Source organism: Micromys minutus, assembly GCF_963924665.1.
Source record: "Micromys minutus genome assembly, chromosome: 13".
NCBI classification, from domain to species: domain Eukaryota; kingdom Metazoa; phylum Chordata; class Mammalia; order Rodentia; family Muridae; genus Micromys; species Micromys minutus.
Genome location: NC_137982.1, coordinates 12,189,058 through 12,261,146, shown reverse-complemented (window position 1 = coordinate 12,261,146; position 72,089 = coordinate 12,189,058). Strand labels below are relative to the sequence as shown.

General features: G+C 37.3%; 3 protein-coding genes and 1 pseudogene across 4 annotated transcripts; all 4 read right to left on the bottom strand.

Annotated features, from left to right (window-relative positions):
* Window positions 1-4,147: 4,147 nt before the first annotated feature.
* On the bottom strand, window positions 4,148-5,077 carry LOC308428569 (olfactory receptor 1J21-like; the record flags this gene model as incomplete). The annotated part of the gene is made up of 1 exon (XM_080927077.1): window positions 4,148-5,077. The coding sequence occupies one exon, from the start codon at window positions 5,075-5,077 to the stop codon at window positions 4,148-4,150; it is 930 nt and encodes a 309-aa protein (XP_080783203.1).
* A 12,266-nt stretch (window positions 5,078-17,343) lies between these two features.
* On the bottom strand, window positions 17,344-18,618 carry LOC308428571 (protein salvador homolog 1-like; annotated as a pseudogene). The gene is made up of 3 exons: window positions 18,282-18,618; window positions 17,758-17,948; window positions 17,344-17,486 (listed from the first exon to the last, which is right to left on the bottom strand). The product of its transcript is annotated as a protein salvador homolog 1-like (transcript).
* Window positions 18,619-27,376: 8,758 nt separating this feature from the next.
* Window positions 27,377-28,318, bottom strand: LOC308428827 (olfactory receptor 1J21-like; the record flags this gene model as incomplete). Its single annotated transcript, XM_080927395.1, has 1 exon — window positions 27,377-28,318. The coding sequence occupies one exon, from the start codon at window positions 28,316-28,318 to the stop codon at window positions 27,377-27,379; it is 942 nt and encodes a 313-aa protein (XP_080783521.1).
* Window positions 28,319-48,795: 20,477 nt separating this feature from the next.
* Window positions 48,796-49,737, bottom strand: LOC308428826 (olfactory receptor 1J21-like; the record flags this gene model as incomplete). The annotated part of the gene is made up of 1 exon (XM_080927394.1): window positions 48,796-49,737. The coding sequence occupies one exon, from the start codon at window positions 49,735-49,737 to the stop codon at window positions 48,796-48,798; it is 942 nt and encodes a 313-aa protein (XP_080783520.1).
* Between the last annotated feature and the right edge of the window lie 22,352 nt (window positions 49,738-72,089).

Here is a 72,089-nt window from a genome sequence, read left to right as displayed (position 1 = left end):
GCCCAACTTTTCATTATTGATCTTATTAACTTGGAAAACTTTTTTCAGCATTTTTCTTAGTTTTATTAAGAGTTTGTCTATCATGATGAACTTTTTAAAGTTTGGCTCTTGGTTTTGTTAATTCTTGTATATTGTTTTCAGTATTTCTAATTGATTTTAGCCCTGTCTTTGTTTATACTCCTCTTAGGTGTGCTGGCTTCTTTTTGTTCTTGAGTATATAGGAGAGCTCTTAAGTCTTTACTATTAGTTTTCTCCAATTACTTTATGATGATGTTTAGTTCTATGAGCTTTCCTCTCTATACTGCTTTCATTGTGTGCAATCAGTTTGAGTATGTTGTGCCTTCATTTTCACTGAATTCCAGATAGTCTGTTTTTTGTTTGCTTATTTATTTTTGATGATGTTGTCACTGAATAGATTGGAAAACTGATGGGATTCTATCATTGTTTTAAGAGCATTCCTGGGGCTAAAATTAAAAGTCAAGTAATTATTTCTTTGGCAGAGGAGATTTCAAGACAGCCTAAAACTGATGCTGCTGTGTAGGAACACACAATTCCTGCTATGCAGATGTGCAATGGATGAGAGTGAATGGGGCAAGACAAAAATAAATAGTACAGTTGAAAAACTGACACTGGAAAGCTAAGGCTTGTATTAGAAGAAATGTTGAAACTGTTATGGGAATTGTTGTTATGAATAAAAAGTCTTATTTGCACTGAAATAAAGTGAGGTGGGCCTTTGACAAAGACCTCCACAGATAATCTTACACTTGTGAGGTAAAGGCAAAAAGGGGTTTCCTGATCAACAGCAAAAGGAAACCTCAACATATGTGGCTCAAGTGGGATACAATCTCTACCAAATGTTCAAGTAAACTTGGCAATATCATCTCTGTGGCAAGGATATAGGAAAAATGGGACCATGGAACTCTTTTCTGCAGTTTCTTTAGACATTGAGGCCAGGCAGTGTATTACAGGGGAGTCTCAGTGAAGTAACTGTGAGAGGTCACTGGTTAAAACTGCGAAATTAAAGCCTGAGAAGTGTTGGAAGCCCCCAAATTGTTGAAAAAATTAATGCCATTAGGTATCCACCAATGACCCAATCAGGGAGTATATATCCAAGGAGAGGTATATGATGCAGGCATCAAAGGTGGATGGGAAAAACCATCTAAATCCCTTGACACCCAATTTAAAGCTATAGGATCTGGAGTTTTCTATTGGGTTTATGACTTGTTTTGGTCTATTATATCCTCACAATTTCCCCATCCCTCCCTTTTGGAATAGTAATGTATATTATATGAATGATACATTTTAACTTTTTAATTTGCTTTCTGATTTTACAAGGAGATTCAAGAAAGAAATTACCTTGAGTCTAAGTGGAGACTTTGAACTTTAAAACAGTGTTGAGACTGTTACAGGTAACTGGGACATTTGTAAGTTGAGCTAAATGTAGTTTATATTATTATATAGCCAAAAGATTACTATGGAGTCCAAAGAATAAAATGTGGTGTTTCAAATGTTGACTGCCCCACCCCATGGTCTCAAGCATTTAAATACATTGTAACATACAAATAACTAATACATTTCACAAATGGGATTTCATGCATAATAAAGTAAATTCAAAAAACCCATATCAGAGAATCTCATAGGACTTAAGTGGCAATATTCTGTTGTAATTTTTTTTAAATGACCATGTGTTCTTTGCAAGTTTTACTACTGATAAGTTCCACAGATCACAGTAGATGGTCCCACAACCTTGTGCATGTGTACAACATTAAAAGGATATTCTGTGATAAAAACAAAAATTTTACCTACTTATCTAGAGGTACTAGAGGCAGATAGTGTGTGCTTGGTATAAACAAAGTACATTGCAAACATATGAAATGTTCAAAAATAAATTAAAAATATCATTTAAAATCATTTTAATCCCAGCACTCAGAAGAGAGAGAGGAAAGAGATTGTTATGTACTAAAGAATAGTCTGCTCTATATGAACTACAAAATCCACATGATCTTTATGAAATAAATCTATACTAGTATCAGTGGCTGTGGTGTTCAGTGCTTTCTACACCTGTATCCAAGGCCATTTGATGAGACCTTGACTCAAAAACAGCACTTTGTAAAACTACTATATACTAATAAGAAACAGTTAAGACACTATCTTCAAGTGTAAAAATATATAATTGACAAGAGACCAAAGAAACTTTACCAATTATAGTATTAGTTTCTATCATTTAAGCCTAGTGATTTGTAAATAAATACTTTAACAGTTTTCATTAAAAAGCCACATATGTGAATATTTTAACATATACCATACAATATATAGTATATAGAAAATAGTATATATAATATATATGATATAAAAGTATATGCACATATATTTTAAAGGTGATTTGGTGTATATATTTATTTCCTTAAATATTATCAAAGTTTTTTTAAGTATGAATTAACATTTGAGTGAAAAGAATAATGACTCAGATATCCAAAGGGTACACTAGTCTAAGCTCTCACCTTCACATACAATAGTCTAAGAAGCCCATTCACTAAAATTGCTAGTGTAGCAACAGAACACCAAATAAGTTCTCTCTGTTTTAATTTCTCTCTTCACAATAATCACTAGATACAATATTTGTTAGAGTAATTGGTTACCATTAATAAAACTAAATACTTTTGTTTTGGATATTTTACAAGAACAAAAACACAGGATGAATATTTCAGATAAAAACAGAGGCCAATGTATTTATGCAATTAAATGTGAAACCCATTTCATTTTAGATCACAGTAGAGTTGTATTAGATTTTTAATTTAACTTTTTCAAATTTTTATACAAGTGTTGTATTTACATCATTTCCATGAGCTCATATACTTGAGCACCCAACCCCTATAGAGAACAGACTGATGCCTCATAATTACAGCACCATATAAAGGCCATTATAAAATCTTTCTTCCCAACTTTATACTTTATATGAACTTGATCTTCCTAATCAAATGGTTTCAAAAGCCCTTTTCACCACCTAGAATCTGTACCCTTTTTGTCTACCTGTTATCAGTGGACCACTGAGTTTGGAAGAAAAAAAAAGTTAACAGCATAGTTAATATCAGTCTAGGTATATACTGCAAAAATATTGAACAATGAAGAACAAATTACTAAATGATGAGCAAACTATGTGAGTAGGAGGAAAATCTGGTGGTGCATATAAAATTTAAGCAAAAAAGGAAACTTTAGTGTTGACTTCATAGTAGAGCAACAAGGGCTGATGATGATGGAGTGCATAACAAAGGTAGTTCAGGAACAAAGTCCGATTGCTTATACTACAAAATATGGCAAACATTTAGGAGATAGTCCCATTCATTATACAACATACAATATACAACACAGATTATGTATCATAACATCTCTTCATATGTGTGTGTGTGTATATATACATGTGAGAATAAAAATGAAAAGTGTATTGCAAACAAGATGCTGGAAAATTCCATGCATTGATGGTGATTCTGCGGTGTTTATAAGAAGTCAGAATATACCAATGTGAGAATAATGAACCCCACCTTGCAGTAAATATGATCAGTTCACTGGTGGCGTGTCTAAACACAGTATCTATTTAAACTTACTATCAGCAGAAAATTCAAAATGTTACTAAATTAAATATAAAAAATAAGATCAAGCTGTGTGTAGTGGTTCATGCCACTAATCCAGCATTAAGGAGGTGGGAGTGGGCTGATCTCTACTAGTTCAAGGCAAACCTTGTCTATATAAAAAGTTCAGAGCATCTACATCTACATAGATAGACATTGCCTGTCAGTTGTTTTTGAAATGAAAGGAATCATATCTAAAGATTTTTTTATGACAAGAAAAAGGAAAAAGGCTTTGCTTGAAAAGCTACAAGTTATCCAAATGAAGAGTGTTACATTGATTTTAAAACTTTGGGGGAAAGAGGTTATGAGCAAAGGAAAACACCAAAAGAACCTGTATGTATATGTTTCAGAGACTACTTTCCCAAGAGTATCAAGATTAAGAAAAGAGATATAGTATAAAAATCAAAGATATGTGCAAGAGGTTAAGATTAAAATATCCTGCAGATGGCCATTTAGATAAAATATATTACATGTGCCAATCAAGCAGGGTTCTAGGCAGCTAATGGAAAGCAGAAGATACATCATTTTGTTCTGTTGAGGATATTTCTCAGCGCACCTTTCATGTCCCGATTCCTCAGACTATAAATAAAGGGATTAAGCATGGGTGTGACCATAGTGTACATCACAGCCACAATGGCATTTTTGTCATTAGTATTATTAGATGTGGGTACTAGGTATAGCCCAATGATGGCTCCATAGTACAAAGAAACCACACAGAGGTGAGAGCCACAGGTGGAAAAAGCTTTGCGAATTCCCTTGATGGAGGGAGTTTTTAGAATGGTGACTCCAATGTAGCCATAAGAGACCAGAATGCATATGAATGGCACGGTAATAACCAAATTACCTAAAACAAAAATAATGATATCATTGATGGTGGTGTCTGAGCTGGACAGCTTCAGCAAAGTAGAGAGATCACAGAAATAATGTGGGATGGTATTATTTCTAAAGTGAGATAAGCGAGCCAAGAGGAGTGTTTGCACAAGTGCATTGGCTGAAGATAATGCAAAGGACATTACTACTAGAAGAACACAGAGGTTTATATTCATAATGGTGGTGTAGTGCAGTGGATGACATATGGCCACATACCTGTCATACGCCATGGAGGTCAGCAGAAAGCTATCAGCAGTTGCAAAAACTATAAAAAAATATACCTGGGAAACACACCCAGTATAGGAGATTGACTGGGTGTGTGTCAGCATATTCATGAGCATCTTTGGAACTGTGACTGATGAGAAAGAGATGTCTGTGAAGGCCAAATGACTGAGGAAGAAGTACATGGGGGTGTGGAGGTTAGAGTCCAGTCTGATGAGCAGGATGATGAGCAGGTTCCCCAGCACAGTTGTCAGGTACATGGTCAGGATCAGAGCATAATATATAGCTTGGTCCTCTGCTCGAATGGGGAGCCCCAGGAGAATAAACTCAGACACAGTGCTATCATTATTCATCCTCATGCTCTTCCTCTTCTGTTGTGAGTGAAAGGAGAAATATGAGAGAAGGAAAGTGATTCTCACTAATATACTGTAGAAACATCTTATGTATCACCAGTACAAAAAAAGAACATTTGTTTTGGAGTTTTGATCAAAATATGAAGATGTTTGTCATAGTAAAGAGCTAGCTGTACTTTAGAAAGAGACATACTTTGCCAACCATGAATATATCTGAATGTCTTTTAGAGGGAAGTAAAAAAAAAAAAAAAAAAAAAAAGACAGAACACTTATCAACTCAAACCCTTTTCTATCTCAAGGTGCCTGAATTTTAGTAAGACAATTTGAAATTAGGGAATTAACAAGTAAATTGTTACCAACAAACCAAAAACTTAAAATTATATTAATGACTGTGCATCTGTTTAACCTTTCTTAAATGCACTTGCCTAAGGCTTTCTACAAATTAAATATAAGTATTGTAACACACAGTGCTTTTTTGATCAGTAAAATATAAGGATTTGGAGGAGATTAATAAAAGTAGCATGTCCAGATGCCCAAAGCCTTAAGGGCATAAATCTGTGCCAACATTACAACATACCAATAACGGCATGTAAGTAGCTATGTGATTTTCATGTAGTAACAGTTTGTTAGAGATTGTGGTGACCCTTCTATCACTCTTCCTACGCTGCATCAGAAGACCCTGAATCCACGTTGCCATCCTCAGCACAAACCTAAGTGTTGCATTCAAGTACACAGGACACATAGAAATTCTTGACTTTCCTGCCACTACTTAGGTCACACCAGGCAATTCATTCGGTCTTCCTAGCAGATTCAAATATCACCCATTTTATATTTAGCCTGGGTTTTTAAACCAAAGACTACATTTGTATAAATTTTCTACATGTTTTCTCTTTTTCTAACCTGACATTCTCTCTCTTTTCTATAATTATTCCCTATACAAATGAGCAATCACTAAACAGCAGGAAAGAAAACTCATATATATCACTCTATTGAAGAGCCAGTTAATGTTATGTTGTTTAAAATTAATTATAATTCTTTTCTTACTCATTTCTGTGTCAATAATAACTTCTTTATCACCATGAACATTTTAATATTTATTTGTTCACAGGTACGTGGTGGCTAATAGTTTGCTCTTTTGAGCAATTTTTCAGTAAACATTACTCTTAGGGTATTTTATGTAGAATATATGATATACTAAGAAATAACTTTAAAAATTTAGACAGCTATAATTTGAAAATATATTAAGTCATTGGACCATAAACGGATGAAGCTGATATATGGTCTTTGAAAAGTCACTAGTGGAAGAGCCTACATAAAAGATTGTAAAAGTGGGTCTCTATGCAAGCATTTGGAAAGACCGTGCTAGGAACTTTGATTAACAAGGAAAAGACCAGGGGCTATTATGGCAAAGGTCACAATGATTTGGGAAGAAGTTATTAAAAAAAAGAACAAATTGTGTGTTGATATTAAATCTTAGGAAAGAAGTTGACTTTCCAGCTTACTGTCAAAATGGATAAGTTTAAGAAAAATATTCTATGAAAAGGTTTTTGAGGGAAGGAATGCTATTTTAATTCAATGTTTAGTAATTTCTCGATGCAAAATAAATTGCTCATAATGTGCTGTTTTCCATTTGATGGTTGGAATCATCTTTGCAATTTGAAATAGATGCTGACCAGAGAGATATCCGATGAGAAAAAAAAAGATCTATACAAACAAATAGAGGAATGGGAAAGTGGGGAACAAAAGAGAAAAAGGAAAGAGGGTGATGTAGAGGGGGAAAGAAGAGGCAGAGGGGGAAAGAAGAGGGAGAGGGAGAGGAAGAGGGAGAGGGAGAGACTGTGACTGTGAGACCCAAACATATGCAGTGATACCGAATTATGTACATTCTATGCCCTGATCTGACAAACTAACTTATATGGTGAGCATAGTTACCGTTAGCTAAGAAGCATGAGAAAATTCTTCCATTTTTCTCAAGGAAAAATAAAAACACAATATAGGGAAAAGCTGGATCATCTGATGTAATCATACATGCATTGCAATAATCTGTAGTCAATTCAAAATCAGATATAAGAGATATCTGAAAATAAATTTTGTCCATATTTCCTGGAAACTCCATGTGAGCCCTAAAATTGAAAACCATGTAGGCAAAGTATGATGCAATCCCTGTCCCCAATTCAAATTAGAGTCATGTAGAATAAATTTGTTATGTTGTCATTGACACCCTTGGGGAAACGATTTATACTGAAGCAAGCATGAGAGTCCCTTCCCCCCTTGAGAAATAACGTTAGCAACCATAAAAATATTCTTCATCATTTTTCCTGTTTAAAACAGTATGGGAAAACATAAAATTATGCTTTATATTTCTGCATTATTATGAAGCACTGAATGCTGAAACTCTTTGACAAGTTAACAAGTATAGTTCTATTTAAAAATGATGCTTCCAATAAACTCAGGAATATTAAAGACAATATTTAAGAGTATAGTGTTTCTCTTAAAAGAGATATCAGAATGTCCCTCTGATTCTTCTATTTGAGGCCATAGCAAACAGCCAGCAGTCTGTAGTCAGTAAGTTACTGACAGTGTTGCACCATCAGAAAGCAATGGAGGAATTCTTTGTGTAAACTTTTGATTTTGAAATTCTAGCCTCTAGAACAGTTGAATATGTAGTTCCATTAAGCTACTTCGTGACATATTGTTCTGACCATGCATAAATATTAAGCATTTTAAATATCTGTTTATATGTAAAAATATAAACAGAGATTATCTGATATACCAAAAGCATCACAGTCTGGTAAAAGCCCAGATAGACTTCCTGGTCTCCAAACTTTTCTTTTACTCTCTCAGTACTTCCATTCTCAGTCCCTTGCTGTGGTGATTAGAATATACTGGGCCATTAGTCACTGGTACAGATAGAAGTCCCAGCCTTCTTGGAAGAAGTGTGTTACTTTGATGGTTGGCTTTTAAGCTCTGCACACTGTGGAAGAGTCCTTTTTCTCTTGACTGCAGTCTTATAAAAATACAGAACTCTCAGTTCCTCTTTTGCCTTGATTGCTTGGAGTTACTATACTTATCCTTTGAAGATACTGAAATGAACCTCTGAACCTTTAAACCAGCAACAATTAAATGTTGTTCTTTATAAGATTTTCCTTGGTCATTCCATCTGTTCAAAGCAATGGAAACCTAACGAAGATACTTGCCCTCCTACTTGCTGTTTCCCAGCATTCACCAAAGGCAAAGTACAGGCTGGGAAATACCCATGTAGACTGCATGACTGCCATACTCTGCCCAACTTACCTCTAGTTTCCCACTATTCTAGTTGCCATAGCCTAGGCCCCACCTGTGAGAGGCTGACCTAATATACCAGAGAATATACTTGTCCAGAGGCTAGCACCTCTCCTAGAGGATTTGCAGACTGGTAGAGGTACAGGTAGGCTGCCTGACTGCCAAATTCTCTGACTATTTATTTTATCACCCCCCACCAATTATCTGATCTCATGCCTACTATTTGCCATGTCCCAATAACCAACTAGGGCAGAGACTATCTATTCTGCTAGAGATCAAGCAGATTTGAAGTTCATGTGAGTTGCTGCTGAGTAATGGTTTTCACTCCTTCACTTCCTTGGAATTCCTAAACCCTATCCCTATACCTGCCCCTCCCCCTACCAGTTTCCTTTCTTCTACTTATAACTGTTGTGCAGACTTCCAATTCTTCAAAAGTTAATACAGGCTCAGAATCCAAGGCTCACAGTCCAGAAGACCAGAGAGACAACAGAAACCAAGCTAAAAAAAACCACTGAGCCAACAAAGCCAAACTCAGAAATCAGTACCTACAAATGTGATTATTCTACACCATATGTCTAGATGCCAGTGGAAGAATCCAGAAATTCAAGGCAAATAAGTCACCTCTAAAACCTACTTTTATTACTATGAGCAAGTCTTTGATATTCCAACAAAACAGAAACACAAGAAAAAATAAAACCAGATTTATGAGCATTATTAAATTTTTGAATCATAAAATTAATAACCATTTTTAAAATTCTGACAAACATAAACAATTTGAGAAAATTATTAAAACCATTTTAAAGGCCAAGAAAAATCTGTCTTTTCTCTGCTTCATCTTCTGGCCCCTAATCCTAATAGTAAAGCTGATATGCATCCCCATTTCTATTACTTCCACTCTACCTTTATACCTAGAAGACTGCTGCCACCTGTGACAATCAGATATTCTTTCCATTCTCAGTGCACAGGCAGCATTGTCCCCAGGTAAAGCACTGAGAAAAAAGTTCCGTGCTGTCCCCTCCACACTACATCTTCTAGTTCACATTTGTACCTACAATTCTAGATTCTCCATATATTCCCAACATCACACATCTGTGTGTCCTTGTGGCATTGTAGACAACTGCGCCTATTGCTATCAGGGAACACTAGTACTAACTTAATCCCTGTTGGTCTACTCCTACACAAGACACCAGAGGCCTAAATATAGTAGGGACTCTTCTTCTTTCTATAACCCTGGAAGCCTTCTAAAACCCAGAACAAATATCTCATCCTGTAGTCAGACAGCCCTGTTACAATAAGTCCAGTATCCATCTTCCTGGTCTTTTTACACCAACACTCATTAGACATAGTCTCTGTGATAAACAGTACTCCAGCCTGCAGGAGAGATTCCTAGCTTTACGATAACATCAAAGACTGGGTAGAAACACAGGTAGGCTGCCTTCAACACAAAATGTTACAAGTTTGAAAATATCCTCCCATTCTATCTCAAGATCTGTGCCCTCCTACGTGCTCTACTCTGGTCTCAACAAGAACATAGATTCCCTACTCTACAAATATCTCAACACCAACGACAACAAAGAGCTCACATACACATGGAAACTACACAACAATCTGTTAAACAATAGCAGGGTCAAAGAAGAAATAAAGAAAGAAATTAAGGATTTTCTAGAATTCAATGAAAATGAAAACACGACATACCCAAACCTATGGGATGCAATGAAAGCAGTACTGAGAGGAAAACTCAAAGCTCTGAGCGCATCAAAAAAGAAACTGAAGAGAGCATATATCAGAACTTGACAGCACAGCTGAAAGCTCTAGAACAAAAGAAGCAGATACACCCAAGAGGAGTAGACGGCAAGAAATATTCATATTTAGGGCAGAAATAGACCAAATAGAAACAAAAAAACCATCAAAAGAATCAACAAAACCAATACCTGCTTCTTTGAGAAAATCAACAAAATTGAAAAACCCCTAGCCAAACTAACTAGAGGGCAAAGAGAGAGTATACAAATTAACAAAATCAGAAAAGAAAGTGGAGACATAACAACTGAAACTGAGGAAATTCAAGAAATCATCAGTTCCAATAACAAAAGCCTATACTCCACAAAGTTGGAAAATTTGAAGAAATGGAAGAATTTCTAGACAGATACAAGATCCTAAAGTTACACTGGGACCAGGTAAACCATCTAAATAATCCCATGACACCTAAAGAAATAGAAGAAGTCATCAAAAGCCTCCCAACCAAAAAAGGCCCAGGTGCAGATGGGTTCAGTGCAGAATTTTTTCAAACATTTATTGGTGACATAATACCAATACTCTCCAAACTATTCCACAAGATAGAATCAGATGGAATACTACCTAACTCATTTTTGAGGCTACAATACCTGATGTTCCAAAACCACACAAGGACCCTACAAGGAAAGAGAATTTCAGACCAATGTCACTTATGAACATTGATGCAAAAACACTCAACAAAATCCTTGCAAACTGAATTCAAGAACACATCAAAACGATCATTCACTATGACCAAGTAGACTTCATCCCTGGGATGCAGGGATGGTTTAATATAAGGAAATCCATCAATGTAATCCACCATATAAACAAACTCAAAGAACAAAATCACATGGTCATCTCACTAGACGCTGAGAAAGCATCTGACAAAATCCAACACCCCTTCATGTTAAAAGTCCTGGTAAGAACAGGAATCCAAGATACATACTTAAACATACTAAAAGCAATATACAGAAAACCAACAGCCAACATCAAACTTAATGGCGGGAAACTTGGAGCAATCCCACTAAAATCAGGGACTCGACAAGGCTGCCAATTCTCCCACTTCCTATTCAACAGAGTACTGGAAGTTCTAGCTGGAGCAATTAGACAGTCAAAAGAAATCAAAGGGATACAAATAGGAAAGGAAGAAGTAAAAACCTCACTTTTTGCAGATGACATGATAGTGTACTTAAGTGACCCAACAAATTCCACCAGAGAACACCTACAGCTGATAAACAAGTTTAGCAAAAAGGCTGGATATAAAATTAACTCAAACAAATCAGTAGCCTTCCTATATTCAAAGAACAAACAAGTGGAGAAAGAAATTAGGGAAAAGATACCTTTCACAATAGTCACAAAAACTATGAAATACCTTGGTGTGACTCTAACTAAACAAATGAAGGGCCTGTATGACAAGAACTTCAAACCTCTAAAGAAGTAAATCGAGGAAGATCTCAAAAAATGGAAAGATCTCCCATGCTCATGGATTGGAAGGATCAACATTTTAAAAATGGTCATCTCACCAAAACCAATCTACAAATTCAATGCAATCCCCATCAAATCCCAACCCAGTTTTTCATTGAGTTGGAAAGAGCAATGTGCAATTTCGTATGGAATAACAAAAGATCTAGAATAGTGAAATCCATCCTCAATAACAAGAAAACATCTGCGGGAATCACTATCCCTGACCTCAAGCTATATTACAAGGCAATTGTGCTGAAAACTCCATGGTACTGATACAGAAATAGGCACATGGATCAGTAAAATAGAATAGAAGATCCAGAAATGAGCCCTCATGTATATGGTCACCTGATTTTTGACAAAGGAGCTATAAACATGCCATAGAAAAAAGAGAGTCTATTCAACAAATGGTGTTGGTCCAACTGTCACTCAGCATGAAGAAGAATGAAAATAGACCCTTTCTTATCTCCTTGTACAAAGCTCAAGTGTAAATGGATCAAAGATCTCCACATTAAACCGGATACACTAAAACTATTAGAGGAGAAAGTAGGGAAAACGTTAGAACACATAGAGCACAGGAGAAAATTTTCTGAAACGCCAATGGCTCAAGCTCTAAGGTCAAAGATTAACAAATGAGACTTAATGAGATTGCAAAGTTTCTGTAAGGCTAAGGACATTGTCAAGAAAACAAAAGGGCAGCCAACAAATGGGAAAATATCTTTACCAACTCCAGATCAGATAGAGGCCTAATATCAAAGGTATACAAAGAATTCAAAAAGCTAGACACCAGAGAATCAAATAACCCTATTAAAAAATGGGGTACAGAGCTAAACAAAACGTTCTCAGTTGAGGACCACAGAAGGGCCGAGAAACATCTGAGGAAGTGCTTGACATCCTTAGCCATCAGGGAAATGCAAATCAAAACAACCCTGAGATTCCACCTCACACCAGTCAGATTGGCCAAGATCCAAAACTCAGATTACAGGAGATGCTAGCGAGGTTGCGGAGAAAGTAAAACACTTCTCCACTGTTGGTGGGGTTGTATACTGATACAACCACTCTGGAAATCAGTCTGGCGATTCCTCGGAAAATTGGACATAGTACTACCTGATAATCCACCTATTCCACTTCTGGGCATGTACCACAGAGACACTTTAATACACAACAAAGATACATGTACCACAATGTTCATTGCAGCTCTATTTATATTAGCCAGAAGCTGGAAAGAACCCAGATGTCCTTCAGTAGATAAATGAATACAAAAATTGTGGTACATTTACACAATGGAGTACTACTCAGCTATCAGAAACAATGGCTTAACCAAATTCTTAAGAAAATGGTTGCATCTAGAGAATATCATCCTGAGTGAGATAACCCAGTCACAGGGTTATCGCAGGGATGAAGCCTACTTGGTCATGGTGAATGATCATTTTGATGTGTTCTTGGATTCAGTTTGCAAAGATTTAGTTTAGTATTTTTGCATCAATGTTCATAAGTGAGATTTGGCTGAAGTTCTCTTTCCTTGTAGGGTCTTTGTGTGGTTTAGGTACGAGGGTTATTGTAGCTTCAAAAAATGAGTTGGGTAATATGCCATCTGATTCTATCTTTTGGAATAGTCTGGCGAGTATTGGTGTTATATCACCAATAAATGTCTGATAAAATCTGCACTGAACCCGTCTAGACCTGGGCTTTTTTTGGTTGGGAGGCTTTTGATGACTTCTTCTATTTCTTTAGGTGTTATAGGGTTATTTAGATGGTTTACTTGGTCCTGGTTTAACTTAGAGACCTTGTATCTGTCTAGGAATTCATCCATTTCCTCAAGATTTTCCAATTTTGTGGAGTATAAGTTTTTGTAGTAGGATCTGATGATTTCTTGAATTTCCTCAGTTTGAGTTGTTATGTCGCCACTTTCCTTTCTGATTTTGTTAATTTGTATACTCTCTCTTTGCCCTCTAGTTAGTTTGGCTATGGTTTATCAATCTTGTTGATTTTCTCAAAGAACCAACTCTTTGTCTTGTTGATTTTTTCAGTGGTTCTTTTTGTTTCTATTTGGTATATTTCTGCCCTAATTTTGATTATTTCTTGCCATCTACTCTTTTTGGGTATATCTGCTTCCTTTTGTTCTAGGGCTTTTAGCTGTGCTGTCAGGTTGCTGATGTGAGCTCTCTCCATTTTATTTTTGGAATCACTTAGGGCTATGAGTTTTCCTCTCAATACTGCTTTCATTGCATCCCATAGGTTTGGGTATGTTGTGTTTTTGTTTTTGTTGAATTCTAGAAAATCCTTAATTTCTTTCTTTATTTCTTCTTTAACCCTGCTATCCTTTAACAGAGCGTTGTTTAGTATCCATGTGTATGTGGGCTTTTTGTTGTCTTTGTTGTTGTTAAAGACCAGCCGTAGACCATAATGATCTGAGAGGATGCATGGGAGTATTTCAATCTTCTTATATCGATGGAGGCTCGTTCTGTGTCCAATTATGTGGTCAATTTTCGAGAAGGTGCCATGGGGTTGTGAGAAGAATGTGTATTCTTTTACTTTAGGATAGTATGTTCTGTATATATCTATTAATTCTAGTTGGTTCAAAGTCTCTGCTAGTTTTGCAGTGTCCTTGTTCAGTTTCTGTTTCCCTGATCTCTCCATTGGTGAGAGTGGGGTTAAATGTATTTTTTGAGCTTTAGTAGGGTTTCTTTTATGAATGTGGGTGATTTTTTATTTGGAGCATATATGTTAAGGATTGAGAGTTCCTCCTGACAGATTTTCCTGGTAATGAGTAAAAAGTGTCCTTCCTTATCTTTTTTGATAGCTTTTGGTTGAAATTTACTTTATTCAATATTAGAATAGCCACTCCAGCTTGCTTCTTGGAGCTGTTTGCTTGGAAGTTTTTTTCCCACCCTTTTACTCTGAGATAGTTTCTGTCTCTGTCTCTGAGATTAGTTTTCTGTATGCAGCAAAAGGCTGGATTTTGTTTATGTATCCCGTCTGATAGTCTATGTCTCTTTATTGGGGAGTTGAGACCATTTATGTTAATAGATATCAAGGAATAGTTGTTTCTGTTTCCTGCCATTATTGCTTTTTTAGGTTGAGTTGTGTCTGTGTTTTTTTCTTCTTTTAGTTTTCTTGTTTAGGACTTTTCTTGTTTTTACTAGGCTGTATTTTCCCTCATTGTATTGGGTTTTCCACATATAATTCGTTTTAGTGCTGGGTTTGTGGTCAGATATTTTGTGAATTTTGATTTGCCTTGAAATATCTTCGTCTCTCCATCGATGGTGATTGATAGTTTTGCTGGGTATAGAAGCTTGGGCTGGCACTTGTGCTCTATTAAGGAGTGCATGATGTCTGTCCAGGCTCTTCTAGCTTTCATAGTCTCTGTTGAGAAATCAGGTGTGAGTCTGATTGGTCTGCCTTTATATGTTACCTGACATTTTTCCCTTACTGCTTTTAGTATTCTTTCTTTACTTTGGGCACTTGATTTTTTTACTATTATGTGTCGGGAGGTATTTCTTTTCTGGTCCAACCTATTTGGAGTTCTGAAGGCTTCTTTTATGCTCGTGGTCTTCTCATTCTTGAGGGTAGGGAAGTTTTTTTCTACGATTTTGTTGAAGATATTTACTGTGCCTCTTAGTTGATACTCTTCTTCCTCTTCTATTCCTATTATCCTTAGGTTCGGTCTTCTCATTGTGTCTTGTATTTCCTGGACATTTTGGGTTAGGAGCTTTTTGTTTTTTTGCATCTTCTCTGGCTGTTTTGTGTATGTTTGCAGTGTTGTCTTCTGCTCCCGAGATTTTCTCTTCAATCTCTTGTAATCTATTGGAAATGCTTGCTTCTGTTACTCCTGATTTCTTTTTTTGGTGTTCTGACTCTAAGGTTATCTCTTTTAGCATTTTCTTTATTGTGTCAATTTCTGTTTTAATTTCCCTCTTCCATTCCTTTATTTCTTTGGTTCTGTTTTCCTCTAGTTCTTGAGTTCTTTGAGTGTTTTTCTTGTTTCTTCTTTAACAGCTTCTGAATCTTTTTGCTTTTCCTCCCGTTCTTGTTTAAGTATCTCTATTAGCATCTTGAAGTATGATTTCAGTTCTGTGTCTTCTTTTTTTGGAGTGTTTGGAATTCCGATGTTTGCTGTTATGGGAGAGCTTGGTTCTGGTGTTTCTAGATTGTCTTGGTTTCCTTGGGATATACTCTTTCTCTTTCCTCCTGCCATTTTGTTGTCAGTGATATGTTCTTGCCTTTCCCTTGTATCTGTTCTGTGTCCCTGGTTTTCCACTGGTCCAGGTGTCAGATGAGCTGAGCCCTTGTTTTATGCCTCAGAGTCGTCGGGTGTGAGCAGAAGTTCCAACGTTCTGTTTCTGGTTGCTGGATCAGGCCCGGCAGGGAAGGGCAAGGCAGGGTGTGCACTTTTTATGTGCACTCAGCAAAGATCTCTCTGCTCCCCAGCAGCCCAGGTCTTTCACCCACCAGTTGCTCAGCCTCTATGAGCTGCCGTTCCGGGTGGCAGATGGACCAGGCTCTGCTCTGCATCCTGAAGTCGCCTCCGGGTGGAAACAGAAGTTCTAATTTTCTGTTTCCAATCATTGGATTGGGCGAGGCAGGGCAGGGCAAGGTAGGGTGTGCACTTTCCGTGTGCACTCCGCAGAGATTTCTCTGCTCCCCGTATGCTCAATTCTTAAACACTACGAAAACGTTGACTAATTCCGTGTTACATCCTGTCTTGCATGTACTTTTTGCTCATTGTAACTAGTAAGATCTTAATGCAGAGTATCAAACCTATAAAAATGCTTTAAAATTTGTACATTTATCTTTTTTAAAAAATAATATTCTTCAATAAATAAACAGAGTTAGCAGTGAATATATATATATATATATATATATATATATATATATATATATATATATATATATATATGGCTGGGAAAAAAACCTTCCAAGCAAACGACCCCAAGAAACAAGCTGGAGTAGGCATTCTAATATTTAATAAAGTAGATTTTCAACCAAAAGTTATCAAAGTTATCAAAAAAAGATAAGAAAGGACACTTTTTATTCATCACAGGAAATCTATCAAGATGAACTCTCAATCCTGAACATCTATGCTCCAAATACAAGAGCACCCACATTCATAAAAAAAAAAAACCTATTGAAGCCCAAAATATACATTGCACCACACAAAATAATAGTGGGAGACTTCAACCCCCACCCTCATTAATGGACAGATCCTGGAAACAGAAACTGCATAGAGAAACAGTGAAACTATCAGAGGTTATGAACAAATTGGAATTAACAAACATCTATAGAACATTTCATCCTAAAACAATATATATATATATATATATATATATATATATATATATAAACCTTCTTTCAGCAACTTCCAAAATTGACCATATAGTTGATCACAGTACAAGCCTTAATAGATATAAGAAGATTGAAATACTCCCGGGCATCTTATCAGATCACCATGGACAAAGGCTGGTCTTTAATAACAACAAAGACAACAAAAGCCCCACATACACATGGAAGCTGAACAGTGCTTTACTTAAAGATAGCATGGTCAAAGAAAAAATAAAGAAAGAAATTAAGAATTTTCTAGAATTTAATGAAAATTAAAGCACAACATATTCAAACCTCAGTGAGAAGAGCCTGTCTGTAAGCCTCGTACAACTTAACAATCTGCTCCAGTTCCTTCATGAAGAGCAGCTTCAGCATTCCCTGGTACTTGTCTAGGTCAGCCAGCTGGAAGAGCTCCCACTTCAGAATGTGGTCATATTTCACAGGGGCTCGGGCATAAACCTGCAGCCAGTCAGGAATTTCTGCAGTGTGGTAAGGATTTGCAGGGACCAGGAGAGACTGATTTCTTTCAGTTTGCTGTGGCTGATATGTGATGGGTGGAGGCTGATCATACCTAGGTACACTGGGAGCACAGGGGTGCCTGTACTGAGCCCTTTTATTTGTGTGATCCACATAATAGGTTCCAAATTCTGATGATTCCACTCGTTCCCACCCAGGAGGAAGTCCTTCTCGTTCAAGAGGATGACTCCAGTGAGTTGTGTTTGTGTTATGATCTATGCAGTATTTTCTCCCTCTCATTGTCCAGTCCACAGACCAGCCAGGAGGAAGGGGTAAATCTTCAGATCCATGGTTGGTTAAATTCCCTAAAGATGTAGCAGTGACTCTTCCAGTACCTGGAGTGTGCCTCCCCTGATTCTGTGGCATTCTTTGGAAGAGATCATGGTTGTATTCATAATATCTGTAGTCCTCTTGTGTACGATCTCCAAATGGCCGTCTTCTCTGACCATCAAAAAAGTTATCTGAATAAAAGTATTGGGAACCAGAGTCCATTTTTAACAGCAAAATTAACTTCTGTTAAAAATGACTGTGATGTCATCTGTGGCAAATCAAATCTGACCTTCCTTCCTGCAGCCTCCTTCTCACATGAAGGTCCTTGTGTTGAAACTGTATCCAACCACAATCTTCCTTTCTCATTTGCTACTGAACAGAACAAGGACAGAGGTTCTACGTGCTGGGACTTAGACATACTTACATGACCAAGTGTAATGTATTTCCCTGTTTTTCTAAGATGTTTTAACAGCTACAACCCTTCTATATTAAATATGAGCAAAAGCCAGTGTTTTAGATGGTTGTCGCAGTTCTTTTTTTCCTGTTGTAATAAACCACCTCAATAAGAACAAAAAAAAAAAAAAAATGACTGTGATGAGCCACACTCTCGAGGAACATCTGCTAGGCTCCTGACAAGGTAAGAAGAAGGTGCCAACAGTCTGTTGCTTTCTCTTCTCATTACTTCCTGAGGCGTCCTTTGAATTGGAGTTCTCAGAAAACTCTGGTTTCTTGAAACTATGCCATCTCCAGAAGCTGAGAAAGCACTAGTGCTTGACTCTGGCAGACAGACATCAGTCTGTCTGGGGATCTTTGGCCCGTGCCGAATGAATGAAGGCATGAAATTCCGCAGCAGGAGCGACGTCTGCTTCTTCACGCACCTCGGCCGGCTTAGACACCTCGTTTTTGGTTTTCTTGCGGGACAGCATCCTCGCGGACGACGCCCGCCGCCGCCCCAGCAGCCTCGCTAGAGCCGCGAGCCCACCGCCCGCCGCCTCCTCGCGGGCCCGTGCCGCCTCCGCCTCGGGTCTCCGCCGCCCGCGCCCGCCCGCAGGCCCCCCTCACTCACAGGGCAGCTCCTCAGCAATGAGGCCTCACTAGAGCCATGGTCCTCCACCGGGAGCCGCTACTGCTGCGGCCACCGCCTACGTCCCGTAAACTTTCCTATAATGATTTCTTAACGCTTGCTATTCCATGTTACATTTTGTTTTACATGTACTTTATGCTCATTGTAACTATTAAGTTTTCAATGCATACTATCAAACCTTTAAAAAAATCAAGTACTGACTAAAAAATATATTCATACAGTTTTATGTAAAAATTATTTTAAAATCTGAAAAAAAAAGTACTGACAAAAATGTATTGTATAATTTTATGCAAACAATGCTTAAAATCTGTACATTTATCTTTGTTTTGTAAAATAAAGTTGTTTAAAAAAAGCTTGCTTACTGTTCAATCTTATTCTAAAGAGGCGTTTAAGTGATTTTTTTTCTTTTTGTCCATTTGAATTAGAAAATAATGCATAAGAATATTTATCTACAGTTAAAGTATTATATACAGAATATTTTATACACTGAAATCTACTTTGCTCAAAATCTCTTCCCTCCTTCCTTCAATAGAAATCAGTGATCATGTTTATTAGCTTCATTGTTTTGCAGTTTCTTTGATACTATGAAGAAAAATCCTACAATCTTTTCAAGCTGGCTTCTATTAATCTATTATAACTTTGATGTTTTTATAGCCTACTTTTAATGATGATTCATAAATGTTTTAACCTCTCTTCTAGCCCACCACTGACAAGAAGCAGTGGAAAAGAAAGGATATATGGGAAGTAGACCTATATAGAAATGTTTTTTTAGTAAATCCCATCTGCATTCTCAGGAAACCAGCAGTTTAGTTCACAGATCAGCAGCTGCAGCTCAATCCAATAGCAAATACTTCCCAGACATACCAGCAGTCCAGTTTGGTATTATCAGGATAACAGCAGCAGTGGCATAACCTAGCAGGAAGAGCCAGGCCACAACCAAATCAGCAAGAGAAGGTAGGCAGGATTTAGATCACCAGAAACAAAAGAAGTTCTGACCTACGCCTCTCTCAACAAAGTGAAAATCAGTGTAGACTTAGGACGAGGTGCTGCATAACTAGCTCTATAAGTAAGACTAGCCCAGCATCCTACTGCCCATTCAGTACTATTTATATTTTCTGCAAAAGGGGAGTGTTTACATGGGTCTTGCCTCACTAGGGTTCTTGCCTCAGCATGTGAGTCTGTTTCAGGTGACATCACCCTACCAATTTTCCAGAATCTAAAGAAGCAGTAAGTGTCCCGCGCAACCGTCTCACCTGCAAGAACGACACGGCACACAAAATAGAATCCTTCTGCGGTAAACTTTATTGCTCTGGAAAACCAGTACTTGCTTCACGTGACGAAAAAGACGGAGAAAACCAAGAAATCCAAGAAGACGAACAGGACGAACAAGCTCCACGAGACGGCCGAAAACCAACGAGAGAGAAAGAGAGGGGAAGAAGAAGGGAAGAAGAGAGGAAGAAGAGAGAGAGAGAGAACTATCCAGCCCGTCCCCTATAAAGGGATCAGTCCTTGCCTTGGACGCGGAGCCCCCTGATTGGTTGAAACTCAGCAGGCCCTATGACGCCACGGAAGAGGTGGAACTCATGAAGCGGAAAAGTTACCCAGCCTGTGCGCACATGGCTTGTTTACTGCTAATTCCAGCCGGATATCAGCGCCATCTTGTAATGGCGAATGCATGGGAATGTGTGGGCGGTGCCCCACAGCTGGATATCAGCGCCATCTTTTAATGACGAAAGCGTGGGAATGTGTGGGCGGCGCCCCACATCTCCCCCTATCTTTTATTCTTTGAGCAAAGTAGGACACCCATATTAGGAGGGCGGAGATAGAGGTCAAATCCTCATTAAGGTGTATAAAGACCATGTACAGGAGTAACCGCTAGGCTTTTTTTGTAGCCCGCAGTACTCTTGACCTGTCACTCTGCCGTTTTTTTTGAGGGAGGGACACTGGGGCAGGAAACCCTCATACAAATGACTTATCTCCCGGAGAATGCCCAGCGACAAGGGGTTTCTCAGTGCGATGCTAAGCTCGGCATCCCTCATGGGCTGCTCAAACCAGACACTCTAATCCTGTGCAATGAACCGAAGTTCTAGGAGTGCAAGAGCTGTCTGGCCGGCGACCTACTGCTTAAGGAAAGACAGCTAGATATCGGCTGATGCTGCATGTTCTAGAGCGACAGGCGCTTGGGCAGTAACCACCTTGTCTCTTTTTTGTTTGGGCCTTGAGCTTACAAACCAGCCAGAGAAGCAATGCAAGTCCGCAGCAAAGGATTGCTCCCAAGAGTCCCACCCCCACCCAAGTTAATATCGGGGGTGAAAAGGTTAGGGAAGACTGTAGCATCAAGTTCCGCTGGAATTGGTTTCAGGAATGCCGACAGAATCGCCCATCTCGTCTCTTCTCTGACTCTCTGGTTCCACAGCATCAGGAGCAGGGCTGTCATCAGGAGTCTCTGCCGTTTTTCGCGTGAGCCTCTCGGGAACCCAGAAAGGATTATTTTTATCCTGAGGAAAAACACAAACAGCTCCCCTGGATCTTATCAACACAAGATCCGGTCCTTTCCATTTATTAGTTATGACATCTTTCCATTTTACCATCTCTTTTGGTTTGTCCATGGGTAGGCAATGCCTTTCAGCTGCCGTATGGCCATGGTCATCAAGATTTAAAAAATTTAAGGTGAACAGTGCCATGGATACTGCGGTCCTAGGCACAGGGGGCAAAGCCTGCATAATTCCCCCTTTCTGTTTTATTAGATATGATTTAAGGGTGCGGTGAGCACGTTCCACAATACCTTGTCCTTGTGGATTATACGGCAAACCTGTAAGATGAGTCACAGCCATCTGGCTACAAAATTGTTGAAATTTTTGTGAGGTAAAAGCCGGTCCATTGTCTGTCTTTAAGAACTTTGGCTTACCCCAGGCACTCTAAGCCTCCAAGCAATGTTGGATGGCATGTGAGGCCTTTTCTCCAGATAAGGGAGTGGCTGCAATTATTCCCGAACAGGTATCAATGGATACATGTACATATTGCAGTTTACCAAAGGAGGGGACATGGGTAACATCCATTTGCCATATTTGAAGAGGCTGGATGCCCCGAGGATTAACCCCCGAGTGGGGCGCAGGCAGAAACTGACTGCAATTTTGGCAATTGACAACAATATCGCGAGCCTGTTTTCTGGAAATGGAAAAGCGGCGCCGCAAAGTTTCAGAAGTTACATGAAAGTTTTTGTGAAAACTTTTAGCAGCCTCTAGAGGCGAAGACATGGCTATAGTAATTATTTTTGTAGCCCTGTCTGCCAAATCATTGCCTTGAGCCATAGGTCCTGGCAATCTAGAATGAGCTCTAATGTGAGTAATATAAAAGGGTGATCTTCTGGCTAGAAGGCAGTTTTGAATTTGCGCAAAAATTGAGGCAACTCTGCTAGACGGTTTAATAATGCCAGCCGCCTCAAGCAAATTGACAGCATTAACAACATAAGATGAATCAGACACTATATTTATAGGCTCTGAGAAACGTTGTAAAACCTCAAGAACCACTAGACATTCTACCACCTGTGGAGAGGTTTCTGTATACTGCCTCGAATAGACCTGCCCGTTAACCACAAAAGCCCCCAGCCCAGTTTTGGAACCGTCAGTATAAATAACTAGCCCTTCTTTTAGGGGACTACAGGACGTTACTTTGGGAAAAACTACAGGTTGAGTTAAAGCAAACTGTAAAATTGGATGTTTTGGGTAATGATTATCTATTTTTCCCAAAAAGGAAGTGACTAAGATAGCCCAATCATTCGAAGTGGCAGCAAGAGTGGAAACCTGCATAGCATTATAGGGAACTATTAACAGCTGTGGCTCAATGCCAAAATGCGTGATGGCAGATTTTAGCCCCCTCAGCGCTAATTGTGCCACAGCATCTGGATACCAGTCAATTATTTTAGCTGGCGAGGCATTAGGATGTACCCACAATAATGGTCCTTGTTGCCAAAGCACAGCAGTAGGGAGCCTGTTTGTTTTAAAAACACATAATGAAAAAGGTTTATCATAATCTATGCGAACCAATTGTGCATCCTGTATAGCTTCTTCTACCAACTGTAACGCTCTTTCTGCTTGCGGGGTCAAACTTCTAGGTGAGGAGACATGCGGATCTCCTTCTAGAACATCAAATAAGGGTTTAAGTTCAGCAGAAGGAATCTTAAGAAAAGGTCTAAGCCAATTAATGTCTCCCAGTAATTTTTGAAAATCATTAAGAGTGTGGAGGTGATCCCTTCTAATCTCGAGCTTTTGAGGGACAACCTTATCAGTGAATAAATACCACAGACCCTAGGAATTGACCAGTATCAAAAATCTGGAGCTTTTCTGTGGCAATATATAGGCCCTTACTTTTTAGGGCCTGTAACAATATAGGAAATGCCTCTTTTAAAATCATCAAATTTTTGTGGCATAATGCAAGACGCACCTGTTTCTTTACTCTCTCTGGGAGGAATGAGAAGGCTTTTAAAGGTGTGCGTGTCTCATAAGGAGGAGGGGCAGTTGGTAAAGGAGGTGCTGTTGGAACGGCTGGGGACAAACGCGTGGGCCTGTACTGCTCGTCAGGATAATATCTTTTTTTCTCATAACTAGCTGCTTCTTCATCTACCCCTGCCTCCTCTTCTGGGTCTAAGCCTTCTCGCTCATAATCATCATTATCTGAAGTCTCAAGGCTATCAATGTTAAGAGCCTCAAAGTCTTCTACAGGGTACAAGCTGACTCCCCTTTTCTTAACATTAGAGGGCATAAAAGAATGAAAATCTGAAGGTTTGTGGGTAACAACTCTCCCGCTGTACAGCGTTCCTGGAGGTCCTTTTTCCTTAGGGGGGGGGGTTCCTGCGCGCGCCCATCCTCTCACTCTGTTCAGCTTCTGATAATCTATCCTGGGCTTCACTCAATACCTCTTGCCCCGCAGCGACGGCGGGCCTACAACTCTCATCTCTTAAACAATTTTGTACCATCCTCCAAATGGCCATGGTTCCGGGCCCGAGGTCTCCGGCATTCTGCGCACAATTTAATTCTCTACCCAATCTGTTCCATGAGGCTGGTGAGAGAGACCCAGAAACTGCAAACCAAGGGGCTGTTCGCTCAACCTCTCTTACAAAACGCTGCAAGATGCGGGTGGGCAATTCTAAATCTCTCTGCTTAAGAATTGACTGCAGGGCTGTAATGGTCGAGTGTGAAGAGCCCATCACAGTGATGTAATGCCCGCGGCTTATTTGCGTGGCGGCCCAAGGCGAAACTGAAAGGCAAGTCTCAGCGCGTTCCCGCTTTTTTTATCTACAAAGACTTATGGAACGCTGGGTGCCTCTGCTTATCTACGTCCGACTTAAGCACAAAATTAACACCAGCCCCGTTGGACACAAGAGGAAATTAAGAGGAAGAGAATAAAAACTGCACTGACGAAGACCGGAGCCTCTACGGACCCTTCACACGGCCGTGGAAGATTTAAACCAAATTAAAGAAAGATCCAGGATCAGACATACCTTGCCGAACTAATCTCCCCGCAGTTCTGAATTCTCCCTGCCCAGGGACAGAGGGTCTTCTGTGGTGCAGATGATGGAGTGGTCGAATTTCCCGGGTTTTCGGCACCAGATGTCCCGCGCAACCGTCTCGCCTGCAAGAACGACGCGGCACACGAAATAGAATCCTTCTGCGGTAAACTTTATTGCTCTGGAAAACCAGTACTTGCTTCACGTGACGAAAAAGACGGAGAAAACCAAGAAATCCAAGAAGACGAACAGGACGAACAAGCTCCACGAGACGGCCGAAAACCAACGAGAGAGAAAGAGAGGGGAAGAAGAAGGGAAGAAGAGAGGAAGAAGAAGAGAGAGAGAGAGAACTATCCAGCCCGTCCCCTATAAAGGGATCAGTCCTTGCCTTGGACGCGGAGCCCCCTGATTGGTTGAAACTCAGCAGGCCCTATGATGCCACGGAAGAGGCAGAACTCATGAAGCGGAAAAGTTACTCAGCCTGTGCGCACATGGCTTGTTTACTGCTAACTCCAGCCGGATATCAGCGCCATCTTGTAATGGCAAATGCGTGGGAATGTGTGGGCGGTGCCCCACAGCCGGATATCAGCGCCATCTTGTAATGACGAAAGCGTGGGAATGTGTGGGCGGCGCCCCACAAGTAAGAAGATGCATCATGTGTGCCATTTGTGAAGTATCTTTCATCACATGTTCTTTCATGTGCTTTGTTTATCAGAACTTCCTTTTACCTATGTCTGCTACAGCAAAATGTTTCTTCACTTGTGTGCTTTAGCAAAACACCATCCAACATTTTCCAAAAACCTCTCAAATTTCCATTTCAATCTATTTAGCAAAAAGATTTAGCATTGGGGGGAGGAGTGTTAAACTGAATATACATATACTCTACAGTCCAAAACTCTATAGGTGGTCAGTTTACAGAATATCCTACATGTTCACTCTCAATATAAATAGAGAAATCCTTGTAGTATCTTTGTTAAAAGAGTGAAATCAACCACTGTTTCTTAGTTAAAGTTCTACTGCTGTGATTTAAATGCCACAACCAAAACAACTTATAAAAAAAGACTTTGTTTGATGCTTACAGTTTCAGACATGTCAACTCTATAACTATCATGATGGTGAGCAGAGAGACAGGAGGCATAGCACTGAAGCATCACCTGAATGCTGTGTACATGATTCACAAGGAAGATATAAGCAAGGCAAGCCTGGAAATGATGTAACCTTTTGAAATGACAAGTTCTACCACCAGTGACAGGCTACCTTCAACAAGGACACACATCCTAATAATTCCTAAACAGTTACACAAACTAGGGACTAAATATTCAAATGCATAAGCCTATAGGAGCCATTCTCATTCAAATCCTGCCATTTTTCTACAAAGTACAGAGATTAATGGATATTTTCTTAAATATTATTATTAAAAGTGCTGTAAGAATAGGGATGCAAACACATAAATGTACAATTCAGCACACATAACTAAATTATGAGTAGCTTATATCACTTGCCTATTGGTATATATTTTCTACAGCAGTATGATAACTAATTGACATATCAAATAACTGTATAAAATATTGATTATTTTAAATATAATAATTAGCAATATTTAACACACTCACAGTAGCAGACAAGCACACATTCACAGTAGCTTAAGTAATGCTAAGTGTTAGCTTAGCAGCATTTAAGTAGCCCTTTAATTCTCCTTTTCTTCCTTACTGACATATCTGTCTTACCATCAATGACAATCAACTGAAGTAATAAACCTCTGCATTGGAAGAGGTTGATACTCAAGGAAAGAAGTCAAAATCTCTTCATTCAATGTGAATTATTTGCAGTTGATTAAGTTGCTCTCTTTCTAGTTATCATAATAAAATATATTTGAATTAAACTGCTTGAAGTTTGTTTAAATGGTTCAAGATTTCTGATATCTAACAAGGCATAATTCATAACCCTCTGAGAAAAGATGAGCCTCCTTCTTAGCATGGAAAATCTTCCCATAATCATAGCACACCCTGAAAACTCATGTCACAATCCTGCCACTAGAAATGACATATCAGCTTACTTCCTCTTCCCAGGACGTTCAAGCCCCACATAGAAATTGTCCTTATATTTTATTGAGAACACTTTCACTTCAGATAGTGACTGGGGCCATGAATTTAAAAAAAAAAAAAAAACATAAGTTGAGTATCTGATTATCACCACACTAAATAAGAATGGGAGAAAAATGGGTAAGATTCCAAATAAATTAGGTAATAAATATGGGCATAATTTGGTTAGTAGGTACCAAATTATAGATAGGAAAAATAAGAGTGTTCATATCTTTCACTCTGCAGTGATTATAAATACTATACATACCCCAAAATCAAAAATGAAAAATCCATACTAAGACAGGGTATTAGAATAATTGACTATACATTTTTGATTTGAATATTATGAATTATTTACACATATGAAATTAAATCATGCCTTATAAATATCCACCTCATTTGAATGCTGACTACAAATATGAAGGAGCAGAGAAGTTGGTTCTGAGATTAGGACGACTAAGCTCTCTCCCAAGAGACCAGGTCAGATTTCCCACACTTAGATGGTGGTTTACAAGCATCTTTATGTTGTGTCCCATGTGAGCTGACACACTCTAGTGAACGTTGGAGGTACTAGGCACACACACGGCACACAAACAGACCAGTACGCACTCACAGAAATGCTAGCTAAGACACTGCCAAAAATCAGAGTACATTATAATATTAAATATGAATAATTAATTTTAAAAAAATATACTTTCCATATCTTATGAGAAGAAAAGGGTGTTTTCTATGAAAGTTGCAAACCTGCCCAATTAAACAGCTTGTTGATGACTATAAAGAACATTAAAATGTGTGAATGACAAAGAAAAATATGTATAATGTTTATGAGAAACTTTCCCAAGATAACAAAATCCTGAATGTCATTGAGAAAATAAAATGGAGAAAAGAAAGTGTGCCAGGATAAGAAAGTAAAGGAAAGAGAACCATGTGAAGATTCCATGACCGAGAAAAAAAAAAAGGATGCATAGGAAAAGAGGAAAAGAAAGTAGGGATGTTAAGACAGAAGACCATGCTCATCGCTGTGAACACAGTCTTCTGCTAAAGATATACCTCAGTGCTCCTTTCATATCCCGATTCCTCAGACTATAAATAAAAGGATTCAACATTGGTGTGACAACAGTGTACATCACAGCCACAATTACATCATTGTCATTAGTGTTATTAGATGAGGGGACAAAATAGAGTGCAATTATGGCTCCATAGTACAGAGAAACAACAGAGAGGTGAGAGCCACATGTGGACAAGGCTTTGCAGATTCCCTTGATGGAGGGACTTTTTAGAATGGTGATGCCTATGCGGAAATAAGAGATCAGAATACATATGAATGGTGGCATGGTGACCATAGTACCTAAAGTAAGAATGAGCAATTCATTGATGGAGGTGTCTGAGCTAGAGAGCTTCAGCATGGCAGAGAGGTCACAAAAGTAGTGTGGAATGGTATTGTTTCTAAAGTGAGATAGTCGAGCCACAAGAAGGGTGTGCACCAGCGCATTGGCAGAAGATAAGATCCAGGACACAACTACTAGAAAAAGACAGAGGTTCTGACTCATCATGGTGGTATAGTGCAGAGGGTGGCAGATGGCCACATACCTGTCATATGCCATGGAGGTCAGAAGAAAGCTGTCCAGAGCAACAAAAACTATGTAAAAATACATCTGTGAAATGCATCCAGCATATGAGATGGACTGACTGTGTGTCAGCATATTCATGAGCATCTTTGGAGCTGTGACTGATGAGAAAGAGATGTCTGTGAAGGCCAAGTGGCTGAGGAAGAAGTACATTGGGGTGTGGAGATGAGAGTCCAGCCTGATGAGCAGGATTATGAGCAGGTTCCCCAGCACAGTTGTCAGGTATATGACTAGGAACAGGGCAGAGTACATGCTTTGGTCCTCTCCTTGAATGGGCAGCCCCAGGAGTATGAACTCAGATACAGTGCTCTCATTATTCCTCCTCATGTTTTTTCTCTTCTGCTGTAGGCCAAAAAAGAGTAGAAAAAACAAAAGGATTTACTATTACAATGTGGTAGCATGTAGAAATTGCCATTACAGAAAATAACATTAGTTTAAACCCTTAGTACTTTCATTTTAATCTTATAGAGATTTTTGTTACAGTAATTGACTAGTGATGCCATGGGCATAATATAGACATAATATGTCCACCTTGAAAACAACTGAATATCTCTTATTTAGAAACAATAAAACATCAAAGCAATTATCAAATCCATTCAAGATGACTAGATTTTACCAGGATAGTTTTAAATTAAGGATAGTTATGTCAATTGTTAGAAGCAAATAGAAAGATCAATACAATTTCAGTGATTTTTATCTTTTAACATTTCTTGATGCGCAAACATAATGCTACCTACCTACAAATTAAAAAGGCTACCAACCTACAAATTAAATCTTGATAGTGTAACCCAAGGAGATGCTGAAACTAGTTTCAGGGGAACTAGCACGTCAGTCATAGCCAACAATTAAAGGACAACGACAGCTTTAAAGCAGCTATGAGTTCTTCCTGTAATAACAGTGTCTCAGGCAATCTTCTCACACTTCCATCACTCTTCCTAGGCTTCAAAAAATGACCCTGATCCCATATGTACATCTTTAGTTTAAAACTCTGCATCTCAGGCAAGTACACAGAACACCCGGAAATACTTTATTTTCCCACTATTACCTAGATTGGCCAATATAATTGCTTGTGTCTTTCCAGCAAAAGCAAATGTCACCTGCTTTATTTTTCACCTGGGTTTAAAGACAAAGACTGTAAATTTTTATGCATGTTTTTTTTTTGTTGCTAAACTGTAATTCTATCTTTTCTCTGCAATCATTTTCTATGGAAATGAATAATCACTAAACAGTAGGAAAGGGAATATAGTAAAGTTAGGGTTAACATCTTAAATACTGAGAGAGCTATGTGGTTATATTGTATTTGAAGACTTGTTTATTAAAATGTTTTTTTCTGAGATTGATGGCGATCTCACTATTTGCCTTTTCATCATTTCCAAAGCTTAATTTCTATGGATTGTCTCAACTTGGTCAAGACCATCTTAAAAATATCTATGTATCATCAATCTTGCTCATTAAAAATTATTCAAAATTATGTTGCCTGAAATTAATAGTAATTCATTTCTCATACATTTCTGTGTTAATAATAACAATGGAATTGTTAATTATCTATCTGTCCACAGGCAGATGTTTTTAAACACTTTGCTATGTTGAACAATAATGCAAGAGCCATATTATTAGTAGTAGTAGTAGTAGGAGAAGGAGGAGGAGGAGGAGTAGTATATAGAATATATATATTGTATTCATAAATTATTGTAGAGAATTAGGCAGCCATGGTTTTGAGAATATATCAGGTCGCAAGAGGTCAAGGTGATAAAGAATCTGATATATGTTCTATGAAAAATCTTTAGTGGAAGAACTTACATACATAGATTGCAAAACTGGATCTCTATCCAAGTGTTGAAAATGACATGACAAGCTGCTTTGAGAAATGAGGAAAGGCCAAGGCAATGGCAATCACAGACATATAAAGTTTGGAGAATATATGCGGCTCAGCAGATATAATGTATAATTTGCTCCGGTACAAAAGTTTCCATTGATTCAAGAATAGCAACACTCAGGAAAAGAAATATGTTTTCTGCAAGCTAGCAGAAAATAACAAATAGCTTGCTGGCTGACAGGTAGAAAAAAGATTGGAGAATCCAAGAATATTAGCTGGCATATGGACACCAGGGGTTATTATAGAAAATGTCACAGAGAATCGGCGAGTGCAAAGAAAATATAATAAAAACATGTGCTGACATTAAGTGTGAGCAAAGAAGGTGATTTTCCTGCTTTCTTTCCAACATGGATACATTTAAGAAAAGCATTCTTTGAAAAAAAATTTTGAGAGAGGGGTAACCATTTTTCTCAAATGTTGGACAGGTTCTCAGTGAATGGTACATTGTTGTACAAAGAACTGATTGCAATTTTCACCTTTGAGCCTAGAAATATGGAATGCATGCTGACCAGAAAGACAGAAAGTGATAAAGACAGAAAGAAAAAGACCAAGGTAGAGGGCAGAAAAAATATATAGAGGGAAACCCAAGCACACGCAGTGATACAGAAGAGTGAACATTTTCTGCCTGATCTGATGGGATAACTTATATGATGAACAAAAATACCTTTAGATAAGACACAAAGGAAAGCTCTTCCACTTCTCTCTAGAAAGATAACAGCATAGGAAAAGTAGTGGATCCTCTCAAACATTCAGACATCATTGCAAAGATGAGAAGAATAATCAGTTCAGAATCAGATATGACAGATACATGAACATAACACATTGTCCTTGTCTCCTGGGAAGTCCAAGTAAGCTCTAATTTAAAAAATCATGTAGAGGACCTAGGGTGCAATCTCTGTCCCCAGATTCAAGTAAGCTCTAATTTAAAAAATCATGTAGAGGACCTAGGGTGCAATCTCTGTCCCAAGATTCAAATTAGAGTCAAACAGGACACAGTAACTTCATTTTAAATTATTTCCATAGGGAAAGAAGTATCTTGAAAGGTGTGAGAGTCCCTTCTCCCCTGAGAATCAATAGTAGCAACCATAACAACATTTCCAATAACTTTGCCTTGTTTATGTCGTGATCTCTGTGATTATTTGACATTTAATGACAAAATACATTCAAAGAGAGACACAAAAGTATTCAACAGATTCTAATATAATTTAGGGGATAACAACTCAAATGGGCTCATTACCAAAACCAGACATGGTAAATATCCATAATAATAGGGAAAGAATTGAAGAAATATCTGTGGAGTTCCCCATGGCACATCAAGGATTTGAAATTTTATTCTTTTTTTAGCTTTTTTTATTGAAAAACTTTATGTTAAAAAACAAAGATAAATGTACAAATTTTTAAGCATTTTTGCGTAAAAGTATACAAATACATTTTTAAGGTTGTAATTACGTATTTGTGGGTACATTTACATACACATATGTATATATGTAACAATATTATATGAAAACAGGTTATTAATTTGAGGGGATAGGAGAGAAACTGGAGGGACTGTAGGAAGGAAAGGGGGATGTGATACAGTTCTATTTTAATTAAAATATATTCTTTTTTTCTTGAACTTCACTCAGTCAGTGAGTTGTATCTGGGGTGTTCAGAGCTTTCTGGGGTTAGTATCCCATTATCAGTGACTGCATATTACGTCTGTTCTTTTATGACTGGGTTATCTCACTCAAGATGATATTCTCTAGATGTAGCCATTTTCTTAGGAATTTCGTTAAGCCATTGTTTCTGATAGCTGAGTAGTATTCCATTGTGGAAATGTACCACGATTTTTGTATCCATTCATCTACTGAAGGATATCTGGGTTCTTTCCAGCTTCTGGCTATTATAAATAGAGCTACAAGGAACATTGTGGTGCATGTATCTTTGTTGTATTTTAGAGTGTCTCTGGGGTAAATGCCCAGAAGTGGAATAACTGGGTCTTCAGATAGTACTATGTCCATTTTTCTGGGGAACCACCAGACTGATTTCCAATGTGGTTGTATCAGTTTACACACCACCAGCAGTGGAGAAGTGTTCCTCTTTCTCCACATCCTCTCCAGCATCTGTTGTCATCTGACTTTTGGATCTTGGCCAATCTGACTGGTGTGAGGTGGAATCTCAAAGTTGTTTTAATTTGCATTTTTCTGATGGATAATGATGTTGAACACTTCCTTATATGTTTCTCAGCCATTTGATATTCCTTGATTGAGAACTTTTTGTTTAAGTCTTTACCCCATTTTTAATAGTGTTGTTGGATGCTCTGGTGTCTCGCTTTTGAGTTCTTTGTATAACTTGGATATTAGGCCTTTATCTGATGTACAAGATACTAAAGTTAAATCAGGACCAGGTAAACCATCTAAATCATCTTATAAAACCTAAAGAAATAGAGGCAGTTATCAAAAGCCTCGCAACCAAAAAAAGCCCAGGTCCAGATGGGTTGAGTGCAGAATTTTATCAGACATTTATTGACGACATAATACCAATACTCTCCAAACTATTCCACAAAATAGAATCAGAAGGAACACTACCAAACTCATTTTTTGAGGCTACAATAAGCCTCATTCGTAAACCACACAGGGAACCTACAAGGAAAGAGAACCTCAGACCAATCTCACTTATGAACAGTGATGAAAAAATACTCAACAAAATCCTTGCAAACTGAATCCAAGAACACATGAAAACGATCATTCACCATGATCAAGTAGGCTTCATCCCTAGCATGCAGGGATGGTTTAACATATGGAAATCCATCAATATAATCCACCATATAAACAAACTCACAGAAAAAAAAACACATGGTCATCTCACTAGATGCTGAGAAAGTATTTGAAAAAATTCAATACCTTTCCTGTTAAAAGTCTTGGAAAGAACAGGAATCTAGGGCCCATGCCTAAACATAATAAAAGCAATATACAGCAAACCAACAGCTAACATCAAACTTAATGGTGGGAAACTTGAAGCAATTCCACTAAAATAAAGGAATCTACAAGGCTGCCCACTCTCCCCCTACCTATTCAACATAATTCGGGAAGTCCTGGCTATTATACAGCAAAAGGAAACCAAGGGAATACAAATTGGAAAGGAAGAAGTAAAAACATCACTCTTTGCAGATGACATGATAATGTACTTAAGTGACCCCAAAAATTCCACCAGAGAACTCCTAAAGTTGATAAACAAGTTCAGTAAAGTGGCTGGATGTAAAATTAATTCAAACAAATCAGTAGCCTTCCTATATTCAAATGACAAACATGTGGAGAAAAAAATTAGGGAAAAGATACCCTTAACAATAGGCACAAAAACTATGAAATACCTTGATGTGACTCTAACTAGGCAAGTGAAGGACCTGTATGACAAGAACTTCAAACCTCTAAAGAAGAAAATCGAGGAAGTTCTCAGAAAATGGAAAGATCTCCCATGCTCATGGATTGGAAGGATCAACATTTTTAAAATGGCCATCCTACCAAAATCAATCTACAGATTCAATTCAATCCCCATTAAATATCCAACCCAGTTCTTCATTGAGCTGGTACAAGCAATGTGCAATTTCATCTGAAATAACAAAAAACCTAGAATAGGGAAATCCATCCTCAAAAACAAGAAAACATCTGCAGGAATCACTATCCCTGACCTCAAGCTATATTACAAGGCAATTGTGCTGAAAACTGCATGGTACTGGTACAGAAATAGCATGTGGATCCATGGAATAGAATAGAAGAACCAGAAATGAGCCCTCACATATATGGTCACCTGATTTTTGACAAAGGAATTATAAACATTCAATGGAAAAAGAACAACCTATTCAACAAATGGTGTTGATCCAACTGGCACTCAGCATGCAGAAGAATGAAAATAGACCCTTTCTTATCTCCTTGTACAAAACTCAAGTGCAAATAGATCAAAGATCTCCACATTAAACAAGGTACACTGAAACTATTAGATGAGAAAGTAGGGAAAACCTTAGAACACATAGGCACAGGAGAAAATTTTCTGAACAAAACACCACTGGCTCAAGCTCTAAGGTCAAAGATTAATAAATGGGACTTAATGAGATTGCAAAGTTTCCGTAAGACTAAGGACATTGTCAAGAAAACAAAACTGCAACCAACAGAATGGGAAAAGATATTTACCAACACCACATCAGATAGAGGCCTAATATCCAAGGTGTACAAGGAACTCAAAAAGCTAGACACCAGAGAATCAAATAACCCTATTAAAAATGGGGTAGAGAGCTAAACAAAACGTTCTCAGTTAAGAAACACTGAATGGCCGAGAAACATCTGAGGAAGTGCTCGACATCCTTAGCCATCAGGGAAATGCAAATCAAAACAACCCTGAAATTCCACCTCACACCAGTCAGATTGGCCAAGATCCAAAACTCAGATGACAGCAGATGATGGCGAGGCTTCGGAGAAAGAGGAACACTTCTCCACTGTTGGTGGGGTGGCAAACTAATACAATCACTCTGGAAATCTGTCTGGCGATACCTCAGAAAATTGGATATAGTACTACCTGAAGACCCAGCTATTCCACTTCTGGGCATATACCCCAGAGACACTTTAATACACAACAAAGATATATGCACCACAATGTTCATAGCAGCTCTATTTATAATAGCCAGAAGCTGGAAAGAACCCAGATGTCCTTCAGAAGATGAATGGATACAAAAATTGTGGTACATTTACACAATGGAATACTACTCAGCCACCAGAAACAATGACTTAACCAAATTCTTAAGAAAATGGCTGCATCTAGAGAATATCATCCTGAGTGAGATAACCCAGTCACAAAAGAACAGACATAATATGCAGTCACTGATAGTGGGATGCTAACCCCAGAGACTCGCACTGCCCCAGAAACAACTCACAGACTGTATAAAGTCCAAGAAATAAAGAAAACAAAACAAAAAAAAATATTTACACAACAAGAAAACTTTGACTATTTCCATGTTACATTTTGTTTTACATGTACTTTACGCTCATTGTAACTATTAAGTTTTCAATGCATACTATCAAACCTTTAAAAAAATCAAGTACTGTCTAAAAATATATTCATATAGTTTTATGTAAAAATTATTTTAAAATCTGAAAAAAAGAACTGACAAAAATGTATAATTTTAAGCAAAAAATGTTTAAAATCTGTACATTTATCTTTGTTTTTTAAAATAGTTGTTAAAAAAAAGTTCTCTGGTGGAATTCTTGGGGTCACTTAAGTATATTATCATATCATATGCAAATAGGGATATTTTGAATTTCCTTTCCAATTTGTATCTTTATTAGTTCCTTTAGTTGTCTAATTGTTGTGGCCAGGACTTCCAGTACTATATTTAATAGGTAGGGATACAGTGGGCAGCCTTGTCTAGTCACTGATTTTAATGGAATTATTTCAAGTTTCTCACTGTTTAGTTTGCTGTTGGCTGCTGGTTATCTGTATATTGCTTTTAATATTTTTAGTTATGGGCTTTGAATTTCTGCTCTTTCCAAGACTTCTAACATAAAGGGGTGTTGAATTTTGTCAAATTCTTTATCAGCAACTAATTATATGATCATGTGGCTTTTTTCACAGAGTTTGTTTATATGGTAGATTACATTGATGGGTTTTCATATATTGAACCAACTCTGCATTCGTAGGGTGAAGCTTACTAGATCATGATGAATGGCCATTTTGATGTGTTCTTAGGTTCAGTTTGCAAGAATTTTATTGTGTACTTTTGCATTAATTTTCATGAGGGAAATAGGTCTGAAGTTCTTTTTTTCTAGGTTCTTCATGTGGTTTAGGTATGAGTGTAATTGTGGCTTCAAAGATGAGTTAAGTAGTGTTCCTTCTATTTCTATTTTGTAGAATAGTTTGGAGAGTATTAGTATTAGATCTTCTATAAAAATCTGATAAAATTCTTCATTGAAGCCATTTTGTCTTGGACCTTCATGTTTGTTTGTTTGTTTGTTTATGAGCCTTTTGATGACTGCTTCTATTTCTCTCTGTTATGGGAATGTTTAGAAGGTTTGTTTGATCCTGATTTAAATGGGTATCTGGTATCTTTCTAGAAATTTGTTTATTTTCTCTAGATTTTCCAGTGTTTTTGAGTATAGGCTTTTTTAGTAGGACCCAATAATTTCTTGAATTTCCTCAGTTTCTGTTGTATTTCTCTCCTTTATTTTCTGATTTTGTTAATTGAATACTCTTTCTGTGCTCTCTAGTTAGTCTGGCTAAGGGTTTATCTGATCTTGTTGACTTTCTCACACACACAAAATAAACAGCTCCTGGTTTTGTTGATTCTTTCTACTTCTTTTTCTTTCTACTTGGTTGATTTATGCTCTGAGTTTGATTATTTCCTGCCATCTACTCCTCTTGGGTGTATCTTTTTCTTTGTGTTCTAAAGCTTTCAGCTGTGCTGTTGAACTGCTTGCTAGAGTTATCTTTGTCTAGATTTTTTTTGGAGGCACTCAGAGCTATGGGTTTTTCTCTTAGTACTGCTTTCATTGCATCCCATAGTTTGGGGTATGTTGTGTTTTCATTTTCATTAAATTCTAAAAAATCCTCAATTTTATTCTTTATTTATTCTTTGACCATGTTATCATTGAGTAGAGCATTTTTCAGCTTCCATGTGTATGTGGGCTTTTTCTTATCTTTTCTGTTATTCAAAACAAGCCTTGGTCCATCGTGATCTGATAGGATGCATGGGAGTAGTTAAATCTTCTTGCATCTGTTGAGGCTTGTTTTGTGACCAACTATATGGTGTATTTTGGAATAGGTACCTTGAGATGCTGAGAAGGTAAAATTTTCTTTTGTTTTAGGATGAAATATCCTGTAGATATCTGTTAATTCCAATTGGTTCTTAACCTCTTATAGTTTTGTTGTGTCTCTATTTAGCTTCTATTTCCATAATATGTCCATTGATGAGAGTAGGATGTTGAAGTCTCCCATTATTACTGTTTATGGTGCAATATATGTTTGAGCTTTAGTAGGGTTTCTTATATGAATGTGAGTGCTCTTGTATTTGGAACATAGATGTTCAGGATTGAGAGTTCATCTTGATAATTTTTTTCCTATGATGAGTAAAAAGTGTTCTTCCTTATCTTTCTTGATAACTTTTCCTTGAAAATATATTTTATTTGACATTAGAATGGCTATTTCAGCTTCTTTCTTGAGATAATTTGCTTGGAAGTTTTGTTCCCAGCCTTTTAGTATGAAGTAGTATCTGTCTTTGTCTCTGAGGTGAGTTTCCTGTATACAGCAAAATGCTGGATCCTGTTTACATATCCATTCTGATAGCATATATCTCTTTTTAGAGAATTGAGTAATTTGATGTTAATAGATATTAAGGAATAGTGATTGTTGTTTCCTGTTATTTTTGTTGTTAGTGGTATAATTATGTGTGCGTGCTTTTCTTCTTTTGGTTTTGTTGCATTATTATTTTCTTGCTTTTCCTATGTTGTAGTTTCTCTTCTTGTGTTGGGTTTTCCATCTATTAGCCTTTGTAGGGCTGGATTTGTGGTCAGATGTTTTGTAAATTTTGTTTTTTGTCCTGCAATACCTTGGTCTCTTCTTCTATGGTAATTGAGAGTTTTGCTGGATATAGTAGCCTTGTCTGGCATTTGTGTCCTCTTAGAGTCTGTATGATGTCGGACCAGAATCTTTTTGCTTTCATAGTCTCTATTGAGAATTCTGGTATAATTCTGATTGAACTGCCTTTTTTATGTTACTTGTCCTTTTTCTCTTACTGCTTTTAGTATTCATTCTTTCTTTTAAACATATGGTGTTTTGACTATTATGTGTCTGGAAGACTTTCTTTTCTGGTCTAACCTATTTGGAGTTCTATAGGCTTCTTGTATGTTAATTGTCATCTCATTCTTAAGGGTAGGGATGATTTCTTCTATGATTTTGTTGAAATTATGTACTATGCCTTTTAGTTGATATACTTTGTTATTCTTCTAAACCTATTATCCTTACTTTGGTCTTCTCTTTTCGTTTGGATATCTTGGACATTTTGGGTTAGGAGCTTTTTGCTTTTTAGATCTTCTCTGACTGTTTTATCTCTGGTTTCTATGTTTTCTTCTGCCCCTGAGATTCTCTCTTCTATCTCTTGTAGTCTGTTGGTGATGCTTGCATCTATGACTCCTGATACCTTTTTAGGTGTTCTATCTCCAGGGTTGTCTTTTTTTATGATTTCATTATTGTTTCAATTTCCATTTACAATTTCTTCACCTGTTTAGTTGTGTTTTCCTATAGTTCTTTGAGTGGTTATTTCTGTTTCTTCTGTAATTGTTGAAGGAAGTTATTTATGTGCTTCTTGGAGAACTCTATCAACATCATGAAGTATGATTTTAAGTCTAAATCTTGTTTTTCTGGTGAGTTGGGAAATCTATTACTTGCTGTGGTGGGAGAACTGAGATCTGATGTTGCCAGATTATTGTGGTTTTCATTGCTTGGGTTCTTGTGCTTTCTTATTACCATCTTATTGCCTGTTTTTATGGGTGATCTTTTTGTCTCTGACTGGTGCTCATCTGTCCTGTGGGTCTGAGGGTCTGTGGGCTCAGAAGAGAGATTATGCCTGAGTGTTTGGCTTTTTGTAGGCAGGCACTGATTTCAGATGACAGTGACTCAGTTCTCTCTTCATGGGCTCAGGTGCGAGAGCTCTTGTAAGGCTATTCTAAAAGTTCAACCTTCTGCCTGCAGGTCCTTGTCACTACCGTCTCCGACCAGCAGAAAAGGAGAGACAACACAGCGTTCTTCTCAGAGCAGTTTATTCAGGAACCTTACAGCATGCAAGTGAAAATCTTTTTCTCTCCATTCTGTTTCTCTTTTTGTTTCTCTTTCTGTCCTCACCACCTCCAAGTGTAGTCCCTTTTATCCTCTCTCAACTCCACCTCCTCAGTCCATGTTACGTGGCTGCAGTTCATAGGTCTGCGTCATCTGGCCTGATCTTGAGTCATGGGTGCACCTGTATAGCTCACACTGTGGGAGTGGCTAATCTTGGGGGCAGGAGGAAGTCAGGTGCTAGTCACAAGACTAGGCCACAGTCCCAAGTACCATCTTTGGCTTGCCACCACACCCACTCTCCACAGGTCCTGAGTCCTAAGGGTAGAGACCTAGCACTCTGGACCAGAAAGGACCCTTTTCCAGAGAGGATCATGCTCCCTGCACTCTAAGAGCATGGCATTTCTTCCCCAGATAGCTGGTGGGCTTATGTGTCAGGCTCATCTTTGGCTCTGACAGAGTTAATATCCAAAATATATAAATAACACAAGAACCTTGACATCTGTAAACAAATAGCTTAACAAAGTGTAGTACATGGATAAACAGAGAATTCTCATTAGTGGAATAATGAATGGCAAAGAAACACTTAAACATTCAAAGGAACCAATAAATGGTGCTGGTCTAACTGGCAGTTAGTATATAGAAAATGAAAATAAATTCACATTTGTCACCTTGCAAAAAGCCCAAGTCCAAGTGAATCAAGGTTCTCAGTATAAAACCAGATACACATAATCTATTAGAAGTTAAAGTGGGAAAGAGTCTAAAACTTATTTGTACAGGGTAAATTTTCCTAAACAGAACTACAAAGGCTTGGGTTCTAATTTGGATCAAGAATTGATACCTGGGACCTCATGAAACTTACAAGCTTCTGTAAGGCAAAAGAGATAGTCAATAGGACAAATCAACAACCTACACATTGAGAAAAAACCTTTAACTAAACCCACCTTCAAAACAGGGCTAATATCCAAAATACATAAAGAACTCAAGAAGCTACCCTCCAAAATATCAAAAAAAAAAAAAAAACAATAAAAATGATGTGTAGAGCTAAACAGAATTCACAACAGAGGAATTTAAATGGTTAAGAAGCAATTAAAGAAATGTTAAAAGTCTTTAGTAATTAGAGAAATCCAATTCCAAACAAACCTGGAATTCTACCTTACACCAATCAGCATGGCTAAGATCAAAAACTTAGGTGACAGCACATCTGGCAAGGATGTGAAGAAAGGGAACAGTCTTTCATTGCCATGGGTTTGCAAACTGGTACAACCACACTGGAAATCAATCCGGAAATTCCTCTAATTGAAAAATTGTAAATATATATATGTATATGTGTGTGTGTGTGTGTGTGTGTGTGTGTGTGTGTGTGTGTGTGTGAAAACCCAGCTATATGATTTTTGGTCATACTATACCACAGAAGCACATGCTCTACTATATTCATAGTGGCTTTATCTGTGTTAGCCAGAAATAAAAGAAAAGAAAAAAAAACCAAAACAGAAGTTCCACAATGAAAGAATGTATACCAAAACTGTTATTCATTTCGACAATGGAATATCTATCATTCAGCTATTAATAACAAGGAGACTGACTATCAAGGGGAGACTGCTGGGAACTCTCAGGGTGTAAGTAGCACAGTGCTGACTATAAATGTCTAGCCCAGAGACAGAGCCCAGCTACTGCCATAAGGACATTCGTCCTGCCTGCATATTGATGAGCACCCAGAAAAGCCTCAGAAGGTTCTCCATCCTGGGCCCATGGGTGAGACCCAACTTCCTCTCAACTGGCTATTCAGGGAGAGACTGCCATGAACTTTCAGGTATCACATAGTGGGGTGCTGATTGGAAACAGTCTGCTCTGGCCCAGAGACAACTTCAGGCCATGGTCATCAGAACTCACAGCCTACCCACAGAGAGGTGAACACCCAGGACCAATCTACCCCCGGAACCCACAGACCCACAGACCCAGAGGAGAGACAAGCTCCAGTCAGAGACAACAAGATCTCCTAACATCACAGATAATAAGATGGCAAAAGCCAAGAGCAAGAACCTAAAAAATGAAACCAAGACAACCTGGCAATATCAGAACACAATTTTCCCATCACAGCAAGTAGTGGATATCCCAAAACACAAGAAAAACAAGATTTGGACTTAAAATCATACTTCATGATGATGATGGAGGTTCTCAAGGAGCACAAGAATGACTACCTTAAAGAATTATAGGAATGCTGAGAATCCTCTTCTTTTGCAGGAAAACGTTATCAGAAGGGACAGATAAAGTTTGGAAAACACTAGATTCTTCTTGAGGAAAAATATTTTCAGCAGTCAATCATGAGAATAAATATATCTCATCAGCTGTGTAATACCCACCAGTTTCCAGTCACTGGTCTAGAAGAAGCAGAACTGAATCCCTGTGAGATTTTGAGAGTACTTGTGTTTTGTATCTTTCTCCTTGTGCCTGGTCCCTGGGAGCTCAGAGGAGAGCTGCTTGGACACTTTTTACCTTAAGCGAAAGGGTGAGTCAACTTTTATGCCCATCTTCTACCTTGGGAAAGACTGCCCATAAATCTTTAGGTTCAAACAGTGCAACTGAATGGGGGTGCACACTTACAGCCCAAGACATAACAAGAGAAACTGAGGAAATTCAAGAAATCATCAGATCCTACTACAAAAGTCTATACTCAATAAAACTGTAAAATCTGGAAGAAATAAAAAATTTTCTAGACAGATACCAAATACTAAAGTAAAATCAAGATCTGATATAACATCTAAACAATCCCATAACACCTAAAGAAATAGAAGCAGTCATCAAAAGCCAGACAACCAAAAAAGTCCAGGATCAGATAGGTTTAGTGAAGAATTCTATCAGACTTTTATAGAAGATCTAATACCTATATGTTCCAAACTATTCCACAAAATAGAAAGAGAAGGAACACTAACAAACTCATTATTCAAAACCACAATTAAGTTCATTCCTAAACAACACAAAGACACTACAAAGAAAGAGAACTTCAGACCAATCTCCTTCATGAACACTGATGCAAAAATGCTCAATAAAAATTTTCTAACTGAATTTAAGAACACATCAAAACAATCATTCACTATAAACAAGTATGCTTCATTTCTGGGATGCAGGGATAGTTTAATATACAGAAATGCATCAACTTCACCATATAAACAAACTCAAAGAAAAAAACCACATGGTCATCGCACTAGATGCTGAGAAAGCATTTAACAAAATTCAACACCACTTCATGTTAAAAGGCTTGGAAAGAACAGGAATCTGAGGCCCATACCTAAACATAATAAAAGAAATATACAGCAAACCAAAAGCCAACATCAAACTTAACAGTGGAAAACTTGAAGCAATCTCTTTAAAATTAGGAACTTGACAAAGCTGCCCACTCTCCCCCTACCTATTCAACATAGTACTGGAAGTCCTGGCTGGAGCAATTAGACAGCAAAAGGAAATAAAGGAATACAAATTGGAAAGGAAGAAGTAAAAACATCACTGTTTGCAGGTAACATGATAGTGCACTTAAATGGCCCCAAAAATTTTACCAGAGAACTTCTACAGATGATAAACAAGTTCAGCAAAGTGGCTGGATATAAAATTAACTCAAACAAATCAGTAGCCTCCCTCTACTCAAAGGATAAACATGTGGAGAAAAAAATTAGATCAAAGATACCCTTCACAATAGTCACAAACAATATGAAATACATTTGTGTGACTCTGACTAAGCAAGTGAAGGACATGTATGACAAGACTTCAAATTTCTTTTTTTTTAAGATTTACTTATTTATTATATATAAGTACACTGTAGAAGAGGGCATCGGATCTCATTACAGATTGTTGTGAGCCACCATGTGGTTTCTGGGATTTGAACTCAGGACCTCTGGAAGAGCAGTCAGTGCTCTTAACGGCAGAGCCATCTCTCCAGCCCAAGACTTCAAATTTCTAAAGAAGAAAATGGAGGAAGATTTCAGAAAATGAACAGATGTCCCATGTTCATGGAGTTGGTCTAACTGGCACTTAGTATGCAAAAGTATGAAAATAGACCCTTTTTCAATATCTCCTTGTACCAAGCTCAAGTACAAGTGTATCAAAAATCTTCATATTAAATTGGGTACACTGAAATTATTAGAAGAGAAAGTAGAAAAAACCTTAGAAAACATAGGCACAGGAGAAAATTTCATGAACAGAACACCAATGGCTCATGCTCTAAGGTCAAAGATTGACAAATGGGAATTAATGAGATTGCAAAGTCTCTGTAATGCTAATGACACTGTCAAAAAAAAGCAAAATGGCAGCCAAAAGATTGGGAAAAAAACCCACATCAGATAGAGACCTAATATCCAATGTATACAAAGAACTCAAGAAGTTAGACACCAGAGAATCAAACAACTCTATTAAAAAATGGGGTACAGAGTTTAAAAAATGTCCTCAATTGAGGAATATCAAATGGCTGAGAAGCATCTAAGGAAGTGTTCAACATCATTAGCCATCAGGGAAATGCAAATCAAAACAACCCTGAGATTCCACCTCACACCAGTCACAATGGCTGAGATCAAAAATTCAAATGACAGCAGATGCTGGCTAGGATGGGGAAAAAGAGGAACACTATTCCACTGTTGGTGGGGTTGTAAACTGGTACAACCACTCTGTAAATCACTCTGGTGGTTCCTCAGAAAACTGGACATAGTACTACCTAAAGACCCAGTTATTCTACTTCTAGGCATATACCCCAGAGAAGCTCCAATGTACAACAAAGACACATGCACCACAATGTTCATAGCAGCCTTATTTATAATAGCCAGAAGCTGGAAAGAACCCAGATGTCCTTCAGTAGATGAATGGTTACAAAAATTGTGGTATATTTATACAAGGAATACTACTCAGCTATCAGAAACAATGACTTTATGAACTTCTTAAGAAAATCGATGCATCTAGGGAATATCATCCTGAGCGAGATAACTCAGTCATAAAAGAACAGACATAATATGCAGTCAGTGATAAATTGGATACTAGCCCCAGAAAGCTCAGAACACCCCAGAAACAACTCACAGACTATATGAAGTTCTGTGTAAAAAAAGAAAATGAAAAACCACTATGCTTAATCTTTACACACCAAGAAAAATTTGACTAATTCCAGGTTACATCTTGATTTACATGTACTTTATGCTCATTGTTACTTGTAAGATCTTAATACACACTATCAAACCTTTAAAAAAAAAAAAGTACTGACAAAAATGTATGTGTATACCTTTATATAAAAATGCTTAAAATCTGTACATTTATCTCTGTTTTTTAAAATAAAGTTGTTAAATTTAAAAAAAAATGAAGACTTTATAAAACTTAGGAGCTGGCAGCTGTCCTTACCTAAAGGATAAAACAGAGAGTTTTCATTTTAATTGGATAATCATGTGACCGAAATATTCATCCCCAAGGGAAACACAAGAATTAAAATATGTAAAGCAATTTTTAAAAAAAGAAAGAAAAAACCTAAGGAACTGAAAGGGGTTGCAACCTCATGGGAAAATGACATTATCAACCAACCAAACCCTCCAAAACTTTCATGGAGTAAAACACCAATCTTTGTGTGCACTCTGAGAGACCTATTGATCCAGTTGCATATATAACTGAAGATAGAAGTGTCTGGCATCGATATGAGAAGAGGCTTTTGTTCCAGAGAGGGCATGTTTTCCCACTGTAGGGGAATTACAAGGCAATGGGGTGGAGAGGAGGATTAGAAGGGAGTGCACCTCTGTGAAAGCAACTGGTGGAGGAAGGTGATAGGAGCTGGGCAGAGTAAAGGGATAACATCTCAAATGTAAACACAGAGTATCTAACATAAAAAGAGAAAAAAAGAATTATAGGAAAACAAGGCAAATACACATAAACATGCAGAAGCCCTCAAAGAGGAAACACAGATATCACTTAAAGAGTTACAGGAAAATACAACCAAAGAGGTAAAAGAATTGCAAACAGAAATATAAATATTTTGGAGACATTTCAGGTTTCAGAAACTTTACATGGTGTTCTTATTACCTTTTGGTCCATATGCCATTTTCCCCTTGTGATACTTTGATGAAAAAGATAGCCACTGTCTCGTATATTTGAGTATTACTCACAAGTTAGGAGAACTTTTAGAGAAGGATTTGGAATTGTTTGAGGCCATTGTGTCATTGGGCATGGACTCTATAGTTTCAAAGGTACATGTGTCAAGCCACTTTTTCTCAAATGTAAATAATCTTCAGATACATACTAGTACTTTATAAAAGCTGTGTTGGTTGTCCTGTCTCTTTACACCAATCAAACAGAATGGAACACTACTATTAACAGCTTGTATTAGTATGTTACATCACTATCATTTGAACTAACATTAGCTTATAATGATTTTCTAAAGCTTTCTAAGTGTTTGGACTTTTATTCTACTGAGGTTTTCAATATTTTATTTTCCCTTTCTGTCTATTTGAATCTGAAAAGAATGCATATTAATATATATTCATAGCTATAATATAACATACAAAGTATTTTCTACACTAAATCCATTTTGTTCAAACTCCCTTCCCTCCTTCCCTCTATAGTAAAGCAATAGAAACAAGTTGTTATGTTTTTTAGCTTCATTATTTTGCAGTTTCTTTGATACCATGAAAAAATACCTACAACCGTTTCAAGCTGGCTTCTATTAATCTATATTAACATTGAATTTTTACAGCCTACTTTTAATGTTGATTCATAAATGCTTTAACCTTCCTTGTAGTCCACCACCCACAAGAAGCCATGGAAAAGAAAGGATATATGGGAAGTAGACCTATATAAAAATGCTTTTACATAAATCCCATCTACACTCTCAGGAAACCAACAGTTCAGTTCAAAGATACAGCTCAATACAATACCAAATACTTCCAGAATATACCAGCAATCCAGTTTGGTAGTATCAGGATAACAGCAGCAGTGGCATAACCTAGCAGGAAGAGCCAGGCCTCAGCCAAATCAGCAGGAGAAGGTTAAAGGGATTTGGATCACCAGAAGCACCAGAAGTTCTGAGCTGTGTTTCTCTCAACAAAGTGAAGATTAGTGTACACTCAGGACGAGGTATTGCAAAACTACCTCTATAAGTAAGCCAGCGTCCTTCACTGTCCATTCAGTACTATTTATATTCCCTGCAAAGATGAAGTGTTACCATGGGTCTTGCCTCACTAGGGTTCTTGCCTCAGCATGTGAGTCTGTTTCAGCTGACATCACTCTGCCAATTTTTCAGTCTAAAGAAACAATAAGAAGATGCATCATACCTCAAGAGGTTTTTGATGCATTTCTCACTATGGACTCCTGACAAACTAGGCTCAATTATGAAATGTAAAAGTAACAAATAAATATGTGCCATTTGTGAAGTATCCTTCATTGCATGTAATTTCATGTGCTTTCTTTATCAGAACATCCTTTTACCTATGTCTGCTACAGCAAAATGTTTCTTCACTTGTGTGTTTTAGCAAAACACCATCCAACACTTTCCAAAGACCCCTCAAATTTCCTCTTCAATCTATTTAACAGAAAGACTTAGCAGGGGGGTGGTTAAACTGAATATACATATACTCTACAGTACACAACTCTATGGATGATCAGTTTACAGAATATCCTACATTTTCACTCTCAATATAAATAGAGAAATCCTTGTAGTATCTTTGCTAAAAGAGTGAAATCAACCACTGTTTCTTAGTTACATTTCTACTGCTTTGATTTAAACAGCACAACCAAAGCAACAACTTAGGAAAAAAGAGTTTATTTGGCGCATACAGTTTCAGACATGTCAACTCTATAACCATCATGATAGTGAGCAGAGAGACAGGAGGCATAGCACTGAAGCATCACCTGAATGCTGTGTACATGATTCACAAGGAAGATATAAGCAAGGCAAGCCTGGAAATGATGTTGCCTTTTGAAATGACAATTTCTTCCACCAGTGACAGGCTACCTTCAACAAGGCCACACCTCCTAATAATTCCTAAACAGTCACACAAACTAGGGACTAAATATTCAAATGTATAAGCCTATAGGAGCCATTCTCATTCAAATCACCACACACTAAAAGCAAGATAAGGGTGTTCTCATATTAAAGTGGAGTTTGAAATATAAAGTATTTTTCTCAATGGTTCACAACAAAAGGAAAATGTAGGAAAATAAATATAGTCATTTCTTTTATAAGGGAAAAGAACCCTCTAAACCAGGTCAATTTAAACACTGTAAACCTGTTAAAACTCAAAGGCAAATATTGAATATATACAGGAAACTGGTTAGCTTCAAGAGAAAATATTTTAAAAAACTGAAGAAAGAATAAAGATGCATCAACAATACTGCCGGTTTTCTACTGTCAATGTATGAAAATTAATGAATATTTTCTTAAATATCATTATTAAAGCTGCTATGAGCATAGAGAAGCAAACACATCAATGTACAATAGAGCACACACATCTAAACTATGTGCAGCTCCTATGACTTTTCTCATGGTATATTATTTCTACAGCTTTGTAATAACTAAGTAACATGTCCAATAAGTACATAAATATTGCTTGTTTCATAAATAATAATTATCAGAGTTTTAACACACTTGAACACACTCACAGTAGCTTAAGTTCTACTAAGTTCTAGATTAGCAGCATTTAAGTCACCATTAAATTCTCCTGTTTTTCTTTATTGAGATATCTGTCTTACCCTTAACTACTATCAATTGAAGTAATAACCTCTGCTTGGAAAGAGGTGGATACTCAGGTGCAGAAGGCAAAATATTTTTATGTAATGTAAAATTTTTGTAGTTGATCAAGTAGCAGTCTTTTTTTGGTATAATAATAAAGTATATTTGGATTAAATGCTCTGAAAACCTGCTTGATGCTGGTTCAAAGGACTTAAAATTCTGGATTTCTACCTGATCATAACTCATTCCCCACTTATAAAAGCAGAGCCTCCATCTCAGCATGGAAAAACTTTCAATATCTGTGGAACCCCCTGGAGGCTCATGTCATAGTCCTGCCACTAGACATGATACTTCAGCTTATTCCCTCTTACCGGGATCTTCAAGCCCCATGTACGGTTTGTCCTCATCCTTGTTCTTATATCTTACAGGGAATAATGTTATTGTAGTTAGTGACTAGGGACATACACTTGTCAACAAAAATTAATAGTTGAGTACTTGGTTATCACCACACTAATGCAAATAATAAGAATTTGAGGATAGTGTGTAAGATTACAAATAAAATAGGCAAGAAATATGGGCATAAGTTTGTCTGTAGGTACCAAATTATAGATAAAAAAGAAAAATAAGAGTTTTTATATCCTTCACTCTGCAGTGATTATAAATACTATACATTACCCCAAAGGCAAAAATTAAAAAAAAATTCATACTAAGACACAAGGTGTATTGCAATAAGTTACTATAGATTTTGATTTGGCTATTATAAACTATTTACATGTATGAAAACATCACATCATGCCTTATAAATGTCCACCACATTTGAATTTTGACTACCAAATGTGAAGGGGAAGAAAAATAATGACTCTGCATTTAAGAGTACTAACTGTTCACCCAAGAGACCCAGGTCTGATTTCCCATACCTGTATGTTGGCTTACAGCCATCTCTATACCATGTCTCAGGGAATCTGACACACTCCTCTGAATTTTTAAAGCACTCAGCACACATATGGCACACAGACCCACGTGTGAGCAAAATGTCAGTACACACTCACAGAAATGCTAGTAAAGACACTGCCAAAAATCAGAGTACATTATAATATTAAATATGAATAATTAACTTAAAGAAAGATATAGTTTCATCATCTTCTGAAAAAAAATGATGTTTTCTATGAAAGTTACAAACCTGCCCAATAAAACAGCTTGGTGATGACTATATAAACAATTAAAATGTGTGCAAGTCAAAGAAAAATATGTAGAATATTTTTGAGGAACTTTCCCAAAATGACAAGATACTAAATGTCATCAAGAAAGTTAAATAGAGAAGAAAACTGTGCCAGGAGAAGAGAATAAAGGAAAGAGAACCATGTGAAGATTCCATGACAGAGGGGGGAAAAAAAGGATGGATGGGCGAAGAGGAGAAAGAACTAAGGATGCTAAGACAGAAGACCATGCTCATCGCTGTGAACACAGTTTTCTGCTGAAGATATACCTCAGTGCTCCTTTCATATCCCGATTCCTCAGACTATAAATAAAAGGATTCAACATTGGTGTGACCACAGTGTACATCACAGCCACAATGACATCCTTGTCATTAGTGTTATTAGATGAGGGGACAAAATAGAGTGCAATTATGGCTCCATAGTACAGAGAAACAACAGAGAGGTGAGAGCCACATGTGGACAAGGCTTTGCAGATTCCCTTGATGGAGGGACTTTTCAGAATGGTAATACCTATGCGAAAATAAGAGATCAGAATACATATGAATGGTGGAATAGTGACCATAGTACCTAAAGTAAGAATGAGTAACTCATTGATAGTGATGTCTGAGCTAGAGAGCTTCAGCAAGGCAGAGAGGTCACAAAAGTAGTGTGGGATGGTATTGTTTCTAAAGTGAGATAGTCGAGCCACAAGAAGGGTGTGCACCAGCGCATTGGCAGAAGATAAGATCCAGGACACAACTACTAGAAAAAGACAGAGGTTCTGACTCATCATGGTGGTATAGTGCAGAGGGTGGCAGATGGCCACATACCTGTCATAGGCCATGGAGGTCAGAAGAAAGCTGTCAAGATCTGCAAAAACTATGTAAAAATACATCTGTGAAATGCACCCAGCATATGAGATGGACTGACTGTGTGTCAGCATATTCATGAGCATCTTTGGAGCTGTGACTGATGAGAAAGAGATGTCTGTGAAGGCCAAGTGGCTGAGGAAGAAGTACATTGGGGTGTGCAGATGAGAGTCCAGCCTGATGAGCAGGATGATAAGCAGGTTCCCCAGCACAGTTGTCAGGTACATTACCAGGAACAGGGCAGAGTACATGTTTTGGTCCTCTCCTTGAATGGGGAGCCCCAGGAGTATGAACTCAGATACAGTGCTCTCATTATTTCTCCACATGTTCTTTCTCTTCTGTTGTGAATGAAAGGAGGAATAGTAAAGAAAGAGAAGTGATTTTAACTAATACATTGTGGAAACATTTTGTGAATCGCAAGAAATGAATATAACATTAAACCATGTACATCTATTTTTATCTTAATATGGTTATTTTTATCGTAGTAATGGGCTAGTCATGATTTAGAAAGTGATATACTATGCCCACCTTGAATATAACTGAATGTTTCTTATAGGAAAACAGTGAAATACCAGAACAATCATCAAATCAGAACCAGTTCCTTCTGAAGTTACCTTGATTTCACCAAGACATTTTTGATTCAGGAAATAGTATGTAAATTGGTACCAGCAAAAAGAATCTAAAAAACTTCAATGGTTGTTCATCTCATTTAAACATTTTTGAATCTGTTTGCCTAATTCTTTCTTTGATAAATTAAGTACTGATTGTAAAATTCAGGGAGATTCTTTGCATCTGCAAAATAATATAATCTGGGGAAATTAGTGGAAGCAACATGTGTACATGGTCAGATTATCTGGCCAAGAACAGAAAAGTGTACACCTTTTGGTCTTCTGCCCAAATGAGAAGCTCCAGGAAGATATGTCAACAATATACAGGCCAATGTCAGCTTGTAACGAACTGTGAGTTCTCCCCATACTAACAAATTCTTAGTCAATGTCCTCCCTCACTTTTCCTAGGTTGGATAAAGTGACTCTGATTCCATATTAACCTCTTCCGCTCAAACATTCAAAATATCTACTGAAAATACTTGGCTTTCCTATCACCTTTTAGATCAGAAAAATTTCTTGTGTTTTTCTAGCAAAAGCGAATGTTCCCGGCTTTATTCCTAACCTGGGTTTTTAAGCCAAATGAAGATACTGGGTATGTGTTCCCTAACCATTTTCTCTGTAGCTAAATTGGCATTCTTTTCTTTTTTACATAATCATTTCCTATCATTTTAATTAATCAGTAAACAATAGCAAAAGAACATGATAAAATTAGAATTAATATCCTAGTGACTGAGAGAGATCTGTGGTTATATTCTATTGGAAGACTTTTTAGTGTCTAATTATCTATTTCCCTCTTTACATGTTCCAAACTTTAACTACATACAGTTCCCCTAACTTGACTAATGATAGTCAAGACAATTATTAAATGCCAATACATCAGCCATCTCACTCTGTAAAAAATATAAGTTAATGTGATATTGCCTAAAATTAATTATAATTCATTTTCACTTATTTCTGTGTTAATAGTAATTAATGACAACCAAATGCTAATTATCTTTATATAAATAGATTTGTTCTAATGTTTTGCTATTTGAATAACATTGCAATAAGTAATATTTTATTATGTTATTTTATATAGTATATATAATATAGTCAGAAAATAATTTAGAGAAATAGTCATCCATAGACTTGAGAAAATATCAGGTCACAAGAAGCCAAGAAGATACAGAACCTGATATATCTTATGAGGGGCTTTAATGGAGGACCCTATAGAGAAATATTATAAAAATGGGTCACTAGGTAAATGTTAGGAAGGAGAATTTAGAAGGAAAATTTGGACAGAATGCTAGGACTTTTGAAAAACAAGAAAAACTCAAGGTACTGGCCAATCACTTAAATGTAAAGGTTGGAGAAAATATGAGGAGCAGCCAGATATAATGTATAATTGGCTACAATGAAATTTTCCATCTGTTCAAGGAAAGGTAAGATGCAAAAAACAAAGTATCAGAAAATGGGAAATTGCATGCTAGCTGCCACAGAGAAAACAGACTGTAGAAGACATTGATACTACCTGGAATATGAATATTGGGGCTTAAAATGGAAAATGTCACAGATATTTGTGAAAAAGTTGGAAGAAAACAAAATAAAACTTGTGTGTTGAAGTTAAATGTAGTCAGCAAAGATGATTTTTCTATTTTCTTAAAAATAAATACATTTAAAATATATTCTATGAAGAGGTCTTTGGGTGAAGGAGTAAGTAGCCTTTTATCTCAAAATTTGGGCAGGTTTTCAGTGCAAAGTAGGTTACTGTATAGAGAACTGCTTGCCATTTGGTGGTGAGAACCTTGCAGTTTGAAGTATGTGCTGATCATAGAGATGAATAATGAAAAGGGCAGACAGAGCAATAGAGACACAGATTCAGAGACAGATAGAGAGACAATGAGAAAAAACAAAACATATGATATGTAGTGATACAGATGAGTGTACATTTTATGCCTTATCAGACAGTCTAACTTGCATGATACCTTTAGCCAAAAATCACAGGAAGCTCTTCCAGCTCTCTTTTGAAGGAACACAACATAGTAAAACGCTGGATCCTCCCAAATGATCATACATCCATTACAACAATCAGAAAAGCAATTAGTTTAGAATCAGATATAATAAATACAGGAGCATATACAAGGTTCATATTTCAAGGAAGTCTGTCTGAGCTCTGATTTTGAAAATCATGTAGATAACCTAGGGTGTAATCTCTGTCCCCAGATCCAAATTAGAAGCATACAGGATAAAATTGCATCATTGTCATTGACTCCCTTAGGAAAACAAAACCTTTTTTTGAAACAGGCAGAAGTATCACTTCACTCTTGAGAAATAATGGTAGAAACCATTTATAAGATTCCCTATCATTTCATCCTGTTTAACACGTAAACCCTGTGAATACTTGACTGTTAATAACAAAATATAGTCATACATAGACAGAAAATAATTTAAAACAGACAACATAATTTGGGAAATAATAATCTAAAGCAGGCTTATTACCACCGTCAGAGATGGGTCAATCTCCATAATAATAGGGAAAGACTTCTGGAATTATCTCTGGAGTTCTTCCATTATACATCAAGATATTTAAAATGTCCTGAAAATGTTCTTCTGAGAGGCTCTGGCAGCACCTGACCAATACAGATGCAAATGCTCAAGGCCAACTATCAAACTGATCCTATGTATGACAATGGAAGAGTTAGGAGAAGGACTGAAGGAGCTGGAAGGGTCCACAAGCCCATAGGAAGAACAAGATTAACAACCAACCATACTCTCTCCCCAGAGCTCCCAGGGACTTAAACAACCAAGCAAAGAGTACACATGAAAGGAACCCATGGCTCCAGCTGCATATGTAGCAGAGGATGGCCTTCTCAAGCATCAGTGGGAGGAGAGGCTTTTGATCCTGAGAAGGCTCAATGCCCCACTGTAGGAGAATGCCATGACAGAGAAGAGGAAGTGTTGGGTAGGTGAGTGAAGGAGCACCCACATAGAAGCAGGGAGAAGAGGAATAAAATAAAGTGTTTCTGAAGGGGAAACCAGGGAAAAAAAGAACAATTAAAATATAAATAAAGAAAATATCAAAAAAAGAAAGAGAACCACCCTAAGATGACTACATTGTTTGTTTTTTAATTTGCAGATAGGACCTAGTTGTGAATATTTAGAACCTTTATTTATTATGTAAATATCTTGTCCAATTTTTTGTAAAACTTTAAGAAAATATAGCATAAACTATGAAAAGAGATATGGAAAATTTACTCTTGAATATGTTTTTCATTAGTTGCAAATCTTAACCACTTACACAGAAATAGAGTGGTATTATTTACCATTGAAAATGGAAAGATCTCCCATGCTCATGTATTCGAAGGATCAACATTTTAAAAATGGTCATCTTACCAAAAGCAATCTATAGATTCAATGCAATACCCATCAAAATTCCAGCCCAGTTCTTCACTGAGTTGGAAAGAGCAATGTGCAATTTCATTTGGAATAACAAAAGACCTAGAATAGTGAAATCCATCCTTAACAACAAGAAAACATCTGCGGGAATCACTATCCCTGACCTCAAGCTATATTACAAGGCAATTGTGTTGAAAACTGCATGGTACTGGTACAGAAATAGGCATGTGGATCAATGGAATAGAATAGAAAGTCTAGAAATGAGCCCACAAGTATATGGTCAACTGATTTTTGACAAAGGAGCTGTAAAAATTCAATGGAAAAAGGAGAGCCTATTCAACAAATTGTGTTGGTCCAACTGGCACTCAGCATGCAGAAGTATGAAAATAGACCCTTTCTTATCTCCTTGTACAAAGCTCAAGTGCAAGTGGATCAAAGATCTCCACATTAAACCAGGTACACTGAAACTATTAGATGAGAAAGACAGGAAAACCTTAGAACTCATAGGCACAGGAGAAAATTTCCTAAACAGAACACCAATAGCTCGAGCTCTAAGGTCAAAGATTGACAAATGGGACTTAATGAGATTGCAAAGTTTCTGTAAGGCTAAAGACACTATCATGAAAACAAAATAGCAGCCAACAGAGTGGGAAAAGATTTTTACCAACCCCACATCAGATAGAGGCCTAATATCCAAGGTATACAAAGAACTCAAAAAGCTAGACACCAGAGAATCAAACAGCCCTATTAAAAAACGGTGTACAGAACTAAACAAAAATTTCTCAATTGAGGAATAGCGAATGGCTGAGAAACATCTAAGAAAGTGCTCAACATACTTAGCCATCAGGGAAATGCAAATCAAAACAACCCTGAGATTCCACCTCACACCAGTCAGATTGGCCAAGATCCAAAACTCAGATGACAAAAGATGCTGGCGAGGATGTGAAGAAAGAGGAACACTTCTCCACTGCTGGTGGAGTTGTAAACTGATACAACCACTCTGGAAATCAGTCTGGCAGTCCCTCAGAAAAAAATGGACATAGTACTACCTGAAGACCCAGCTATTCCACTTTGGGCATTTACCCCAGAGATACTCCAACATACAACAAAGATACATGCACCACAATATTCATTGCAGCTCTATTTATAATATCCAGAAGCTGGAAAGAACCCAGATGTCCTTCAGTAGATGAATGGATACAAAAATTGTGGTACATTTACACAATGGAGTACTACTCAGCTATCCGAAACAATGGCCTAACGAAATTCTCAAGAAAATGGATGCATCTAGAGAATATCATCCTGAGTGAGATAACCCAGTCACAAAAGAACAGACATAACATGCAGTCACTGATAGTGGGATTCTAACCCCATAAAGCCCTGAACTCCCCAGAAACAACCCACAGACTGTGTGAAGATCAAGAAAAAAGGGAAAAAAGAATATATTTTAATTAAAATAGAACTGTATCCGATCCCACTTTTTTTCCTACAGCTTCTTCCAGTTTCTCTCCTACCTCCTCAAATTAATAACCTCTTTTCCTATATTATTGTTATATATATACATATGTGTATGTATAGGTACCCACAAATACTTAATTACAACCTTATAAAATGTGTTTGTATACTTTTATGCAAAAATTCTTTAAAAATCTGTACATTTATCTTTGTTTTTTAAAATAAAATTAAAAAAATCAAAAAAAGAAAATATGCAATTCTAACCACTGTGAATTGTAGTATTAGATATATACGCAGATATTTGCGCTGGTACAAGTGAGGGCAGATTAATGTCTGTAGCAACCTTTCTCAAAGAAACAGAAAAAGTTCAACAACAAATAAATTTTATTCTTAGCATAAGGAATAATCCAGAAAAAAAAAAAAAACAGAAAAAAAGAAAGCTAATGATGAGAGAATTATAAGTCTCTTGAATACTTTGGGAAACAGGTAAAAACAATAAAACCAAACCACAAGAAAAAATCCTTCTACTTGAAAAAGATGCTTATAATAAAGTAATGAATGTTAAAGAAAATGATTAAGATATGTCCCTAATTCAATGTGATAAGTCTTTCTCTTAGAAGAGACAATAGGATGCCCCTTCTATTCCCTCAAATGAGGCCATAGAAAGCATACTGCAGTCTGTAGTTGGTAAGATACTGACAGGTTTGCCCCTCATAAGGCAACAGAGGAAAACACTGTGTCAGCCTATTGATTTTGAACTTCTAGCTTTGAGAACGGTGGGGAAAAGTATTCCCATTAAGTATTCTGTGACGTACTGTAATGACAGTGCATAAAAATTAAGCAATGTAAATCTGTGTTTATAAGTAAAGATGATAATCAGAGATTTCCTGCTCTACTAGAGACCTCCAAAATGGGGAGAAGTCCAGGTAGGCTACCTGCCTGCAAAACTGTCCCACTCTTGACCTCTGCCCATCCTATTCCAGTCCCCTACACTTCTACTCTCAACACCCCACTGCCCAACTAGGCAGAAATTCCCTCCTGTAACAGGCACCAGCCTGATTCCCTGTTCTACTAGAGGCCAAACAGGCTGTGAAAATCCCAGGTAAGCTGCCTTCTCCCCAAACTTTCCTATCTCAATGCCCCCACCATATCCCCAATTCCTTGCCCTCTTACTTACTGTGACCCATCCTCAACAAGGGCATAGAATTCCTGCTCTAGTGGATATTTGGCAATTTGAGAAATTTTCCAGTAGAATGACTCTCTGACACACTCTTTCACCCTTGGTCTCTGCGTATGCTCTCCCCAATCATCCACCTTTCTAATTGCCATACCCCAGACCCCAGCTGGGCAGAGAGTTGCTGCTCTACCAGAAACCAGTCTATGGCAGAGACTCCAAGCTCTACTAGAGCCTTTTCAAATTTAGAGATGTCCAGGGAGTCTCCCTACCTGCCTGACTCTCCCCCATCTCAGCACCCTGGCCCATCCCTCTGTCCTGTGCCCTCATAGATACTGTATTGCAGCCACCTACTGTGGTGGTGACTACCTACTATGTCAGAGACCAAACAGATTAGATGTTCAGCTATGCTGCTTACTAGCCAAACTTCTCTTCCCTTTTCACTATCTTGTTATCCTCCAAGTCTCTCACCATTCCTACGTGTTTCTACTTGTCTTACCCACCTTCAACTGAGGTGCATACTTCCTGCTGTATGAGAGACCAGACAGAATTGGAAACTGTAATTTTGTGTGTGCATTGTGCTTTCTGGAGATGTAGATACATGGGCTTTTTCAGAACAAATAATGAGTTGAAAAAAATAATGTGCTTTTGGTTATGTATTATTGTATAACAAGGAAGTATGTAACCAATAAAAGTACAGCTTCAGAATAACAATGAGTTAGCTGTCAGATTTCACCTAAATCATTGTCTGAGATTCTGACTTTGTGCCAATCCAATCCTCTCATTCTTGAGAACCCCAAAATAACTGAGACTTGTCCTCAGCATGAGGTCACCATTAGAACCCACCTATCTTCATGCAAGAAAGCCATTGAATGTTCCAGTAAAACAAAAGCAAAAGAAAAAGACCATAAGATTAATTTTGTGAAGATGAATGAAGTCCTTAAGGAGAAAATGAACAAGTGCCTTAAGGAAATTCAGGAAAACTCAAATAATTAAAGGAAATGATGAAATACCTTTTAAACAACCAAGAAAAAAACAAAGGTGAAGAAAATGAATAAAGCTATTCAAGATCTGAAAATAAAAATAGAAGTAATAAAATACAAACTGGGGAATCCTGAAATAAAAAACCTAGGTAACAGTTCAGACCAAGAATTATCAACAGAATATAAGAGATGTAAGAAATAGTCTCAAGCAGTGATGATAAGATGGAAGAAATAAATACATCACTTTAATATATTAAAAGAACTAGTACCAATATCTTTAAATTAGTCAGTACAATACAAATAAAAAACTAGACCACTTCCAATTATTAAGAAGCAAATATCGTGGTATCAAAAATAATTAATCCAACAAAATAAGGAGAATTCTAAAACAATCTCCCTGATGAACATAGATCAAAATTCTCAATAAATTGTTGTAGACCAAATTTAAGCATGTATCCAAAAAAGCATTTGCTGTGGTAAAGTTGGATATTTTTGGATATTTGGAGATGGTTCAATATACATTATTGTAACTCATTATATGAATGGGCACAAGAACAGAAATCATCTTACTTTTTTCAAATGATGCATAAAGGACCTTTGAAAACTAAAATATTCCTTGATGGTAAAAAATACCTTGTGATACTAGGAATGGAGGAATCATATCTCGGCATAAATAAGGCTCTCTATGTTGGAGAACAAAATGTAAGTCAGAGCACAATGCAAATCAGATGTCAAGTGAAGTTCTAGCTAGCGCATAAGAGAAGGAAATTAAAAAATTCAAATAGGAAAAGAAAAAAAATAAAATATCATATCTAGAAAGTTCCTGACACAAAACATAAGGAAATCTATGATATTTTTTCAATTTATTTATTTTATAAAATATTATTGTGGCTCACAAAATTTGTTACATATTAATAAATGATGAATACACGATTTTTTTCTGTTTTTTGTTTTCTAAAAAAGGACTGAGGCTTCCACATTTTGGCTTTTATCCTTACTGAGCATCATAATGTATGTGAGTTGTTTCTTGGGTTTTCAGAGCTTTCTGGAGCTAGTATCCAATTATCAGTGACTGCATACCATGTGTGTTCTTTTTTTACGGGGTTATCTCACTCAGGATGATATTCTCTAGTTCCATCTATTTGCCTAGGAATTTCATAAAGTCGTTTCTAACAGCTGAGTAGTAATCCATTGTGCAAATATATCACACTTTCTGTAACCATTTATCTGTTGATGGACATCTGGGTTCTTTCAAGCTTCTGGCTATTATAAATAAGGCTGCTATGAACATGGTAGAGCATGTGTCTTTATTGTATGTTGGAGCATGCAATATGTTTCTTTTTTATTTTAATTATACAAATTATTTTTAAAACAATAATAAATGTACAGATTTTTTAATTTACATAAAACTATATGAATATATTTTAGTCAGTACTTGATTTTTTAAAGGTTTGATAGTATTCATTGAAAACTTACTAGTTACAATGAGCATAAATTACATATAAACAAAATATAGCATGGAAATCATCAAACTTTTCTCGGTGTATAAAGATTAAACATATTTTTTAAATACCAATGATTGCTACCAGGCGGCATTCTAAGCTCTTGAATTATTAATGATTTTAGGTCTAGATGTAAAAGTGCTATACACTTATTTTTTCTAATGTCCCCTTTTTTATTTCTGATTTGGTTAATTATGAATATGCGCTGTGTTGTCGTTAGTTTGGATAAGGGTTTATCTATCTTGCTCATTTTCTGAAAGAATCAGCTCTTTCTTTTGTTGTTAATTATTTATATTTTCTCTTTATTTCTATTTCATTGATCTCACCCATCCCTGTGATTATTTTTCATTATCTACCCCTCTTGCTTAGTATTTGGTGTTCTGTAAGTTTCTTGTACTTTTATAGTTATATCATTCTTTAAGTTAAGTAATTCTTCTTCCATAATTGTACAAAAAGAGAATATTTTCAGAACATTGGACTGGGATTGTTTACTTTCTTCTATTCTTGTTTTTTAAGGTTTAGCCCTTTCATTGTTTCTCAGATTTCATGGACATTTTAAGTCTGAAACTTTTTAGCTTTTTAGCACTGAGCAGACCTGTACCCAATTCCACAACACCCAGAGGAAGTCCATCACCCAGATGCTCAAGCATGCCCAGGACAACAGGATCACATTAACACAGGATCACAGTAACACAGATGTACTAACAGGCACAGGATCGCAGAATAAGCTAGACTCCCAGGAGATCAGATACACCAAGGAGCATTGGAACTCTGACATACTTAAGGACATCAGGAAGTGGTCACACTGAAAGATAATCCAGTAGAGCAGAAACAGGTGGGCTCCCAGGAGCTCTGACACCCACAGGATCCTAAAATCATGGAATCACAGAGACACCTGAACTCTGAGGACTTCTGACACAATCAGAATCTCAAGAAGAACAGGATCCAGACAGAGACAGCTATGGTAGATATCACTAGATACAACCAGATGGCAAGAGGCAAGCACAATAGCATAGACAATGGAAACCAAAGACACTTGACAAAATCTGAACCCAGTTCTCCTACTACAAATTTTGGGTTTAAATAATATCTTGTGATAATGATCAAGGACTTGAGAAAGGACATGAATAATTTCTTTAAAGAAATACAAGAGAACACTACCAAACAAGAGAAGTAATTAAATAAAACTATCCAGGATGTAAAAATAGATAAAATTTTAAAAATCACAAAGGGAGACAGCCCTAGAGATATAAAACCTAGGAAAGAGATTAGGAATCATAGCTACAAACATCACCAACAAAATAAAAGAGATAGCAAAGATAATTAGAAGATACCATAAAAATCATTGATACAATAGTCAAAGAAAATACAAAATGCAAAAAGCTCCTAACCCAAAACATAAAGGAAATCCAGGACACAATGCAAAGACCAAACCAAAGAATAATAGGCATAGAAGAGAAATAAGACTCCTAACTTAAAGAACCAGTAAATATTTTCAATTGACTTATAGAAGAAAACTTTCTGAACATAAGAAAGAAATTATCATGAACATACAAGAAGCTTAGAGCACTCTAAATAGATTGGACCAAAAAAGAAATTATTTTATTATATAATAGTCAAAATACAAAATGTACAATGCAAAGAACTAATATTAAAATCAGTAAAAAAAATAAAAAAAAGGTCAAGTAACATATAAAGGTAGACAAATTAGAATTACACCAGATATTTTCAGCAGAAACCAAGAAAGCTAGAAGGTCCTAGACAGATGCCATTCAGACCCTAAGAGAACACAAATGTCAGCCCAGGCTACTATACCCAGCAAAACGCTCAGTTGCCATAGAGGGAGAAACCAAAGTATTTCATGATAAAAATTAATTCACACAATATTTTTCCACAATTCTAGCTTTACAGGAGAAAATAGATGAAAATCTTCAATGCAAGAAGAGAAACTACACCCTAGAAAAAATAAGAAAGTAATCTTCTTACAACAAATGCCAAAGAACATATCCACACAAAAATAATTGCACCTCTAACAACAAAAATTAGAGGAAACAATAATCACAATTCTTTAGTACCTCTTAAACACCAATGGATTCAATTCCCCAACCAAAAAAATCATATACTAATAGACTGGACACATAAACAGGACCCAAAATTTGCTGCATAGAGAAAACACCTCAGTAACAAAGATAGACACTATCTCAGAGTTAAAAAAAAAAAAAAAAAAAAAAAAAAAGGTTGAAAAATATTTATACAAGCAAAGGGCCCCAAGAAAAAAATAAAGTAGCCATTCTAATATTAAATAAAATTGACTTCCAACCTAACATTATTATTATCCATACTCATCAAAAGAATATACCAGGATGAACTCTCAATTCTGAACATGTATGCCCCAGATGCAAGGGTACACAAATTCACAGGGAAGCATTACTAAAGATCAAAGCATACATTGTACCACACACATAGTGGGAGATTTCAACACCCCACTCTGTTCAATAGACATATCATGAAAACAGAACCTGAACAGAGACATAGTGAAACTAACAGAAGTTATGAACAAAATGGCTATGACAGATATCTATAGGTCATTTCATCCTAAAACAAGAAAATATACCTTCTTCTCAGCATCTCATGGTACTTACTCCAAAACTAATCACAAAAGAGACCTCAAGAGATATAATTGAAATAATACCATGCATAATATCAGATCACCATGGACTAAGGCTGGTCTTCAACAACAGAGAAGCCACATACACATGGAAACTGAACAATGCTCTACTCAATGATAATTTGGTCGAGGAAGAAATAAAGAAAGAAATTAAAGACTTTTTAGAATTTGATTAGAAAATGAAGGCACAACATATAGAAATTAATGAGACACAATAAAAGCAGTGCTAAGAGGAAAACTCATAGCTCTGAGTGCCTCAAAAAAGAAACTGGGGAGAGCATTCATTAGCAATTTGATAGCACACCTGAAATCTCTAGAACAAAAGGTATCAAATTCACTCAAAAGAAGTAGAAGGCAGAAAATAATCAAACTCAGGGCTGAAATCAACCAAGTAGAAACAAAAAGAACTATGCAAAGAATCAACAAAACCAGGAGCTGGTCCTTTGAAAAAAATCAACAAGATAGATGAACCCCCAGCCAGACTAACCAGAGGGCACAGAGAAAGTACCCAAATTAGTAAAATCAGAAAAGAAAAAGAAGACATAACAAAAGAAACAGAGGAAATTCAAAAAAAAATTATCAGATCCTACTACAAAAATCTATACTCAACAAAACTAGAAAATGTGAATGAAATGTAAAATATTCTAGAGAGATACCAGGTACCAAAGATAAATCAGTATTAGATAAACAATCTAAACTGTCCCATTACAACTAATGAAAGAGAAACAATCATTAAAGGTCTGCCAACTAAAAAAAGCCCCGGACCAAATGGATTTAGTGCACAATTCTATTATATCTTGACAGAAGACCTAACAAAAATAGTCTTCAAACTTTTTCACAAAATAGAAACAGAAGGAACGCAACATAATTCATTCTATAAAACACCAATTACACTTATACATAAATCACACAAAGAAAGACCCAACAAAGAAAGAAAACATAAGACTAAACTTGTTATGAATATTGATGCAAAAGCACTCAATAAAATTCTCACAAAATGGCAAAAAAGACCATCCACCACCAGGACCAGCAGAGACCCAGATATACAGGCCTGGTGAGAAGGGGTTCCGACTAGCCAGGGGACAGAGAGATCTCTGCCGAACATGCATGGAAAGCGCTCCCCCGCCCTGCCAGATCCAGGGACCAGGAACCCAGCATTGGGCCCTCTGGTCCCAGCCAGCAGCTTTGAAGTGCAGAACAGGGCTCATACCATCCCCCACCAAGAAAAGCAGAGACTCAGATATACGTCCGACTAGCCATGCAACACAGAGATCTCTGCCAATCAAGCACAGAAAGTGTGCACCTGCCCTGCCTGATCCAGTGACCAGGATCACATATTCTGGCTCTCTTTTTCCAGCCGGTGGCTTTGGGGTGCAGAACAGGGCTCAGACCATTCGCCACCAAGACCAGGAGAGACCCAGATATACAGGCCTGGTACAAGAAAAGGCCAAAACCAATCAATGACAACAAGATGACAAGAGGAAAGTGAAAGAGGGTACCCCAGGGAAACCAAGACAACCTGGCAACACTAGAACCCAGCTCTCCCATCACAGCAAACAGCAGAATGGGAAACACTCCAGAAACAGAAGACTCAGACACAAAATCCTACTGCAAGATGATGATAGAGATCCTTTAAAAAGAACGGGAGGAAAAGCATAAAGAATTGGAAGCTTTTAAAGAAGAAACAAGAAAAACACTCAAAGAACTCAAAGAACTAGAAGAAAACAGAACCAAAGAGATGAAGGAATGAAAGAAGGAATTCAAAATGGAAATGAACACAAAAGAAAACACTAAAAGAGACAACCTAGAAGTAGAAATCCTAAAAAAGAAATCAGGAGTCACAGATGCAAGCATTTCCAACAGATTACAAGATATGGAAGAGAGAATCTAGAGGGCTAAAAAAACATTGAAAACATAAACAAAACAGACAAAGAAGATACAAAAACCAAAAAGTACCTCACCCAAAATGTCCAGAAGATCCAAGACACAATGATAAAACCAAACCTCAGAATAATAGGAATAGAAGATGGAGAAGAATATCAACTAAGAGGCACAGTAAACATCTTCAACAAAATTGTAGAAGAAAACTTCCCTAACTTAGGAATGAGATGACCATGAGCATAAAAGAAGCTTACAGAACACCAAATAGAGTGGACCAGAAAAGAAATTCCTCCTGACACATAATAGTCAAAACACCAAGTGCCCAAAGCAAAGAAAGAATACTAAAGGCAGTAAGGGAAAAAGGTCATTTAACATATAAAGGCAGACCAATCAGAATCACACACAATTTCTCAACAGAGACTTTGAAAGCTGGAAGACCCTGGAGAGACATTATGCAGACCCTAAGAGAGCACAAGTGCCAGCCCAAGCTGCTATACCCAACAAAATTATCAATCACCGTAGATGGAAAAAAATAGATATTCCAAGACAAAACTAAATTTACACAATATCTGACAACAAAACAAGCACTACAATGAATTATAGGTGGAAAACCCAATACAATGAGGGGAAATACAGCCTAGTAAAAACAAGAAAACTCCTAAGCAAGAACCAAAAGAAGAAAGAGACATAGACACAATTCAACCTACAAAAGCAATAATAACAGGAAAAAAGAACCATTATTCCTTGATATCTATTGATATAAATGGACTCAATTCCCCCAATAAAAAGATATAGGCTATCAGACTGGATACATAAACAAAATCCAGCATTTTGCTGCATACAGGAAACTCATCACAGAAACAAAAACAGACACTATCTCAGAGTAAAGGTTGGGAAAAAAATTCCAAGCAAAGGGCCCAAAGAAGCAAGCTGGAGTGGCTATTTTAATATCGAATAAAGTAAATTTCCAACCAAAAGTTATCAAAAAAAGATAAGTAAAAACACTTTTCACTCATTACTGGGGAAATCTGTCAGGAGGAACTCTCAATACTTAACATGTATGCTCCAAGTACAAAAGCACCCATATTCATAAAAGGAACACTACTAAAGCTCAAAAAAAAACATTTCACCTACACAATAATAGTGGGAGACTTTAATACCACACTCACACCAATGAACAGATCATGGAAAGAGAAACTGAATGAGACACTGTAAAACAAGCAGAGACTATGAACCAACTGGAATTAATAGGTATCTACGGAACATATCATCCTAAAGTAAAAGAATACACCTTCTTTCAGCAAATCACGGACCCTCTGGAAATTGTCCACATAATTGAACATAAATCGAGCCTCAATTGATATAAGAAAATTGAAATGCTCCCATGCATCCTTTCAGATCACCATGATGTAAGGCTAGTCTTTAATAACAACAAAGACCCATATAACATGGAAATTAAACAATGCTATATTAAAGGATAGCAGGGTCGAAGAAGAAATAAAGAAAGAAATTAAGGATTTTCTAGAATTCAATGAAAACGAAACACAACATACCCAAACCTATGGGATGCAATGAAAGCAGTACTGAGAGGAAAACTCATATCTCTGAGTGCTTTCAAAGGGAAACTGAATAGAGCATACACTAGCAACCTGACAGCACAGTCGAAAGCTCCTGACAGCACAATCGAAAGCTCTAGAACAAAAGGAAGCAGATACACCCAAGAGAAGTAGACAGCAAGAAATAATCAAAATTAGGGCAGAAATCTATCAAATAAAAACAAAAAAAAATCATCCAAAGAATCAACAAAAGCAAGAGCTGCTCTTTGAGAAAAATAACAAGATTAATAATCCCTTAGCCAGACTAACTAGAGGGATAAGAGAGAGTATACAAATTAACAAAATCAGAAATGAAAATGGAGAAATGATGACTAAAACTGAGGCAATTAAAGAAATCATCAAATCCTACTACAAAAGTCTATATTCAACAAACCTGTAAAATCTGGAGGAAATGGATAAATTCCTAGGCAGATACAAGATACAAAAGTTAAACCAGGACAAGGTAAACCATCTAAATAATTCCATAACACCTAAAGAAATAGAAGCAGTCATCAAAAGGCTCTCAACCAAAAAAAGCCCAGGTCCAGATGGGTACAGTGCAAAATTTCATCAGACATTTATTGACTACATAATACCAATACTCTCCAAATTATTCCACCAAAATAAAATCAGATGGAATACTACCTAACACATTTTTTGGGGCTACAATAACCCTCATTCATAAACCACACAAAGACCCTACGAGGAAAGAGAACTTCAGACCAATCTCACTTATGAATATTGATGCAAAAATACTCAACAAAATCCTTGCAAACCAAATCCAAGAACACATCAAAACGATCATTCACCATGATCAAGTAGGCTTCATCCCTGGGATGGAGGGATTGTTTAATATATGGATATCCATCAATGTAATCCACCATATAAACAAACTCAAAGACCAAAATCACATGGTCATCTCACTAGATGCTGAGAAAGAATTTGACAAAATTCACCACTGCTTCATGTTAAAAGTCTTGGAAAGAACAGGAATCCAAGGCCCATACCTAAACATCACAAAAGCAATATACAGCAAACCAATAGCCAACATCAAAATTAATGGTGGGAAACTTGAAGCAATCCCACCAAAATCAGTGAAGAGGCAAGGCTGCCCACTCTCCCCCTACCTATTCAACATAGTACTGGATATCCTGGCTGGAGCAATTAGACAACAAAAGGAAATCAAAGGGATACAAATTGGAAAGAAAGGAGTAAAAACATCACTATTTGCAGATTACATGATAGTGTACTTAAGCAATCCCACAAATACCACGAGAGAACTCCTACAGCTTATAAACAAGTTTAGCAAAGAGTCTGGATATAAAATTTACTCAAACAAACCAGTAGCCTTCCTATAGTCAAAATACAAACATGTGAAAAAAGAAATTATGGGAAAAAAACCCTTCACAATAGTCACAAAAACTATGAAATACCATAGTGTGAATCTAACTAAGCAAGTGAAGGACCTGTATAACAAGAACTTCAAACCTCTAAAGAAGAAAATCGAGGAAGATCTCAGAAAATGGAAAGATCTCCCATGCTCATGGATTGGAAGGATCAACATTTTTAAAATGGCCATCTTACCAAAAGCAATCTACAGATTCAATGCAATCCTTATCAAAATTCCAACCCAGTTCTTCATTGAGTTGAATAGATCAATGCACAATTTCATCTGGAATAACAAAAGACCTAGAACAGCAAAATCCATCCTCAACAACAAGAAAACATCTATGGGAATCACTATCCCAGACCTCAAGCTATATTACAAAGCAATTGTGCTGAAAACTGCATGGTACTGGAACAGAAATAGCATGTAAATCAATTGAATAGAATAGAAGATTCAGAAATGAGCCCTCACTTATATGGTCACCTGATTTTTGACAAAGGAGCTGTAAACATTCAATGGAAAAAGGACAGCCTATTCAACAATTGGTGTTGGTCCAACTGGCACTCAGCATGCAGAAGAATGAAAATAGACCCTTTCTTATCCTCTTGTACAAAGATCAAGTGTAAGTGGATCAAAGATCTCCACATTAAACCAGATAAACTGAAACTATTAGATGAAAAAGTAGAGAAAACCTTAGGACACATAGGAACAGGATAAAATTTCCTGGACAAAACACCAATGGCTGATGCTCTAAGGTCAGAGATTGACAAATGGGACTTAATGAGATTGCAAAGTTTCTGTAAGGCTAAGGACACTGTCAAGGAAACAAAATGGCAGCCAACTGAGTGAGAAAAGATCTTTAACAACTCCACATCAGATAGAGGCCTAATATCCAAGGTATTCAATGAACTCAAAAAGCTAGAAACCAGAGACTCAAACCACCCTATTAAAAAATGGTTTACAGGGCTAAACAAAACGTTCTCAATTGAGGAATATCGAATGGCTGAGAAACATCTCAGGAAGTGCTGGGCATCTGTAGCCATCAGGGAAATGCAAATCAAAACAACCCTGAGATTCTACCTCACACCAGTCAGATTGGCCAAGATCCAAAGCTCAGATGGCATCAGATGCTGGCGTGGTTGTGGAGAAAGAGGAACACTTCTCCACTGTTGGTGGTGTTGTAAACTGATACAACCACTCTGGAAATCAGTCTGGCGATTCTTCAGAAAATTGGACATAGTACTACCTGAAGATTCACCTATTCCTCTTCTGGGCATATATCCCAGAGACACTTCAATGTACAACAAAGACGCATGCACCCCAATGTTAATAGCAGCTCTATTTATAATAGCCAGAAGCTGGAAAGAACCCAGATGTCCTTCAGTAGATGAATGGTTACAAAAATTGTGGTACATTTACACAATGGAGTACTACTCAGCTATCAGAAACTATGACTTAATGGAATTCTTAAGAAAATGGATGCATCCAGAGAATATCATCCTGAGTGAGATAACACAGTCACAAAACAAAAAAAACAAAAAAAACAAAACAAAAAAAAAAAAAAAAAAAAAAAAAAAAAAAAAAAAAAAACCAGACATATATGCCATTACTGATAATGGGATACTATCCCCAGAAAGCTTTGAACACCCCAGAAACAACTCACAGACTGTGTGAAGTTCAAGAAAATAAAAAGAAAAAGAAAAAAACATTATGCTCAATCCTTACATCAAAAACCTTTGACTCCTTCCAGTTTACATCCTGTTTTACATGTACTTTTTGCTCATTGTAACTGTAAACCTTAATGCACACTCTCAAATCGTTGGGAAATAAAATCCAAGCACTGCCACAAATGTATTTGTATACTTTTATGCAAAAAATGCTTAAATTTGTTCTTTTATCTTTGTTTTTTAAAATAAAGTTGTTCAAAAAAAAAAAGACATTCAAGAAGGCATTTGATATTTAGAAAGAAATCAAAGTAAAATTTTCGGATATAAATATTTGCATTGAGAATAAAAAATTAAAAAATTCTCACAAAACAAATTCAAGAACACATCAAAATGATCATCATACATGATCAAGTAGGCTTTGTCCAGATATACTGGGATAGTTCAATATATGGAAGTCCATCAATGTAATCCACTACGTAAACAAGTTCAAAAAAAAAAGTCACATGATTATCTCTTTAGATGGTGAGAAAGCTTTTGAAAAAATTCAATACCACTTCATGGGAAAAATCTTGAAAAGAGCAGGTTTCGAGGCCCATACCTAAACATAGTAAAAGCATTATACAGCAATCCATTAGCCAGCATTAAACTAAATGGAGGGAAATTTGATGCAATCCCACTAAAATCAGGGATTACACAAGGCTGCCCACTCTCTCCTTACCTATTTAATATAGTACTCAAAGTCCACACTGCAGCAATTAGCCAAAAAAGAGGTTAAAAAAACAAATTGGAAAGAAGTCAAAATATCACTATTTGCAGATGGTGTGATAGTATACTTAAGTAACCTCAAAAACTCCACCAGGGAACTCTATATTTGATAAACAACTTCAATACACAGGATGAATATCAAATTAACTCAAACAAATCAGTAGCCTTTCTCTACCCAAAGGAAAAGCAGGATGAAAAAGAAAGAAGTGAAACAACACCGTTCACAATAGTCACAAACAATATAAAATACTTTGGTGTAACTCTAACCAAGGAAGTGAAAAATTGGTATGACAAGAACTTCAAGTCTCTTAAGAAAGAAATTGAAGAAGACCACAAAAGATGGAAAGATTTCCGGTGCTCATGGGTTAGCAGGATTAATTAGTAAAAATGATTCTTTGTCAAAATGCAATCTACATAATCAATGCAATCACCATCGATATTTCAGCTCAATTTTTCATAGAATTGGAAAGAACAATTTGCAAATTCATCTGTAATAACAAAAGAGCCAGAATAGCCAAAACTATTCTCAAAAATAAGAGAACTTCCGAGGGAATCATGATCCCCAATCTGAAACAATCATAATAAAAATATTATGGTATTGATATAGATACAGGAAGGTAGATCAAAGACCCAGAAATAAAGCCAAACACATATGGTCACTTGATCTTTGACATAGGAGCAAAAAAATATCCAGTGGGAAAAAAAGACAGGATTTTCAACAAATGCTGCTAGTTCAACTGGAGGTCAGCATGTAGATGAATGCAAATTGATCCATTTTTGTCACCTTTTACAAAGCTCAAGTACAAGTGAATCAAGGACCTCCTCATAAAGCCCAATACACTGAAACTAGCAGAGGAGACAGTGGGCAAGAGCATCGAACACATAAGCACAGGGGAAATTTTCATGAATAGAACACCAAAGGCTTATGCTCTAAGATCTAGAATTAACAAATGGCACCTCATGAAATTGCAGTTTCTGTAAGGTTAAGAACACTGTCAAGAGGACATAATGGCAACCAATGGATTGGGAAAGAATCTTTACCAATCCTACATCTAATAGAGGGCTAATATTCAGTATATACAAAGAACTCAAGAAGTTAGATTCTAGAGAACCAAATAATCCAATAAAAAATGGGGTAAAGAGCTAAACAAAGAATTTTCAACTGATTAATATCGAATGGCTGAGAAGCACATTAAGAAATGTTCAATATCCCTAGTCATCAGTGAAATGCAAATCAGAACAACCCTGAGATATTACCTCACACCAGTCAGCATGTCTAAGTTTAAAAACTCAGATGACTACTCATGCTGGCAAAAATGTGGAGAAAGAGTAACACTCCTCCACTGCTGGTGAGATTGCAAACTGGTACAACCACTCTGGAAATCAGTCTGTCCACTGGTTCCTCAGAAAATTAAATACAGTACTACATTAGGACCCCAATATACCACTCCTGGGCATATACCCAAAAGATGCTCTAACATATAACAGAGACACATGCTCCACTATGTTCACAGAAGCCTTGTTTGTAATAGCCAGAAGCTGGAAAGAACCCAGATGTCCTTCAACAGAGGAATGGATGCAGAAAATGTGTTACATTTACCCCATGGAGTACTACTCAACTATTAAAAACAATGCCTTTATGGAATTCTTAGGCAAGTATATGGAACTAGAGACTATCATCCTGAGTGAGGTGACTCAATCACAAAATTATTCACATGGTGTACACTCACTGATAAGTGGATATTATCCCATAAGCTTGGATTGCCCAAGGTACAATTTACAGACCACATGAAGCTTAAGAAGTTGGAAGGCCAAAGATGGGCTTCTTCAGCTCTTCTTAAAAGGGTGAACAAAATATCCACAGGAGGAAACACAGAGACAAAATTTGGAGCAGACACTGAAGAAAGGGCCATCCAGAGATATGGGGATTCATTCTATATACTGTCACCAAATCCAGATAGTAATGTGGATGCCACTAAGTGCATTCTGACAGGTGCCTGATACATCTGTCTCCTGGGAGGCTCTGTCAGAAGCTGACAAATACAGAATCAAATGTTCTCAACCAACCATTTGACAAAGAATGTGGTCCCCAATAGAAGAGTTAGAAAATGGAATGAAGAAGCTGAAGAAGTTTGCAGTCCCACAGGAAAAACAACAATATTAATCAACCAGACCCCTTAGAGCTCCCAGAGACTAAACTACCTACCAAAGAATACACATTGAGGGACCCATGTTTCCAGCAACGTATGTAGCAGAAAAAAAAAATGGCCTTATCAAGCATCAACTAGAGGAGAGGTCCTTGGCCCTGTGAAGGCTCAACATACCAGTGCAGAGGAATGCCAGGGTGGGGAGATGAAAGGGAATGGGTAGAGGTACAAGATGGGGTATAAGATAAGGAGATCCCAGAGGGAAACTAAGAAAGGGGATAACATTTGAAATGTAAGTAAAGAATATATTTAATAATTTTTTTTAAATACAAAAAAGAACCACATTTAATTGGTCTGCCTTAAAGTTCACAGATTTAGGCCAGTATAATCATGGTAGAAAGGAATACCTCATGAAGGAAGACATTTATCTTCTCAAGAAGGAGCTTAGAGTTTTACACCTGGATCAACACACAGCAGGAAGTGATCTGGCTTAGTTTCTAAGAACTCAAAGCTAGGCAGAGCCTGGCCCAACCACCAGCCGGAAAGGCAGCTCCAGCCAGAAAGGCGGCTCGTACAGGCTGAGCAACTGGTGAGTGGGAGACCTAGGCTGCGGGGGAGCAGAGGGACCCCTGCGGAGTGCACACGAAAGGGCACCCCCTGCCCTGATCTGCCCTGTCCTCCCCGATCCAGTAACCGGGAACAGATCTTAGGAACTTCTGTTCCCACCCGGAGAGGACTTCAGGTCGCAGAGCAGAGCCTGGCCCAACCACCAGCCGGAAAGGGGGCTCCAGCCAGAAAGGCGGCTCGTACAGGCTGAGCTACTGAGACCTGGAACAGATCTTAGGAACTTCTGTTCCCACCCGGAGAGGACTTCAGGTCGCAGAGCAGAGCCTGGCCCAACCACCAGCCGGAAAGGCGGCTCCAGCCAGAAAGGCGGCTCGTACAGGCTGAGCTACTGAGACCTGGAACAGATCTTAGGAACTTCTGTTCCCACCCAGAGAGGACTTCAGGTCGCAGAGCAGAGCCTGGCCCAACAACCAGCCGGAAAGGCGGCTCCAGCCAGAAAGGCGGCTCGTACAGGCTGAGCTACTGAGACCTGGAACAGATCTTAGGAACTTCTGTTCCCACCCGGAGAGGACTTCAGGTCGCAGAGCAGAGCCTGGCCCAGCCACCAGCCGGAAAGGCGGCTCCAGCCAGAAAGGCGGCTCATACAGGCTGAGCAACTGGTGAGTGGGAGACATAGGCTGCGGGGGAGCAGAGGGATCTCTGCGGAGTGCACACGGAAAGGGCACCCCCTGCCCTGACCTGCCCTGTCCTCCCCGATCCAGTAACCGTAAACAGATCTTAGGAACTTCTGTTCCCACCCGGAGACGACTTCAGGTCGCATAGCAGAGCCTGGCCCAACCACCAGCCGGAAAGGTGACTCGTACAGGCTGAGCTACTGTGACCAGGAACAAATCTTAGGAACATC